The sequence below is a fragment of the Cryptomeria japonica genome, chromosome 9 (genome assembly GCF_030272615.1).
Source record: "Cryptomeria japonica chromosome 9, Sugi_1.0, whole genome shotgun sequence".
Taxonomy (NCBI): domain Eukaryota; kingdom Viridiplantae; phylum Streptophyta; class Pinopsida; order Cupressales; family Cupressaceae; genus Cryptomeria; species Cryptomeria japonica.
The window spans coordinates 53,495,089-53,567,177 of record NC_081413.1 but is presented as its reverse complement, the minus strand read 5'-3'; the positions used below and the strand labels follow the sequence as shown (position 1 = coordinate 53,567,177).

The window sequence follows — 72,089 nt, the reverse complement described above, 5'->3', positions numbered from 1 at the left end:
TAGGAACTATTTGAATGCATACGTTTGTGTGGTCTTTAAAATGTAGCGGCTAAGGCCTGAATGCAGAGTATTGATGATAGGATTTGTAAATTGTGTTATGTAAGTGTGTCTTAGAAGGTTGTGTAGTGAATGATAATGAGGTTGATTGTGTGTTTAAGTATGTTTGTGTCTAGTTAGGGAAGGATGGCAGGTATTTCAAACTGCTAGTATGAGTCAAGTTGAAATATGTAATCTCTTTTTTGAAGCAATATAGGGAGCTATCCCCATTATAGATAACACTTATCTCAAAAAAACAAAATTATAAATTTTAATTTATATAATTAATTCATTTTTCCTCTTCTAAGCCTTTCATCATTCAAATAAACATTTTATTTTATTTAAATCATCATTTCCGTAAATGAAATAAATATTTTATTTATTAAATTGCTTCACTTTCTCTATTAAATAAATAAATTTTTATTTGGACAATTAAATCATTTACTTTTCAGTCTATGACATATGACATTTATCTCTTAATCTTCGTCTATCCAACCCTTTCATTATTTTATTATTTCTTCTACATGCCAACTTATTATTTTATCATTTTGTATACGTACCCTTTAATCCTAGCCAACCATCTTAATTCTATCCCTCCATTTTCTAAAAGGTTTTGTATATAACAAGATTCTTTCATCTTCGTCAATCCTAATACATAATTTAGCAATCTGCCAATCTAGCATCATTGACCATAGATTCTTGTGCATGTGATTTTTAGAGCATCATTTTTTTAACACAAGGTCTTCGGTAATATAAGTGCAATGGAGTTGATTTTACTATATGTGTGTAGTGCTTAGTTCATTTGGCTTTGCATTGTGTGGGTATTGCAAGTTCTCTATTGACAATGATCAAGTAAGTCCATATCTTCTCTCCTAAATTTTCAGATATATTTTTCTCTATACACCTCAATAACACTGCACGTTGAAGACAAAGGTTAGATTGGCAACACAACTGATTATTCGCACATTGCGAAATGAGGCCTGCATATGCTTATGTTATATACGACCAACAAGTGGTGACCCTCCTAAGTATTCATATGCCTGCCACTCGAGATCATCGTTAACAATATTAAGGAATGGTTTTGTTTCATTTGCAACAAATAATGGATTATGATCCATTAGGCATCTTCTCAAAAAGGGTGCATGTGATGTCTCCATCCAAATTATAATACAGTCACTATACTTCATTAACAATCGATAAAAAAACATACAAAACACTGATAATCATTCCATCACAATCTACTGCATAGTGATTCAGTTCCTCCCTCTTTGATGCTAATTTTTTTTTAGTTGATAAATAGCTAGATAGGCCAACACCTTGTATTGTTGTGTAGGAAAAATTTACAGGAATAAGAGGTGTCTATATGTTGTTAAAACCTTTGTCAAAGAAAAAATGCCCACACACTCCTCATGCAGGCTGTATCCTATAGATTATAAACTTTTTGCAGAGGTGTCTATGTACTTTTATCCCTCTATCACATACATGATAAAACAAATAGCAAGAAACCATAGCATTTCGCCTACTCAAAGTGAGCATAGGGAACAAAAAGAGAGCCAGTGTGCTCCATATCTACTATTAACCAGTTAAAGTCCAAATATTAAAAAAAAAATTCTAAAACCAAACAACAAGAAACAGTAATAGATCTAAACACAGGGAAAGAGAGGGCCAACATCATTCCTTTCTATCGGAGGAGTCAGATATAGCTTCATGCACCATTTGTGCAGTATGAGCTTCCATGATCATCGGGAAATCCATTTCGTAGTTCACATGGGTCAGACCATCAACAATTTCTTCAATGAGCCTCATGTCCTCCGATATCCACATTTCACCTAGGCCCAAACCCCAATTGTTTCCCTCCTCAATCTGACCATCCTTGGTCACATCAATATCTTGCCTCCCCTGAAGATTTTCATCACAAACAAACTGCCCCATGTCAAAGAAATCTGGGTGCGTCATATAGTCTGCCACATAAGGCAAGAAATTCAAATTGTGTTGTCTTTCCAACTTATTCTGGTTGAAATCCTCCAGTTCCATGGTTTAAATTAACTGGAACTTCCTAACTTCATTCGCTCCCTCATGCAACATGTAATACTGATTAGCTATGGGGATACATTTCTGATCATCAATGTTGTCCAACACCGAGTCAATTTCCCCCCAAAAATAGTGGCAAAAAAGCTTTGGGCACAATAGCTTCATTTTGGGTTTCCCGACCCCCATTTTGATGCACAGAGCCAACAACATAGAGGTGATATTTGTGTTCACTTGGTATCTATGCTTGGCACAAATAAATTCTTTCCCTAGCACCTTTTTGATAGCATGAAGAACTAGATGATGATTTGACTCCAAAACCATCGACAAACGCTTGTCCAAAATATTCCCAAGAAAAGACATTTGCTGCTTTGTGGATTCTGACAAAAAATGAGTGTCCATCGCGACAACTTCCAAACTCATAAAATACTCTTTGATGCTAATTAATGTCAATAAAGAGCACCAATTCATTATTGGAAAGACATGTCTCTTTCGAAATAAGTATCTATTCTAAAGATTCTCTCTTACTTGATATGGGGGTATTATTAATAACCTGGTATGAATGATTCAATGTAGAAAAATGGAGAACAAGGATGATAGACAGATGAGGAGGGCTCGATCATGGATCTCCACCACTGCAACAACATGCATACAATATCCCCTCATCTCCCACCACACTCCACATATAATTTCAAATCAGTATTTGAATGTCAAAAACACATGGTACTCTTCCATTGAGGAACATTGCTAGTCTATATTTACGCAAACAGTCAGATGAATGTAAACTCTCTTATCCAGATGAATATCATATATACAGAACAACAGTTGCAATGCACACATCATCTATAGGAATCCAGATATAAGGTTCATGTAACTAACATTGGTTTCATGAGGCTAATTTCCATAAATAACATTTCTATGAATTTCAAAATGGGGAATAATATCTTATTATCTAAGATGCACATGTACAAAAAAGACTATAAGGCAGCAAACAACTGCATTGATCGTTTTCTTTGTTCAATAACGCATTAAGCTAAGGACCATCAATATTACTTGATAAAATACATGAATTTTATTCAAATATTTCTATCGAATGAAAGAATTATATATATATATATATATATATATATATATATATATATATATATATATATATATATATATATATATATATATATATATATATATATATATATATATATATATATATATATATAAGCCTCTTATAAGGAATTACACAAGCCCTGAACATTATTAATAAGGAGACAGTACAGTGCAAGTAATATAAAAGCACGTAGAGGGAGCAAAAACCTGGAAATTTTGGACGTTTCAGTGGACTTCTCAATTGTCCTTCGAAATGAACAACCTGCATGGATAACTAGTGTTAGTGGTAGTCTACTGTGGGAAGTAAATGCAATTCAAGATATAAAGAATGAACCTACATGTTCAAATCTGAAATTGCATTTAACAGCCAATATAAACTAACACTAAGTAATGCATATCACCAAAATTATATATGTCAGTCAGCCATAGTGCTAGAGCTATGATGAAGATAGCGTACAAATGTATTTGGTATAAGTGTTTAAAATATAATACAAATCTAATGTGTCCTAATAAGCTAGCAGTGAAAAAGATAAATATTATTAGTCCATGAACAATGAATGCAACGAATAATAAAAAAAGTAAACACAAACATAACAAGACCACAACTGTCTCTATGCAGCCCATCTTGGGTTTTCCTTCCCCACTTACAATGTAGCCAGTCCTTTGCCCCTACAATCATGCAAGCTTGAGCATTGACAATCTATCTACATTCAACTTCACGAGATCCCATAATTTACAAACTCCTCAATTTCCGATCGCAACCCTGACGGTTTGCAAAAGACCGATTGTGTGTTATACGCACCCAAAAATCCAATGACCTGACATACGGTGTGGACGTTTTTTATGCCGAGTCCATGTCATCAAGGCCCACATGATGTCCACATCATCACTGCCCACGCGATGGACATTCTTGCCTTCCAAGTTAATGGCTTTGCATGCTATTGACCACACAACATGAAGAGATACACATTAAATGCATTGTTATTGAACTAACCCTAACCAAATCAAGTCTCCAAGTTATTGTCCCCAATTACCTGCATGTTATAGTACAATATTAGTCATGGGAGACAACTGTCTCCCACTACTTTCTCGTCCGCCCAACAAAGCACTTTGCGGTCTCCCGACGATTTGACCAATTGCGTGTTATACGTCCCTCCAAACTAGGCAACATGATGTGTTGTGTGGATGTCCTTTCCAGTGAGTCCACGCCGTCACATCACGTACATGGGCCCACCTGCAACTGGGCATGCATGCCATTGGTACAACACTAATATTTTGGAGCTCAGATAGTTGCGTCATCTGGGACTAAAGTGGCTCCAAAACCACACGTCATTAACACAAAGAATTAATAATGCACAAATTTAGAAAAAGTACAGATCGTTAATTGTGATCGACAAAATTCGCTGTGACTTTGATTTTTAAAATAATTTTGAAAAAATCAATACTCTGCTCAAAGCCACTCTCCAAAACTTGCCTGTTTATGCTCTCAATTTGTTCAAAATCCCCAAAAAGTTTGTGGAAGCTATAGAAAGAATCCAAAAAAAGTTTCTTTGGTCGGGGGTGGAAGTCAAAAACAGAATTCATCTTATTGCCTGGAATAAAATCTGTTCTTATAAGGCCTCAGGGGGGCTGGGCTTAAGGAATATCAGTTCTATGAATAAGGCTTTATTGATGATTGATGCATATTAGCAATGGGAGTGGAGCGACAAAGAGAGCGGCGAGCGGGAATCCCAAATTTCAAATCTGGGAATGGCAGAATTCCTGGGGAAGGTGGATTTCCTAGGGAAGCCAGTTTTTTCGGGGTCAGAATTGGCAATCAGGAAAGCAAACAGGCATCTCAAGGTAAATAAGAGGACAAGGATATAGTCAAATCAGTGGAGGACAAAGATTCCAAAATTGGGGACCCACATGATAGAGGTAAGGGAAAAAAATGGTCTTCGCTTTTTGGAGTGAAGTCACTGGCTAAATCAGGGCTTCCGGAAGTTACAAACATCTCTAATCCAATTTCAGGGTTGGTTGCCATTTCTGTTCTGGATAAATTGGTATACCTAACTATCGCTGGTTTAACCATGACTTTAGTTGGCCGATTTGCTGGCTTTAGGCCTAACATTGTGTTGGCATATGCACACTCCAATGAGACATTGTATGTGATTGAAGGTTTTGTCATTGATGACAACCTTACAATCCTATGGCACCGACAAGGCATTACACCGACAAGTTAGTGCATCGTCATTAGCAGATCACACTCTACATTGACACTCAAACCACCGACACCGACACAAAGAAAGGAAGCATACCGACACAAAGGTCGATAGGATTTTTGGTATATTATATTTTGTTTATTATTGTAAAAACTTTGTAAGCCGACTTAGCAAGTTTAAAATGACTCTTATATATAAGAGAGATCATTGTAAACATTTTGTAAGTTAAGTAAGTAAGAAAGGAAGCAAAAAGAAGAAGATATTAGGCAAACCTAGTATGCGAAATATAGGTTAGAGGTTTTATGTAAAGAATAGATCACAAACTGGTACTCGATCAGGCATTATAGATGCAATTGTAAAGTAGTACAAGTTATTGGATTTGTGTAGTCCACATTGTAAGTCAGTGAGACTTCCCATTGAGCAATGAGCTCTAGGCAGTTGGCCTTCCTACATGTGAAGGCCCCTATTGTAAGTAATATTCTCTTATTGGCCAGTAAGTGAATATTGTGGGTCACAAATCCCACCGAGGTTTTTCCCACACCGGGTTTCCTCATTAAATCCTTGTGTTATGGTGTGCTTTTCATGTGGATGCTTTTAATTATGTTCATTGCATTATTTCTTGCATACTGATACACTGTTGTAATATGTTCTGCATGTTTTAAATTGAGAAATTCTAATTACTGGTTAGATATTGATTCACCCCCCCCCTCTCAGTATCTATGAGATTCCTAACAATTGGTATTAGAGCTTGGTCCTCTATTTTCAGAAGCCTAACAGCTTGAGGAAGATCTTGACACCAGTAAAGATGGAAAATCTGATGAAGCAACTTGAAGCAACTCTTTCAGACTATGATGCAGAGAAATTGAAAAATATCAAACTAGAAGATGATCTAAAAGCAGCTCGGGATATCATTCAAGCACTCCAAGAGAATCTTACTATTGCAAGAAACAAGAGAAGATAACTTTGTGAAAAGATACAAAATGAGAATGATGAAAAGGAATCACTTAATGATATGCTAAGCAAGCTGAAACTGGAGAACATAACTGCAAAGAATGAGATGCAGGATATGACTATGAGATTTTATAAAGAGATTGAAGATAGGAAGAAGAATGAAGAAGAACTGACCAGAAGACTAAGTGATGCAACAAATGAGAACACAAGACTTAGCTATGAAAATGATTTATTGAAGACGGATCTAATGCACACTCAGAATGACTCCAATGAACTGATGAGGCAGAAAGAAGTTTTAGAAAGGGAACTAGAAATTGCAAATCAACATAAAGAAAAATTCAAGAAAAGCTCAGAGGAACTTGGCACCTTGCTGAAGAATCAAAAACCTGAAGGTGACACTTCTGGAATTGGATTTGAAGCTGGAGAAAGCTCCGGTACTGCAAACACATAGGATCACAGCAAACCGGTAAGGCAACCTAATGCTTATAAATTCAATGGAAAATGCTTTAACTGTAATAAGTATGGTCATAGAGCAAATGAATGTAGATCTAGAAATTATCAAAATATCAACACACCCACCGGTCAATGTTCTAAATGCAACAAAGTTGGTCACAATTCTGAGAATTGCAGAATGAATGTGAGATGTTATGTTTGTGGAAGATTTGGACATTTATCTAATCAATGCAGAACACAAACCGGCATAGGGTATGGAAAAGCTATTCAAAAGAATAATGTGACTTGTTATGCATGTAACAAGATTGGGCATATTGCAAAATTCTGTAGAAGCAAAGGATCACCGACAGACAACAAAAGTTCTAGCTTGAAGGGTAAAGAAAAAGTTGAAGAGGTTAAGCAAGAATTCTCAAAACAGTGGATTAGAAAAGCTGATCTAAATATTGGGAATACTCCTCCATGATAGAACCAATCAATGCTTCACCGGTAGGACAGGGTGATGCTTCACCGACAGGACAGAGTAATACTCCACTGGCAGGAAGTTCTTCATCGAATTGAAGAAAGTTTCCTTGAGGGTTTGGCAATCTAATGACACATGTGCTATTATTCCCTCGGTTAGAGATGAGAAGTTGGAAATTACTTATTACCGGCAGACAATGTTAAGTGAATACTTAACTGGCATGCATTTAATGTGGTAGATGGCAAAGTAACACTATAAATTTGAGGTTTTTGGCTCCATTTCATTTCACCAAGATTTCAAACCTACGAAGAGAACGAAGATTCCAAGCTAAGGTATTTTCGAGCAAGAGGCAAGAACACGTCAAACAATCATCCATCCTAAAGGCAGTAAAAGTTATTTTATCATGGCATCCACCTCTGCACTTGAATATATAGCAAACCCTACTATTGTCGAAGTTATAAAAAGACCTAGGCCCGTATTTCAATTAGTTCCTGAAGTAGCAAAAAAAGATGATACTTTAGGTGCTTTTTCTCAAATTCCAAAAGGAGTTGTTTATGCTAAAGACCCCAGAATTTACATTCACTGCAACATTGAGGAACTAGGAGATGAAGAGATCAAAACCATGTTTAAAACTGTCATATGTGATAACTTCGGAAATGTGAAACCGAAACATAAGATCATTGAAACCCTAGGATTTACAGAGATCCTTAGCATTCCTGAATTCCCCAAGGATGTGATTAGGATAGTCTTAAGCAGGGTACATGGTGATTTTTTCTGGTTAGATGCAATTCACAAAATCACCAAGGAAGTTGTGAAAGCTGTCACAGGGTTATCGACCACCGGTAAAAGGCCAGATAAAACTAAGAAGGTCTCCAATGACCTAGTTACTCAGTTAATTGGTGCCACATCTGATAAAAGGTCCTTAAGAGTCAATGATGTAAAAGATACTAATGTAAGATTTATCAGCATGATATTAGGATATAAGGCAACTCATGCAAACAGACTCAATTCAATGTTAAGTCTGTGCATTAAGAGTGCTTATGACATGGTCACAGATAATGCAAAGATTGATGTATGTGAGTGGTTGAAGGACGAATTAATTGACAACTTAGGCAAGATTAAGAAGGACAAGAAAGGAACTTTCAGGTTTGGAAATCTGCTAGTATGTCTGATGCTACATATAACCAAACAGGTTCCCGGTATAGGCTACAAAGAACTTGGATATGATATACCGGTAGGTAAACAACTAGCAAAACTATTCAACAATATGGGAGAAGATAAGGATCAAAATATCCAAGACTATTTTCAAGCACTTAAGGCCAAAATGAAGAAAAGAATCTGATTATCACAAAAGATTGTTGACAAATATAAGGATGAAATATGTTTTGTAATAAAAAAAGGATGAGATCTGGATGGAAGCAGTCATCCTTAGGACAATCTGGGTAACAGATGATCATATAATTGAAACATATGCTAAAGCACTTCTGGAAGCCCCTAAAGAACCTAAGGAAGAAGTATTTGGTAGTGCAGAAACTATTGAAAGCCAAATACAATCCCATAAAAGAGTGAAAAAGGTTGAGGCGGCTGTGAGAAGAGGTTCTAGACAGACAAAGGCTATTAAAGAAGATGTGTTAAAGTAAACCGGTATAATAGAGGATGAGTTAGCAGCTCCACAACGTGAGACTCATCTATCATCGGTAGGCACTTCTTCGGAGAGTGACATGTCTGCAACTTTCAAGAGAGTTGTAAGGAAAAGAGATCCCTCACCGGCAACCACACCCTCACCTAGGAGGACAAGACAAAAACAACAAGCAGTGAGATCTCTAGTAAGAAAGGCTACACCAAAGAAGAAGAAACTGACACCCAAGAAGAAGAAGAGGACAAATAAGGACTTGGCCCTTCTTGACATACTGTTGAATGAAATTACAGAGGAAGGGAAATTGAAAAATATAGAGAAACTATATGACACTCTTACAGTAGATGAAAAAGAACAAGTAGAAAACAGTGTTATATTACATATGGACATGTATAAGAAATTTTTGATGGAAGTTGTAGATGAAGTACCAGATGAACTATTCAAAAGATTGGAAGCAAGGAGACAAGTAGTAATAGAACTTGACAAGAAAATCAAGATAGAAAAGCTACTTGTTGTATATCCAGTGAATTCACCCAAAGAAATTGATGACTTAATTGTTGAAGCCAACTAGACAGTATTTTCTACTGCACACCGACACATTGCTTTAATGGTTGGAAGAGTTAATGAGGTGACTGAAGAGACATAAAATGCATGGGACATTTTCCTAGTAGAAAAAGAAAAACAGGAGGAATACCGGAACCCCAAACCAATAAAGGTATATCAAAAGGAAAGAGACAAGGGTAAAGGAAAGGTTGGTGGACCTTCGAATATAAAAGTTAAAGATAACTTATCCCCACCGCCTCCTTCTACATCACCGTTTAAAACTACAGAAGAACAACCGACAGTTGAAAGTATGGATGTAAAGGATGTTAATCCTAATCTTGAAATCTTATATACAGTGGATGTTGATACTCAAAAGATCAACATTATGGTAGACAAAGATACAACTGATAAGACTGACATGGCTAGTGAGCCTCCGGTAGATGAGCAAACTGAAAACTCACAAAAGAAATCAGTAGATGACAAAGGGCAATAGGTAGAAACCCAGACTCAGACTCAGACAATGCAACAAATAGAGAAACAAATAGAGCAAAAGGCTCCGGAATAGGAACAACAATAGAAACAGGAACAGGTTCATGAGGAAACAATGCCACCGACAACTGTTGAAGTACACAAACCATTGCTTAAGGAAATGCAAACACAAACAGACCTACTAGAGGTCAATACAAGCTTGGTTACTTCCACTGGTGGTATTCATAATGTAGGTTCCTCATCATCAGGCTACAAATTAACTAATGTGACTGAAGTACTCTTAGATTCAATTAAAAAGATAATAGATTGCAGCTCACAAGCTTACAAGGCAATAGATGACACCATACCAATTTTGAAAGTGATTGCTCCTAACTGTAATATAGACAATAAAGATTCTTTAGGACAACTTGATACCTTGTGTAAATATATCTCATAAAACATTGAGAAAATAAAGGAAGAGACACTAAATGATAAATTGGAAATTGAAAAGCAAAGATTCTTTGATGAGCAGATAAAGAAGTGCACTAGAGATTTTTACACACTTCTACCGGAACTGTGTAATTTATTGAAAGAGTACAAAACTTAGTACAAAACTCTGCAAGACAAACCTTTTGACTGTAGACATAGGTAAGAAGATGAGCAAGGTACATGATGAAATCAATAAACTTGTTGATAATTTTGTTAACTCACCTGATACATTATCAATTTTTGAGCAAAAGATAACAAATTTTGAGGAAGAATTACTTAAATTGGAAAGAGAAAAGGAGAGAATAGTGAATAAGGCAAAGCATCTAAGGTTAAAACTGAGTCCAAGATTGGACTATCTAGCATCATTGTGGAAGGAAATATTTGAGGCACTGATACAGGGACAAAAAACATCGACAGAGCATTTGCAGCATCTCACCGGTACAACTAAAAGAACAGAGTCGACAATAAGAGACAGCAAAAAGTTTATGGAGAGTATAAACTTGATTTTGGTGGATCTATTTCAAATTGTAACTACCCAGTTACAAGGTTGAAACTACAAACTCTACTGACATCTTGACAACCTTTGTCATTGATGCCAAAGGGGGAATAGTGGGATGAGAAAATTCAACATCACAGGAATCATATGCTCAGGGGGAGCACACACATTTTTGGTAACATTTTTTTGACTTCACATTTTTGGATACACTTTTGAAATTTCTCATGAGTGTTGCCATCAATGCCAAAGGGGGAGATTGTTGGCATATGCACACTCCAATGAGACATTGTATGTGATTGAAGGTTTTGTCATTGATGGCAACCTTACAATCCTATGGCACCGACAAGGCATTACACCGACAAGTTAGTGCACTGGCATCAACAAATCACACTCTACACCGACACTCAGACCACCAGCACTAGCACAAAGAAAGGAAGCATACCGGCACAGAGGCCGACAAGATTTTTGGTATATTATATTTTGTTTATTGTTGCAAAAACTTTGTAAGCCAACTTAGCAAGTTGTAAAATGACTCTTATATATAAGAGAGATCATTGTAAACATTTTGTAAGTTAAGTAAGTAAGAAAGGAAGCGAAAAGAAGAAGATATTAGGCAGACCTATTATGTGAAATATAGGTTAGAGGTTTTATGTAAAGAGCAGAGCACAAACCGGTACTGGATCAGGCATTATAGATGCTATTGTAAAGCAGTGCAAGTTATTGGATTTTTATAATCCACATTGTAAGTCAGTGAGACTTCCCATTGAGCAGTGAGCTCTAGGCAGTTGGCCTTCCTGCATGTGCAGGCCCCTATTGTAAGTAATATTCTCTTATTGGCCAGTAAGTGAATATTGTGGGTCACAAATCCCACCGAGGTTTTTCCCACACCGGGTTTCCTCGTTAAATCCTTGTGTTATGGTGTGGTTTTCATGTGGATGCTTTTAATTATGTTCATTGCATTATTTCTTGCATACCGGTACACTATTGTAATATGTTCTGCATGTTTTAAATTGGGAAATTCTAATTACTGGTTAGATATTGATTCACCACCCCCCCTCCTCTCAGTATCTATGGGATTACTAACACATTGATGTTGATAGGAATTTTATAAGGAGGAAATGGGTCCTAAAATGTCAAGTGGATGTGGCGGCACTGCCTAGGGGTTTTTTTTCCTTTTCTTTTAACTCTGAAGAAGATATGAATAAGGCTCTATGTGAAGGTCCATGGATGTTTGACAATTCAACCTTGGCTCTTCAGAAATGGGCCCCTAGCCTTTCCCTTGATGAATCCTTCTTTGTATCGGTGCCTGTGTGGACGCACCTCTGGGTCTCCCGCTAGAATTCTGGAATGAGGAAATCTTTAAGGGTATTGTGAATTCTTTTGGAGAACCTCTTTCGATTGACCCAATGACGACAGCTAAATCAAGGTTAGTCTTTGCTTGCATCTGTGTAAATGTCAATTAAATGACGGATATGCCCCAATCTATTGAGATTATTTCTAAACTAGGGAAATGGACCCAAGCTATTGAATATGAATCGCTCCCGTTTGCCTATTTCCATTGCAAAAAATCGAGTCATTGGGCAAAATCTTGTCCACTTAAGAAGAGTAAGGAAAGCAAAATTGATAGAAATGTTAAGTATAAAAAGAAATGGCAAACGATAGAGAAAAAAGGAGACCCATTAGTAGAGTGTGATATAGAAAAGGAAGAAATGGAGCTAGAAAATGAGGTGAAGAAGGGTGAGAACAGTAATAATGAAAAACATGATTGTGTATGCTCTAATAATCAAATAGAGAGCACTAAAGAAGGGGATCAAGGAAGAGAGTTAAACAACATAAACGAGCCAGAGGACCAGGAGGTTGGTTCTGTCAGTCAGGAGAAAGAAGAGGAAAGTCCCAATGATGTTGTGCCTGTTTCTTCTTTCTCAAAATCAATTGAAGAAAAATTCAATGAAGCTTAGGAGTTTAGCCCTTCTGATATGGAGCCCTTATTGCTTCTAACCAATGGAAGCCCAAAGCCTCTCCTATGTAAAACCCCATCACATAGTGTGGAAATGGATACCCTGGAAGGAAATATGAGGATTCTTGGTACAAAAGAGGGAAAATCGAATAAGGAGGAACCCAATGGAGGTATCTCAACTAGAAGCAAGAATAAGAAAAAGGCAGATGTTGGAAGCCAAAACAAAAAGTAGGGGAGACCATCTCTAAAACATCAGAAGGAATAGGAAAGTTGGAAGAACCGTGTTGATGGAACACAGTGTTCCATTGAGTTAGCCCTATCTCCAATTAAAGTATGAAGATAATCTCTTGGAATATCAGAAGGTTGAATGCCCCTCATAAGTAGGATGTGTTAAGAAATATCATAAGAGAACATAAACCGGATGTGGTCCTTGTTCAGGAAACCAAGATGTGTAAGGATAAAGTGGAAAAGATTAGAATTTTTAAAAATAATGGAGTTATAGGATCTAGCTCGGAGGGAGTGTCTGGAGGAACTGCGATTTTTTGGAACCAAAAAACCATTAAAGGTAAGGAAATCATTTCTGTTTGTAATAGGAACTCTGTGCAGCTTGAGCATATCAAGGATAACTTTGCTTGGGTGTTAACTAATGTCTATGTGCCTAATACCAAAACTGGGAGAGCAAAATATTGGAGAAGCTTTGCTGAAGACATACTTAAGTTTGCTTATCAAAGTTGGATAATAATGGGAGATCCCAATACTCCACTAAAAGAGGAAGAGAAGATGGGAGGTCTCCCCTTGCAACTTGATGGTAAACAAGATCTTATGGATTTCATTAATGATCAAGCTCTAATGGATGTGGATCTTAAAGGGATTAACTATACCTGGACTAACAAAAGAACCGGAGCTGACTTGATTCAAGTTAAGTTAGATAGAACCTTAATTTCTTCTGAGTTGTTAGCTAAGTATAGTTGCTCTCTTGCTTCTGTAAACAAAATTGGATCTGATCATTATCCAATCTCTTTTACTGCTAATTCTTTTTCGGCTAAGAGAAACTTTCCTTTTAGATTTGAAAAAGTGTGGTTATCCCATCCCTCCTTGGAAGCTTGTGTTGTTGATTGGTGGAATTCTAAGGTCGAGGGTACGACTCTCTTTAGAATAGATAAAAAGCTCAATATTATAAAGGCCAAAATTAAAATCTGGAACAAAGAGATTTTTGGGGATATCTTCAAGAGCAAAATTCAAATTAAATCTGAAATAAAAGACGTTCAAGATAGAATCCAAGAGAATGGGCTGTGTGAAGAACTGAGATCTGTGGAGAACGGTCTATTGTCTAAATACCACACCATTATTTCTAATGAAGAGACATTCTAGAGACAAAGATCTAGAGCCTTGTACTTGAAGGAAGGTGATAAAAATACCCAGTTTTTTCACTTAGCCGCTCTTAAGCATAGGGCAGCTAATAGAATATCCAGGTTATCCTGTAATAAAGAGATTTTAACAGAGGATAATGATATCAGAAAGGAAGCTCTAGAGTATTTTGGCACCCTTATGGGAGAAGTAGATTACCTGGATGCCAGTAATCAAAACATCCTATTGCAAGCTATTCCTTCTACCCTGACTGTGGAAGACAATAATTTTTTGTCCCAAATTCCCTCTAATCAGGAAATCAAAAAGGCGGTGTTTTCCTTTCAAGGAGATAAGTCTCCTGGACTGGATGGTTTTCCAATGTTCTTCTTCCAATTTTTTTGGCATATTGTGGAGAATGACATCTGTAAAGGTGTTAAAGAATTCTTTGGTTCTAGAAGGCTTTTAAAAGAACTGAATGCTACCTTCATTGTCCTTATTTTGAAGATCCCAGGTGTTGACTCTCTCAACAAGTTTAGACCTATTAGTCTTTGTAACTCTATTTACAAGATTTTATCCAAGGTTCTTACTTCCAGACTACTAGAAATTCTTCCAAGAATTATCTCTGTCCGGCAGAATGGTTTTGTCTCTGGTAGACAGATTCTGGACTCTATTATATTTGTTCATGAAAATATCCATTCTCTAAAAGCGGCTAATAATCAGGGTTTCTTTCTGAAGTTAGATATGGCTAAAGCTTATGATAGAGTGAATTGACAGTTTCTCTTAAGGATTATGAAAGCGTTTGGTTTTGGAGAAAAAGTTATTCAGCTTTGCTCTCAACTGATGGAAACTTCCTCTTCTGTTGTTATTGTCAGTGGATCCCCATCAAGTTTCTTCAAAAGTTCAAGAGGTCTTAGACAAGGGGACCCCATTTCCCCTATCTTGTTTACTATTTTAGCTGAAAGCTTGGGTAGATTTATTTTTAAAAATGTGGAAGAAGGCAATCTCAGAGGACTGAAACCATCTTCATCTAATTTCACTTGCTCTCATGAACAGTTTGTTGATGACTCTATCACAATGGGGGAAGCCACCATTAAGGAAGCTAAAAACATGAAGAATGTGTTGAATATTTATGAATTTGCCTCTGGTCAAAAAATTAATTGGGATAAGAGTTATTTGTTCTTCATCAATACCCCTGTTCAAAGACAATTAAGGATTGAAAGAATTCTTGGCTGTAAAATAGCTAAGTTTCCCTCTTCTTATCTGGGGCTTCCTCTGTGTATTAAGCCTACGGATAATTTCTAGAATAAGTTGGTGGATAGATTCAACTCAAAATTGGTTGGTTGGAAAGGGGTAGTCCTAAGTCAAGCGGGCAAAGTTACTCTGCTCAAAACCACTCTCCAAAACTTGCCTGTTTATGCTCTCAGTTTGTTCAAAATCCCCAGAAAGTTTGTGGAAGCTATAGAAAGAATCCAAAAAAAGTTTCTTTGGTCGGGGGTAGAAGTCAAAAATAGAATTCCTCTTATTGCCTGGAATAAAATCTGTTCTTCTAAGGCCTCAGGGGGGTTGGGCTTAAGGAATATAAGTTCTATGAATAAGACTTTATTAGCTAAACAAATTTGGAGAATGAAAGGGGAGGAAAGAGAATGAAATTTAATCTGGAAAAATAAATATCTTCATATGCAACCTTCTGAGGAAGAATTTTTAGATGAATCTTTTATTGTTGAAGGTTCTGCAATATGGAATGCAGTCCAATCGGCTAAAAGTTGGGCCATTGCTGGTTGAATGTGAAATTTGGGGGATAGTAGGAGTATAAGATTTTGGGAAGACAGGTGGATAATGGATAAACCTCTGGAGGAAATTCCAATCCTTAATGACTAGAAATATTGGTTCAAAAGCAGGTTTGGTGAGTTGGTCAGAGATTACTGGAGAAATGGGAAATGGATTGATTTTAGCTAGCAGTGTTCGGGGCTAAAATTCCTTCAGATTGCTCTCTCTGCTAAAGTTCCTAGAGACAACAAAGAAGACATATTGATTTGGAGGGAAACCTTGGATGGGAAATATTCAGTGTCCTCAGCTGTGGCTATCCAAAATGAAGTTGTTGAAGAAATTCCTATTTGGGCTAAATTCTAGAACAAGAAATTAGTTCCTAAGGTTAATATCTTTTTTTTAGATTTTCATCCAAAACAAGGTTTTAACTCTAGACAACCTTCAAAAGAGAGGTTTTGTTTTTCCTAATAGGTGTTCTCTTTGTTGCAGGGAAGAAGAGACTGCTTGCCATATTCTCAATCAATGCACATTTAGTCAGGAAATTTGGAAAATCATTTTGAGCAGGTGGAAGTTGAGCTGGGTTTTTCCGAATTCCCTAGGGTAATCATAGCAGCAATGGCATTGCCCTAATTCTAATCCTAAGATTGTGGAGACTTGGAAACTTACTTTCCTGAATGTTATTTGGAATATATGGAAAGAGCGCAACAATAGGATTTTTAGGGATAAAAGTGCCATCGCTGAAGTGGTGGTGGATAAAATTCACAGGAGCATATTTGAATGCATCTATGGTACTGATAATGGATCAGCTGCTAAAGATGACTTCAATGACAGGTGGAACCTTTCCACTACCATAACTAGTAAGGAGAAGGGAAGAGAAGGTCTAGTTTGGTGTTTTCCTCCTTAGGGATGGATTAAGGCTAACTTTGATGGGGCCTCTAAGGGGAACCCAGGTAAAGCTGGTTATGGGGGCATTGTCAGGAATTTTGCTGGAAGTTGCCTAGTGGCGGTGGCTGGTCCTTTAGGGAGTCAAACTAGTCATTTTGTTGAGGCCTCAGCTGCGCTGAATACTCTAATTATAGCTAAGAACCTTAATCATGATAAATTATGGCTTGAGGGAGATTCACTTAATATTATTAAGTGTTTGAAGGGGGAGTCCGAGCCATCATGGTCGATTGAAAACATTATTTTGAAAGCTAGGAAAATCATCGCTAATTTTAAAGAAATAATTATTCAACATGCCTTTAGAGAGAAAAATATGGTGGCAGACTGTTTGGCGAACCTAGGAGTTAATTCTGATTCTCAAATAATTTGGCATGGGGAAGATATTAATATGAACATAAAAGAGCTCCTTAGAAAGGACATAATTACGAGGAGAGAAGGACTGCATAATCATGATAGGTTATATGAATAAATTATGCTTTGATGGAAAGGTAATGATTACCTGGCAAAGTGACAGAATCTCAATCAAATTTAATATTACTTCGCACACTTTGTGGGTCATCCTTTTCAAAATTTCGAGTAACTACGGGAAGAAAATGTTGAGTTTGCAGAAGAACAGAGTTGAAAATCCGAATTCGAATATGGGAGGAGATTTAAGGAGGGAGGAACCAGACAACACATCAAGATGGAAGGCGATGCCGAAAGTGTGGGCGAAGCTGGAAAAAGGGTCCCTCACAAGCTTTATGGAGAAGCTAGTTGATTACAACAAAGGTAGGGTTAACCTTGTTGTTTCCAAAATTTCTGAAAATTGGTGTAATGGGTCCTTTAAAATCTATGGGGTAAAGTTCAAATTGGACGCGAGACTCATTGCGACTGTGACTGGTATGCCCCACTCAGGGCTCAATTTTTTAGAGACCTTAAAGTTTCCAATAACGCGGTTAATCTTTTTCTGTGTAAGGAAAAAGAGAGGGCTAAAATTGGCAAAGCCACAGGGGGTTACTATGAAGCCTCCAACATCAAGAAAATTTGGGGTTGGGTTTTGAATGCCATAATGGAACTTATTACTGTTGAGGGCCATTTTTTTAGGGCCCACACTTACCACTTTGTTCTATTAAACCATTTCAGACATGATAAAAGGGTTTCCCTGCCCTACTATCTCTTCAGATCCCTTTCAAGATCTCTCAATAAACACAATAAGAATCCCTCGAATCTGGTTCTCCATTGCGAGCTTTTGTTGCTCATTTATGAGCACTGTGAAACCCTTGCCATGCTAGAAAACAAGAGGTTATCCACTTCTCCAAGGATAGGCAAGAGAAAGCTGGAGGCAGGAGAATCCAACAAGGAGAAGGCGTCCTCTAGCAAAAAAAGTAAGAGTGCCTTTGGGACGAAAGCCCACGAAGAAAAGAAAGATACAGAGGAAACTGGAAAAGATGGCAGTGAAATGGATATGGATGACTCTGAGGGGGAAGACAACTGGAAAGATGAGGATGTGGGTGCAGAGGATGAAGAAAGTGAGAATGAGTCCGACAATGATAGCCCAATCCACAGTGCTAGCCCTGGCAATGACAACAGTGAACCTATGGTGGATGTGGAAGACAAGGGTAATGAGGAAAAAGATGTGAATTCTAAGAGGGAGAAGAACAAGGAACCTAAGAAGGATACGACTAAGGACAATTTAAGTGAGGATAAGGAAAGTGTTGGTAAAGGGTTATTCTTGGATAACCTTAAAAAACTCACTGAGGTCAGATTGGATTATGACAGATGGACATATGAACTTTTGAAGAACCTGGAAAACAATGGGAAACAGATGGATGAAAAAAGGAAGGATTATGACAGGGATCAGATAAAATGGAAGCAGGAAATGGAGGAGAAGGTTAAATCGCTGGAAGAAGGGAAGGTGGCGATGAAAAATTTGCTAGGCATTATCCCGAATATCCTGTCTGCTGTCACTAAAAACCTTGAGGATATTGCTAAGGTTCTCGATAATTCCAGCTCTCCTAAACCGGTGGTGGACCTTGACATGGATGAAGATACTATTGAGATTGGTAGTGGTGAAGCTACTCCAGGTGGAGCTGCAAAGAGGACCAGGGCAAGTGTCAAGAAAGCTGCGGCTGCTTCTGCTAAGGATATCCCTAATCTTAGGGAAAATATCAATGACCTGTATGGGATTAACAATACCTTGGCTAATGCCCTAAAAAATATTAATTAGTTTCTTCTCTCGGGCCTGACTGGTTTTTGTTGGTTTTTTGGGGCTTTAGCCTATTATCTCTGGTTTTTTGCTGGCTTTTCGTTGGTTTGTTCCTTTTGGTTTCTTAATGCTATTATCTTTTAAGATCCTATTGTAAAGGGTTTTGGGGCCCCTTCAAACTCTGTTTTTACCTTAATAAAAAACATGAGTTTTTTATCACCATTTTCGACCTAATTTTGCTGATCACAATCAACCATCTCAAATATTTTGACAAATTTTGGGTTATTGACTCTTCCTACCTTTTTCGAGCTAGTTTAGTCGGGAAGTGTCTAGAATAAAGGTAAGAAACTTCGTGTTATTGACTTTTCCAAAAATCACATATAGTTGTTTGTGATAGGCAGAACAAGATATTTTTAATGTTCCTAGTCATCCAATGATGCATATGTCTGTGTCTATGTGTATGTGTTTGTGTCTGTGTCATTCTCCGTATATATAACATGCAACATATAATTGCCTATGTATATATGTATGTTAATGCTTGTGCATGTCCATGTGCGTGACATATAGAGAGAGAATGGCATATGCATAATTGGCTGAGTAGAGAAACAAAACACTAAAAATATGAGTACCAATAGATTGAACATGAAGATTAGTCAGTTGTTTTGGAGCACATAGGCAATGGCAAACACACATTATATGAGCAACAATATCAACAAGGGAAAATACACATTATACGAGCGATGATGACAACAAGGGCAGACACAAGTGTGTGCATGATATATATAGATAGACACTGAAATACATACAATCAAACAAATATACACACATACATATGCATAATTGTATGACTACAGAAATAGAACACTAAAAAACATGACACATCACACCAAGGTTACTAGGTAGACTGAATCATTTTTCGTGTCAAGCTTTAGGGTTTACTATGTAGGCTATTAATATGAGAGTTACTTGTCTGTACCGATGAGGGATTCTATTGCATAGGTGAGGAGGAGGTCAGAAAGTTTGATATTTATGTGTATATATGCATGTTTATGTATGTGTGAGTGCATGATATATAGAGAGAAAGAATGACAGACACATAAACACATATACATACAAACATATGCATCAACACAATTTTTTTTGTGGCATTTTGTTTCTTAAGTAGCAAAAATTAAAGAACATAACTAATAGGGAGGATCTTAGATTGCTTGAGTCAGCTTGACTCACTCTAAGGCTTTCTTCTTAGCCTAACCCGGGAATGCTCCTCTCACTATTCCCCTAATCCACTATAGATCCTCAGTACCGAGGTTTGATACTCTGCTCTGTGTGAATTCACTTTCGTAAACCCACCAACTCACTAATCCACCGGATCTCATTAGCCACCTTGCAGGGTTTGCTCTACCATGGATTATACCTACAACTTTTTCTAAGTTGTTTGCCTCCTCATGCTTGGATCTTCTCTCCCTTTGATCCCATCTTCCTCTGGTCTGAGGCTAATGGCCTAGACTATAGTCTACCCTGCAAGTGATTCCTCTTGGTCACTGATACCTAGCCGGGCTATCATCAAGCTCGCCTAGGGCCAGTCTGCTAAAACGGCCGACGCCATTCCCTAGTCTGCTACATATAGAACTCTACTATACATGGCTGACTCTTCTTGACAACCTCCAATGGTCGTGTGGATCCCACGATGGAGAATCAAGAGAGAGCCATGTTATAAGTACTTGTCACTAACAGAAAACAAGAAACAAAATGACAACTTATTTACAGAGCCGAGCTTGGCACGACTTCAAAATTGGAACTCACAAAACACAGAAAAGTAACATCTACTCTATCACATTGGCATTTAAAGATTTAAGCCATTATTTACAGTTTCAAATGAAAATTGAACTTTGAGAAAGAAACTAGAAAACAGTCTTCAAATTGTTAGTCAAAAAAAATAAAAAAATGTTGTGTTATCTGTTATGGTTTAAACTATTTTCGCATAACTTGAGTGTTACTCGAAAAGATTTCGCACAACTTGAGTAATACTCGTGTTATCTGTTAGGGTTTGAACTTACCACTGTCACAAAACCCAAATCGCTGATCTCGACACCTCCTACCCAGACCTGCGCTACAATACCTCCTCCCTGCACATGAAAAACACACATGTTAGCAGGTGATAACAATAATCGCATACAACTTGCCTTATTGTTGTGGCTGACTTTGTCCTCACCTTCACTCATACCTCCACTAGATACACAGGTTCCTCGCTCCGTGATTTAATGGCTTCCTGATTCAATTAGGGACATTCAACTTGAACGATCAAGATGATCTCAAAATCCCTTGTGACGCAGCGTTCACGTCGTAGATGCAGCATAGGTACGAAAATAGTCCAAAAATTTCAAATGATCGTGTTATTGACTCTTTCTACTTGTTGGACATTATATTTTTTAAAATATATTTTTTCAGCATACGTGACGCAACGTCCGTAACCGCGAGAGCGACGAGGTTTAAATTTTAGCTGCGTGCCTGTAACCGCGAGCAAGGTCGACGAAGTGGTACTCGCGTGGAAGCTTTTCCGTCGAAATAAAAACGACAACATCGTCCACATCATGGAACCCCAAGTTCCATCCACAATAGGTCCTGAGCACTGAGCTTATGAAATTCTCTCCGAACGGTTGCGATGTTTGGAACCCAAATAGCTACAGCCATGCGGGGGCCTACCTGCATCTGGACATGAATATGCATGTATGTTATATGTATGTTATGCATGCTATCGGTACGACGGTACGACACTAACGTTATGGAGCCACAATAGCTGCATCCCATAAAATGACCAGTCATTAAGCAGCCACAAATACCTAAACCAAGGTGGAACATTCAAGCCATCGTTCATAATGGCGCTTATTTAATCAACCGCGTAGTCCGTTTTAGTGTTGCTACCATCAAGGTTGTACAACGGATAAGTCCTGTGATTCAAAAGAAATAGCTTCCTCGGGAGGAACGAAGAATTGCATCTGACAGAGGTAAGTTACTAACTCCTGAACTTTTTTTTTTTTTTTTTGGTTCAAACACTCACTTCAAGAACCACAGAAAAAAAAACAATGATTGTGAATCACTAACGTGTGCAGGAATGGCGAAGAGGAAGGCAGGTGATATAGCCTTCAAGGCTTTTACGGGTGCCCTGGGAGTGATAAGCGTTTACCTCGTCGCTAATTTTTCCATCAATCTCTACAACGGGATTTCTTGGCACAATGCTCAGACAGTAAGTCAATCTTTTATCTACATTTTTACTTGAAAACCAATTAAGATTACATCAAATATTTAGTGGATTTTGGGAGGATTTTATATCTTCGGGCGTTAGTTTGTCTATTTGGGTTTCAGGCGATGATGTTTGTTCCAAGTCAAGTGATGTGAAAGTGCTTTGTAGCTTTTTGTAAGCCTGCTAAGCCATATAGGGTTTAGGTTTTAAGGCACAAGAACCCGTTTACTTCAAATTTGATCTGGTGAGAATCGGAGCCTAAATTCTGACTTATACCCTCCTGTACACTAGGATATAATGTCGCTGTTGAGAAATTTCCCAACAGAGGTAGATTAGTCACCAAAGTTCTGTCGATCACATTGAACCTGGGATTGAATTCGAAGCACAGGAGGAATTATCTTTTCTCCTTGAATAGTAGAAGACTGCAATAGATTATACCTACCGAACTGGGCATCGGCAATTGATATATGCGTATAATTAGAAATATGATAGCAGCAAAAACACAGAGAATGGAAGTGCTGAAGAAGTCATTGATTTTCTCATTCATCAAGGTTAAACAGTAATACATATTCAAACATAAAAGAGGCTCAACAGCTTTCCTATAAACCTGATAAAGAGTTTGACAGCAAAGAGAAATTATTGACAGCAAACTGTAGCCAATAAACAACTAACTGAAGTTTATTAATAACTAACTATGATAGTGAACTGGGACTCTTTACAGCTACACAAATTCGGTTATTGACTTATTCTAACATATATATGACAATGATGACTACTCTTAACAACCTTTAGACCAAATTCCTCTGGATGAACCATCAAAACCACAGAAAAAATTGTAATGTCCCCTACTAGGACTTAACATAATCTGCTCTAAAATTCTTCAATTAGGGTTTGAAATTTTGAATAATGCTTGGAAATGGAAATTGTTATCTCAGTATCCTGATGTAGGGCCTGCAACTAGGTTAGTATCACAAGATAAATAGAAGTCAGATTTACTATCGTAACATCCAAGATGTACATATGGAATTCCCTATGAAGTTCCATCCAACCAGCTCATCATCATTAGGGAGCGCCCATTGTGAGACCATACAAGGTGCCTCAAGCCATTCCACCCAGCCGAGGAGCACGGAATGACAACCTCCATTCTTGCCTCCCAGCCCCACATGGGGTGTCTCTAGCAGCGTGGCTTCCTAGCTGCTTGCAATGCTTCTTTTGTACCATGTCTCCCCTCCAAAATGAGATAGGCCAATGGATAGGAATTCCTTTAAGAGAATCCTAATATCTATTCTATTATGTTAAGATAGAAAAATAACAAGAACAGCAATGTATATAGAAACAGATATAAAAGTAGCAATGTTCAGCCATCAGGGCGGGTCTCCTCCTACCTTAAGCAAGATTACTTTGCCTATAGCGGGTGGCTATTGGGCAAAGGGAGTTCCCTCGGCCATATCCAATACCCCTTGAAACCTACATCCTAATAATGAAAGACCAATAATAACTCAGCCCAATCATCATGCATTATATTTCACACCACACTATTAGATAAATATCTCGGCTGTTGGTTAATATATAGTTACTGAGTCTGCTAACTCTGATAGGATCGAATGCGTAATTATTCTACTTCTTCCCTTTGCTTTATGCAGATGTCGTTCTTCCTGATTCTGTAATGCTTATCAGATTTAATTGTTATTCTTCTTCGATGCCTTTCACTTGATCGCTTGCTATTGTTCCTTTATACTTTTCCATCGAGTGTGTAGGGTAATGACTTTTCTCACGGCGGTAACCTTTGGAAAGAGAAGTGTCCTCTTATCAATTTGTATGCCCTTTCATGACTAACAGCTTTCTCAGAAATATTGTTAATCATTCTAACTAATTCTTAACCTTAATCCCTGCCTGTTCTAAACTAACAGCTGCCCTCAACTATAATTGCTTGTTCTCAATTAAATACGAATGCTGGAATATAAGTGCTCAGTTTGGGAATAGCTCTCGATTATAATATTATATTAGAAGCATGAATATTTCGGGTGCAAGTGCATGATTAAATCTTCCAGCAGCGATTTGTTGCAAATATTAAACTATGGATTTTGGGCAGATTAATGCTGGGAACCAACTTAGAATCAATGAGGCACATATTGGAAACTTTTTTGTTTTCATTCAGTAATCGTAATACTTGCCGCTGTGGTACCAAGGCTGTGGGAGTCAGTTTTCAGCTCATTTTGTGAGAGACTCAGCTTGGTGTAAGGGATGTTTTGCTGTTAATACCAGTTGTATCAATATTGCAATCCTTTGATAGCGATTCCCACTCCTTTTGTTGGTCAAGGTATTATTGGAGGGATCGATGTGAGGGTACAAAGGGGAATAATTTCATCTGTTAAAGCAGCGATCTGTCATAAAGGGCAGGGGCATGAGAACATTAATTTGACTGTGGCTCTGCTACTCAAGCTACACTTGATGTTGTCCTAGTTTTTGTCAATTTCCCCTATCTACTTATCTTTCACACTTCAGAAGCATCTGACTTGAAGTGTCCTGGAAAGGAAGTAACAAATCCCAAATAGAAATATATTAATAAATATTAAAAACAAAAAATTGTGTGAGAAACTTTTTAAAGCCAAAATGAGCGAGTAAATTAAAGAAATTGTGCGTGAAGTAATAAAGGGAAAACAAAATAAAATGGGAGATGAATATGGTGAATAAAGATTATTAATTATTGGAAATGATTTCAAATTAAAACATTTTTGGAGCTAGAATTGAGATAAAAATTAAATGGTAATTTATAAAACCATTTTGGTTTGGACTTTCTGGAGCAATATTTTTTTGGAGTTTTTGAGTATTCTTGGATTTCAGAAAGGAATTTTGTGTACTCGTTGATTGTTTACTTTGACCCGCTCTCGTTTTGCTGATGCTTGTGTCTCCTTCCATGTTTATTATTACTTGTGACTCGTTCCCTGTTTACTGATGCTTGTGTTTTGTACCATGTTTGCTATTGCCAATGACTCGTTCCTTGTTTGTTGTTGTTATGACTTGTTACAACACATGAAATGCATCATATGATGATCATTTAGTGTTTTCAATGGTCAAAAGATGACCAAATTGTGGTGGAAATTTTGCCCACTAATCGTATCGTTGTGGGAATGCCATGTGGCACCCGGAATTGTTTGGTACACTCATCAACAATTCCAATGATTCTGACTGCTAAAAATTGAACCTTGCTTGATTACAACATCCAAATACAATTCTAGGACCAATCATACCCAACAACATAGAGTTTTCTTGTTGATTCAGTAATTGAGCATTTACCTTTATCATATTTGAATTAACATCTTAGTGTTCAAGTCTCCAACTACTAGCTTATGTTGTGTGGAAGGTTCTGAACTTCTGACTGTCAGGGATTTGTTGCGCTATTGGCTATATGGTGTGAACTAACCAGTTCCAGACATCTCTTAAGTCAGCCTTGGCATTGCCAAGGGTATTTCTATTCTTTGTGGTAACTCTATCCTATGTAGAGAACTTCTTCCTACGGCACTAGTTATATATGGAAGGATATTGTATGCATGTCTAGTATTTGGGCATAGGTTTTGTTCTTGGGTTTACACCTGAAGTTAAGCTTTAAGAAATTAAGACAGATCATGGATTCTAATTCCAACACATATCCCATTTTTCCCTGTCTCAATAAGAGGCAAATAAAGAATTGAAGGAACAATTAGTCATGCCAATCACCTTAGCAATCCATCTGATCTTGAGGTCGTTCCAGGTCCTAGACACAAAATTCTATCTCTAAAAAATACTTGAAATCAACTATCAATAACGGTTCTATCTCCATGCTACTCTGTTTGAGGTATGCTAGGCCTAATGACTAGCCCATCATGTACTTTTTTTGCTAACCTATTAGCAATACTCTAAGCACAGTGTGATAACAAACCCTTCCCATAGTAGGGTTGCACAAGTACATCATGCAGTAGAACAATCCCTTAGTAACAGTAGTTGATGGAAGCAAGTTATTGATACAAAAATCAGCTTTCACTCATTTGGTTCTTGGTAAAAAGAAGAAACTCTTATCTTGGCTAGAATGTGGATACAAAGTTGAACTTTATGCCAAATGCCTATTTAATTCAAGTCTTTGTTCTTGGGGCTCTCAAATACAAGAAAAGTTTAACGAATTGCTTCAATAATCGTCTGGATATCCAATACAAATAGCCCTCACTATGCAATTCAACAGATTGTTCCCCAACGTTGAGAGACTGGTCAATTTCAATGTGGTTTCCCATAACACTTGACAATGCCTAGTAATGGTTGTGAAAGCATTCAGCTGCCAAATCATAATTCACTGCCAAATGTTCCGACACTCACCACCAATTTATAATTCAGGAATTCAAAATGCTCTCAATGGCATTCACAATGTAAACAAGACTAATAATAAAGTTTTTCACTTTATAATTATATACTAGTCAACTGCTCACATCATATTCTAAAGAGTTGGAGAGAATCGTTTTCACATGTGGACTGGGACATACACTCAGTACCACATACTTACAATAAGTAGTGGGAATGGCCACACTACACTTCCATAGTGGGATATGGCCTCATTGAAATTGACCTTGGATAGGGATACACTCAACTGGCCTCCTTCAAAGTTACAAATAAGGACACATATAATTATCTGCATCAAGTAATAGTGGGAATGAGCTCACAATGTTTTGTCAGTGGGAATGGCCACACGAGATACATGTCCCAAGGACATACTCAGTTGTTTATCTTTCAAAGTTTTGAAAAGGGACACACACAATCATCCACAACACCTTGTGACTAAAGTTACCTGCACAAGTAGCTGCATATGATTAGTCAGATTTGGCCAATTGATCTCCACCACATTTTGTGAATAGGGACAAATTCATAAGTATGGCATGGGCCTCCACTTGACATATATCTGGGTCTTTGGGTGGTCTGGTTTTTATTGAAAACCTTCCCTCTCGTGTAGTGACAGTACAGTCTTCTTTACTGTATCTTCAGATTTATAGTCTTTTTCGTTCTAGTTTGCCACTAAAACATTAAACTATTCTTTAGCTAGTAATAAATTTAAGATTGGTAACTGTCCTCCATCCTCCTGTGATCTTCTAGCTTCTTGTCAAACTTGGAGCACTTAGCCAGGTCAATCATGATGGTCTTGCATACCACAAACTGTTGCATGAAGCTCTCTATCTGTTTTGGCAATGTTTTTCCTGATATCTATCAAATCCATGGGAATTGGATTCCGCCTGCAATCGAAAAACTCAGAATGGTGTTGGGTACTACCAAAAAGTAGAAAGACAATTTTATCTTACAAAATATACAGGTTGAAGCTAAATGCTTTTGCCACAAGGTTTAGACTTCAATTTTAATTTTTTTTCGTAATCTGGGAAGTTTTTATAATTTATCAGAATCTGCCTCCTAGATAAAGTGATTTAGAATTAATACTTTCTTCAGGGCAATATTTTAAACCTAGACTGCACTACAAGATTGCTAAAACAATTCAATATGGTAAAATTAAAGAACTGGAGCAAAATGCTTTTGGGGAAAGGTTGAAAATATCATTGACATAAACTGACAAAATTTCATGGAATGATTTGATCCTGTGAAGGAGAAGTTGAATCAATTCGATTCTGAGCTGTCTAGGGTGAAATATTTAAATAAAATTCACCAAGCTTATAAATAAGCTTAAACAAAAAAATTTTTAAACAAAAAATTTTCCTACTGAAATATTTCGTGATGCAATCTTATAAAACAACTTCGTATTAAAAAACTGTTGGCTGTTTCATATTATATTGGATGTCTATCATCAGATTTCGTCCAGTCCTCCCAACCGGCTAATCTTTTTGTGAATCCTTTGTACTCAGCATATATTCTTCAGCAATAAAAACAGGTATCAAAAACTTGTGTCAAAGCACCTCTGCTCACCATTGTACAGCTGCTTCTCTCCAGCATATGAGCTTCAAAAACCTTTGGCACCTCTCTTCTTCCAAGGCACCTCTTCCTCTTTTTACATATATTTTTACTTTTTTACTATATTATTTTATTAAGTTTCCTGATTGGCCTTTTCCAATAACTCAGCTCTTTGTATGGCACCTTGACTTTTGCTGCAGAAAAACAAATTTTGTTTAGAGTGACTTGCTTGCTCTAGCAGATCTTTTGCAGATTAAAAATTACTTTTCTAGGAAAAGAGCAGACATAAAAAATTTTCAACATCAATAATATACTTTCTTTTCAGTCAGGAATCTCTTGTTGATTTTGTAACTAGGTTAAGAAAATAAATAGGATTCGGATTGCCTTAAGGCATCATCCGAATCCTTATAGGGCAGGGCCCTATCTATTGTATTGTATTTATGTGTAAAACAAATAGGGCTGGCCCCTCTATATCCTACACGCCAAACATAAAAGAAACTCATGCTTCCATTATAGGGCCGACCCTATATTGAAATGTGCGAAGTTAAGCCTACACTCCAAACATGTGGAACTATCCACATCATTGTAATATGTAAAATGGTTTTAGCGGCCAAGGATTAATGGGCCGACTTAGAGATAAGTAAAAGGATGAACCCCATATATATATACCAGCCACTTACAAGGCTTAAAGATATATTTTGTATTCATGCGATCATCTTCTGCTATATGCGAATTCTGATCTGCACTTCAGAAGTCAACGAATTCACCCTAGAAGACAGCGAATTCTTCCTAGAGGACAGCAAAGTCATTTTCATGCATGGCGAACCTGATTTCATGTGACATATTGGGTTTCTAGGCAAGCAAATCACTCTCAAGCCTAGCGAGTCTCTCCTCATGCTGGGCTAACATGTTTGTGTAGAAGATATTTGCCTAAATCTGCTCCTGCAGACTGTGAACATGAACTAGGGGTCTGCTCTTTATCATTCTGGAAATTCATCAAGTTCAGATCAGAACTTAAGTCTCAGATAAGTCTGCTCCAATTAGCTGGGTTGTTATTGTACTTACAATTCAATATAACATAATCAGATCTGAGGATCTGTTGTTGCTGGGTTTTTCCTCCTAGAGGGAGGTTTTCCCAGGGTAGTTTTGTGTTGTGTGATTCTCTATTTGTATGCTTTACTGTGCAACTTTAGTTTTCTGTTTATTGTGGATAATCTGATCATGAAAACTAACATCTCTTTCACTCACATGATTTTGAAAATGCTTCAGTCTCCTCTAATCTTTAATTATACAGAAGACAAACCAGTTTAAACTCCTCACAGCGAATAGAAAAACTAATTAATGGAAGTTCTTTGAATTACAATAAAAAATAACATAAGAGGCTTCCATTAATAGCAGCAATTAATGATGTTGTGATTTGTTGATCTAAATATTATGATGCTTCAATGTATGGATTTGAATATTATCATGATTACTTGTTACTAATACAGTGCGAAAACACGCAATGGATTTCAAAGAATTGATTGAATAAACAGAATGAGCAAAACGCTCATAAATAATACAAGCTATTTACAAGAATAGCAAGTTTCTAAAAGAAACTGCTGAGAAGATCGAAGACGATCTTTCTAAAATAGAATATACACTGAATGAGCATTAATACTAAAATTAACATATTTTAATATTCTATTACCCTCCCTTAATGCTCAATCTATTAACTACACCTATAGACCCCCTGAATTTTACAAATTTATCAGGACCAAGGGGCTTGGTGAATATGTCTGCTGGCTGCTCCGAGGTAGGAACATACAGCAACTGGATGGATCCGTCTTCAACCAGCTGTCGAATATAGTGACAATGCGTTTCCACATGCTTGGTTCTTTCATGGAAGACTGGATTCTTGGCGAGTTTGAGCACTCCCTGATTATCACAGAACAAGGGAGTAGGACCTGCCTGGGAGACATGCATATCCGCAAGCATTCGCCGAAGCCAAACCGCCTCACAAGATGCCTTAACTGCTCCCCGATACTCTGCTTCCGTCGAGGAGAGAGCCACTGCCTGCTGCTTCTTACTAGTCCATGTGACAGCACCAGATCCCAAACTAAACACATACCCTGCTGTAGACTTACGGTCATCAACTGAACCTGCCCAGTCAGAATCTGTGTAACCACTGAGTATAGGATCAGAACTCCGAGTGTACAGAAGTCCATAATCAGAAGTGCCACTCACATAACGCAGCACACGCTTCGCTGCTAACCAATGATCAGCCTTGGGAGCTGTCATGAAGCGTGAAATGTAGCTCACTGCAAAACTGATGTCAGGTCTAGTAGCAGTAAGATAGATGAGACTGCCCACTAGTTGCCTGAACAGAGATTCATCCACAACTGGTGAGGATGACTGAGCTGAAAGTTTGAGCCCGGGTTCCATAGGAGTAGAGGCAGGTTTGCAATCCTGCATTCTGAACCTGTCCACAAGACTTCTGGCATACTTGGACTGAGAGAGAAAGATACTGGTCTCAGTCTGCCAAACTTCAACTCCTAAGCAGTAATGTAGAAGTCCCAAATCTGTCATATCAAAAGTGCGGCACAAATCCTGTTTGATCCCAGTGATCAAATGTGCGGAACTGCCAGTAATGATTAAGTCATCCACATAGACAACTACAAACAGAATATCATTACTAGTATGCTTGATATACAGGTTTGCATCAGATGGACTCCGCTGAAAGCCATGATCTGTCAGGTACTTATCAATTTTCATGTACCAAGCCCGAGGAGCTTGTTTCAGACCATAGAGTGCTTTGACTAGTCTACAGACCTTCTGTTCTTGACCAGCAACCTTGAATCCTGGGGGTTGCGTCATGTAGACTTCTTCCTGTAAGTCACCATTCAAAAAGGCACTCTTTACGTCCATTTGATGGACTTTCCAACTGAACTGGGCTGCTAAGGCAAGAACGAGCCGTATGGTACTCATTTTGGCTGTAGGAGCAAAAGTCTCCTCGTAGTCAATGCCTTCTTTCTGTGAGAACCCACGAGCAACAAGACGAGCCTTATACTTGTCTAGGGTTCCATCAGCTTTGTATTTTACTTTGTACACCCATTTGCAGCTAATGGGCTTCTTCCCTGAAGGAAGATCAGAAAGGGCCCAAGTGTGATTCTTCTGAAGACTCTGGAACTCAGCTTCCATAGCCTGTTCCCACTCAGGTATACCTTTAGCCTCTGAATATGTCTGAGGTTCAAAAACACTGTGTATGTTAGCCATGAGAGCAAAATTGACTGTATGCTGCTGTTTGCTCTTATTACGGGAGGTTCTACCCTCAATGAGCTCAGTATCCCTGAGATCACCAATAGTCTTGGCCCACCATTTAGGCCGGAGAGTAGAAGTGCTAACATCTGGAGGAGCTGGAAGAGGCTCAGGATCAGGAACAGGAGCAGCAAGAGGAGGATTATTCTCCGGAGGGAACTCAGGTAGTGCATCATCGAAAATAGATTCTGCATCATCCCTCCCATCAGGCGAACCTAATGGAATAAGAACACTGTGAGGCTGACCATCAGAAATCTGCTCAGAAGAAGGGGACTGAAAAAATCCTCTGTCTTCATCAAATACAACATCACGACTGAAGATAAGACGTTCAGTGTCTATATCTATCAGTCTGTAGGCCTTATGGTGATCACTGTATCCTGTCATCATAAGTTTCTGGCTTTTGGAATCCAACTTGGAGCGCTTAGCATCTGGAATCCAAACATAGGCAACAGAGCCAAAAACCTTCAGGTGGCTGATCTGAGGCTTCCGACCAGACCAAACCTCTTCTGGAGTCTTCCCCTTAACAGCCTGAGTAGGAGAACGGTTAAGAAGGTAGACAGCAGTAAATACTGCTTCAGCCCAATACTTATTCGGAACACTCCTGTGTTGTAACATAGAACGAGCCATCTCAACAACCGTACGATTGCGACGCTCGACAACACTGTTTTGCTGAGGAGTGTAGGGTGTAGTCAACTGGCGTTTGATGCCATGGGTATCACAGAAGTTGGAGAATGCAGAAGAACAAAATTCCCCCCCGTTATCTGTCCTAAGAGTAATGATACTTTGTCCAGACTCTTTTTCAACAAAGGACTTAAACTTCTGAAAGATACTAAATACATCTGATTTATGTTTAAGAAAGTACACCCACATCTTTCTACTGAAATCATCTTAGATGCGCGCCAAGACTTTCCATGTGGGAATGAAGTTCGATGCTGTTTGCCAGCTTGACAGGCGCCGCATACTCCAAGATGCTGAGTCTGAATATCAGGTAACCCTGAAACAAGTCCCTCCCGAGACAGCTGAGAGAGATACTGAATGTTGAGATGTCCATATCGCTGATGCCACAAAGTGCTAAGAGGAGAAACACGAGCTGCCAGAGCCACTTCAGGAGAATCACCAGTGTCAAGGAGCCTATATAGGCCATGATCCTCTAGACCAACAGCAACAGTAAGACGAGTCTCCCGATCAATGATGGAGCACTTGTGAGCACTGAACACCACATCTAGTTGAGGAGAATTCCTCATAATCTGGCTGACAGAAAGCAGATTAAGTTCCATTCCAGGAACATAATACACATTCAGAAAAAGAAGAGTCCTGCCACCAGACTGTATCTGAACAGTGCCTCTGCCAACAACTGTATACTCCTCACCTCCGCCAAATACAACGGAATCACTGAAAGGTGAGAAGTCTGTAAACCAGTCACGCCGATGAGAAAAGTGACGTGATGCACCAGAATCGATGTACCAAGCAGAAGACCTGGCATGATCTGAAGACCTCTTAGCCATAAAAGCATAAAAGGCGGACTCCTTCTGCTCGGAATGTTCTGCAACATGCGCCTTCTGGTGTGACCCTCCCTGCTTCTTTTGTTCAGAAGCGAGCCTCTGACGGCAATCTTTCTTCATATGGCCGTACTTGTGACAGTAATTGCACTGCACATTTTTCTTCTTAGCTCCATCCTGTGTCTGAGAAGAGCCTTTCTGCTGAGAAGACTGAGAGGACTGAAATTTGCCTTTATCCTTCTGAAAGGATTGAGCTGTGAAGGCATTTTCCGAGGAGGCTGATGTAGTACCACTACCAAATTGCTGTTTCCAGCGATCCTGCTGTAGAAGTTTGGTGCATAGGTCTGAAAACTTCAGATCAACATTAGTGGAAGTAATATTGAGGGTTTCAATGAAGTGTTCATACGATTTCGGAAGACTTTTTAAAGTGATTACAACCATGTCTTCTTCCTCCATAGTCCGACCAATAGCTTCGAGTTGATCTCGAATGTCCTTAATCCTCGTGAGGTGCTCCTGTAAGGACATACGTTCGTCCATCATAATGGAGAACAACTGATTCTTCAGAAAGAATGCTCGGCTCTTGTCGGATGTCTCATGCAATTCCTTCAGATGCTTCCAGATGTCAGAAGCTGTCTTGCCAGAAGGAATCTGCGGTAACTGATCATCAGTTACTGAGAGTTTGAGAAGCATGACTGCCTCCCGATTGCGTTCATCAAACTTATCTTGATCTGCACCAGGTGTACCAGGACTGAGTTCTTTGCTCAAAACAAGCTGGTCAAGACGCCTATATTCAAAAATGGTCAACATACGCTGCTTCCAGATGTTGTAGTTATGACCATTAAAGCGTTGACTGCCTTCGAGCATCAGATTGGTGAGAGAAGCCATTTGCACGGTTCCCAAGAAAAATTCCTGGCTGACCCAGAAAAATCCAAGGACAACCCAGAAAAGCGTGCAAAAAACCCAGAAGGATTCTCCTGTCAGAATCTGGATTCGCGGGCTCGAAAATCGAGGCACGAAAATCGAGGCACCCAGAAAAATTGAACAACAATCCAGATTAGGTTTCGAAAAACCCACCAAGAATCTGTAAGAAAAAAATATTTTCGATAAAAAAATGGAGGTAAACACCTCAGTCGAAAAATGCAGAATCCGTGGGCGCCATTGTTTTCTCAGATACAGTGACAAGTTGCAGGTGACTGAAGAAACCTTGGCCCGGAGAAGGAAGGCACAGTCGCGTCACCCGAACCGAGCCCAGAGTTGAAGTCGCGACGCTGTGTGTAGAGAGTTTCAGGTCGCGATCAACGCCGAAGACAAGTCGCAGGTGCCAAAGTGACGCAGGTCGCGACGCCGGAGGTCACGAACAGTGGAGGTTGCAGGGCAGATCGACGCCGAAAATAGAACACGACGCCGGGAATAGGTTACGAACCACGAACCGAACACAAATCGCGAAAAAACGCGACACCCCTGCAGCTCGCGTCAAAAAAACGATCCCGCCCAGAAGCCAGAAAAAAAAATTTCCAAAATAATTTCGAAAATTTCCACTAATTGGAAATTAGGATTAAAAAATTTTCGAAAAAATCCCTGTGGCTCTGATACCATAATACAGTGCGAAAACACGCAATGGATTTCAAAGAATTGATTGAATAAACAGAATGAGCAAAACGCTCATAAATAATACAAGCTATTTACAAGAATAGCAAGTTTCTAAAAGAAACTGCTGAGAAGATCGAAGACGATCTTTCTAAAATAGAATATACACTGAATGAGCATTAATACTAAAATTAACATATTTTAATAAAAAATAACATAAGAGGCTTCCATTAATAGCAGCAATTAATGATGTTGTGATTTGTTGATCTAAATATTATGATGCTTCAATGTATGGATTTGAATATTATCATGATTACTTGTTACTTAGTATTACTAATATCAGTTTTTAGTAATTAATATTGTTTGCAGGCCTTAAATTAGGAATATCACAAAAAGGGACATTACACAAATTGTTTTTCAAAGAAGTGATTAAGTTAGATGAGCTGCACAATGATGTTGTGGATGTTGGAGATAGTAGATCTCGCAGTACTTTTTGGCAAGAGTTGCTTCATTTGACAAGTACAAAATCCAATCTCTATGGGCATTACAGCATAACTCATCACATTGGTATAGTGATACTTGATTATCTGGGTTTGCATTTGCTTGAGGGCAAGAAAATTCTGGAAAGGATGGATTATCATGCACCCCCTTTTAGAGATAATATTTTAAGTTGGTTCGATCACTTCATTTTCAAAAAGGCCACTTAAATATTATTTAGGTCCTATGTAAAGCTTAAAAAAGTGCTTTTTACACTTTATTTAAATGTAGTTCAAAAAGTTGGGGTGGTGGAGGGGGGTTGGGCCCTGGTTGTGGATGTAATGGTATTTTACTATTTTTAAATACTTGGAGGTAAATGTAAACAAAAATAAAAATAAAATAATTCAGAGGGCCTGACAAAAGATAACCATAAGAAATAGGTCAAGGCACAAAGCAAATTGTTCGATTATGTTGTTCACTTTTCCTTCCAAATTGGAGTTTGAAGCATTGAAGGATGAAAACCCTTGGTGTGGGAAATCTTGACAAAAACCCTCTTGGGTTCCATATTTGGATCTGATGATGAAAACCATCTTATCTATTATGGTTGATTCCATTCAGAGATCACAATTGTGTTGATTTGTTGGAGATTCAATGATTCAGTGAGGAGTTGACGTAATTTTTAGCTGCTTTATATTGCCTCAATATAAAAGGGTTAGATTTGCTGATTTTGAAGGGATTTCAAATATTGCTGTTGTTTTTGGTATATTTCAGCCATTGGACCTGCTGTAATATGTGTTTTGAACCATCATTTTGAAGAGGATTAATGTAGTTTCTGTTCATGAGGCCTTAGATCTGCCAAGTATCATATACTCCGTCATTGTTCCACTACATAGTTGCTGATTTTCAGAGTTTTCAGAACATTTTCTGCTATTTCCTTGCTATGCCTAGGGTTTCAAGGTGTTAAGTTGCTGTTACAAGTCATTAATGTCTGATTGAGGAAGACTTCAGACCTGTTGCCATGTTTTGAAGGTATTTTTGGACCTGTTCATTCAGTTCCCAGCCACTAAAGTACATTTTTGAGGGTTTGTACCTTTTTTGGTATGTTTGGTGTTCATTTCAAGAGTTTGTACCTTTTTATACAACTATACTGACTTTTGTAAGTGAAATTGTTGGTAAAATATATATTGATGTTTGCCTAAATTGCTGTTTGAAGGGATATTACTGGTGTATATTTGTCATGGGATTATCATTTTGGTGTCTCATTCTAGATTTTTTTCTGCTATAGAAGATGCCAATTTTCTGTCATAAAAGTTAAATCTGCCTTAACTAATAATTTATGGTGCATGTGGAAGTATACTCAAAGGTTTCATACATTTTGCTAGCTATTATACATCAGATTGGCTTGTACGGTTGTCATATTTTGTCATTTGAGGGCTCCAAAACTCATACTAGCTTGTGTGATGTTGGTAGTTGTGTGCTTTGAATCTTTTATTGATTGGTAGTTGAGTATTACTGCAAGAGAGATCTTTTCAATGAGACACATTAAGCTTAATAGACATGGCTTTTGTTTTGCATCTCAACATTAAATGGGGCAGTTTGTAGATTGGCCTCAATGCCAATTAATTACTCATTTAGTCTACTTCTCATAACAGCTCTAACCTTGGTATTTTCCTTGCCAATAACTCTCAAGAACTTCTCAGCTGCAAGCATAGACTTGTTCCACCTACAAATATTTGAACCTCTAATGAACTACCAAAATTCAGAAACCAGATATTAAACAGAGTATTATTGCAAGAGGGATCTTTTAAAAGCGGGGGGTGGCTTAGGAGGGATAGAAAGAGGGTAAAAATTTATCTCAATAGGATGGTGGTCAGATAGAGCATCATATCCCTGCCCTAGTTGGGTCGGTTCAGCAGTCATAGAAAATAATAATTTGGACCGACCTAGATCCTCTTTTGGGTGCCAACTTTAATAATATTTTTTATTTGGGCCAACATGGACCTTTTTTTTGGCCGACAACTTTAAATCAAACAGGTGTAAATCTATTTTCTTGCGAGCTGGGAAGGCAGATTGGAATTTAGTAATGATTTTTGGAATATTTTCTAAGATTGTGCTGCTAGGATGCCTACCCTAGCAGACATCAAGGTCTGGACAAAAACCCCTACCTTATCTTATCAAACTTCCATTTAATTTTCTTTCTTCCTACTTCTGATAAATTCATTTTAACCTATAGTGGAATTATACCAGGAGTTGCGCCATCATTCTGGAGGTGTTTAGGAGAGGCAATCTTCAGGAGCTGCTGGCCACAAGCCAACCTTATCACCCAGCTGGGTGTCCTTGAAGGTCTGAATTAGGTTTGGAGCAAAAATCAGAGTCATTCAACACTGTACACTCACGAAAAGAAAACAACAGACCTGCCACTACTTATCTGCACATCGCTTCCTTAATGACCCTTAGAAACCAAGGAACCATTAATCGTTTGGGGAATTAATTGGCAAAACAAAAGTACGAGGAAAAAAACTGGGAAAAAATCAGGAAAAAATCAGATTTACAAAAAAACATAAAAAATTGCAGAAAAACAATAAAAAACTACTTTTTTTTGATATTTTAGGACATCTCCATAGCATAGAGATATTGTAGGCAAATAAAATAGACACTTGCACACATGAATTGTAGAAAATAGATTTTCGTTGTTTATATTCATATCGCTGATTACTATCATTTATTAAAACTGTATGTTGCTATGTTTACTATCCCTTATGTTGCTATGTGTATTCATGTATTCTGTGTGTTCTAAATGCTAGCAAAACTGTATGTTTTACTATCATTTATTAAGATTACTATCATTTATTCTGTATGTGTATTCTGCTATCATTTATTCACTTAGAACTGTATGATGCTAGCTTACTAAATATCGGGGATTTTGAAGTTTACTACTAAATAATGCTATGTAAACTGTGAATACCATGTATACTGTATGTATATTACTGTTACTGTATATAGTATATAGTAATATACAGTAATATACATACAGTATATATACACAGTAAGAAATACAGTATATATACAGTTATTTAGCATCATTTAGTAGTAAACACATGATTTAGTATACTTTGCCTTCTATTCGTTTCCCTTCGACTTCAACTTTGCCTCTTAACCCTTAGCCATGAGCTGAGTGAGTAACCTTGAAAAAAGACGGCTATTTATTGAATTTTGTGGACATTTTAGGGTTTTCGTGGCATTTATTTTTCGCTGTCTTTCGCGCAGTGCGATTGTGTTTTTTTGGGCGATTAAAACCGGAAAAAAATGTCGAAAATCGGCAAAGAATCGGTCAACGTTTTTTCCCTTTTTTTGGGGGAATTAATCAGGAGCAGCGCCGATTGCCGATTAATCGGGAATAATTCCAATTCCACTCTAAACGGCCTAGCACAGGATTGTTGGCTCTTGTAGATATAGGGGTTTCAGATCCAAGGTCAGAATTCAGTGCAAATCAAGCTACAAGGAGCTATCTCATACCCTAGGCAAATCCAAATCATCCTCCTGGCCAGTGAAGGGAAAATTATGAGCTTTTACAGGGCATACCTTTAATACTAGCTGTCATCTCCACGAGTATTATAGTCCAGATCTGAATTGTGAAGAATCATCTAGGGCAGCCTCTGATTGTCTTTTCTAGGTGATCATTGTTCTTTTATCGCTGTCTGAATTCTATTGTCCATTAGTGCTATCCAGGTTAATCTTACGTGCAATTTTGTTCTCCGAACTCTGTAATTGTTTGCACTGATCACGGGTTTTAAGGTGTTCAACAATGCTTCTATTAATATCTGCGTTGAATTAATATCAAGCCCTAGCGAATCAAGTAAAATATGTGTTTGGACAGCCCTAGGGAATCAAGTAAAATATTTGTGTTTTGTCCAAACATATATTCGGGAATATTACATAGAGTAGCAAGGATAACGTTAACTGCTTTATTGTCAGGAATAGAGGAACACCAAAAAGCAACTTATCTAAAAGGAACATCTTTCATATCCTGGCATTCTCTATCCTGATGATGGATCACTCTCCAAAATGTTGATGCTAAAAAAAGTCACACAATCAAATCCAGAAGCAGTTAAGTTTCATTAGCATGGATTGTGGAAATCTGATAATATTAAAAGGAACCTGTCTAATCTTGAAAAGACATGTTTGCTGCCCTTTTGAAAGTTTGACCAAGTAAACCGAATCCCTTTGGTATCCTGCTTATAGCTAGATAATGGGTCAATAAGATTCCTTTTCTGTTTAAATTTGACCATAATATATTTTGATTACCTTTCCATTCTAATTTACCACCACCTTTTCTATCTTCACTAAATTCAACCATGCAATCTCCACCAAACGTGCAAGGGATATTTTTAAGATTATTGGCTAACCAATTCCACAAAGCCGTTAGTCTCTCTGTAGTCCTGTCAATATTCAATCTAGTTTGGATTATCATAGCTTGGTGTTAAGTGATATTTTGTTAGGTTTGCCATTGGATAGAGTGTTTCAACATGTTATTGAGTTGGAGGGGGGATCTAAGCCGGTCATCAGTACCCCTCCTCAAAGGCATAAGGAAGAAATTGAGAAGGCAATAAAGGAGTTATCGGATATGAGACACATAAGATCAAGCTCTAGTGCATTTGCTTCTTCTGTTGTTTTCATCAAGAAGGATAGTACTATGAGGATGTGTATCAGTTATAGGAACTTAACAAGAAGACAATAAAGAATCACTACTTGATTCCCAAGATCAATGAGTTGATTACTGAACTTCGTAGGCCAATATATTTCTCCAAGATTGATCTTTGATCATGGTATCATCAAATAAGGGTTAGAGAGCAGAATGTGCACAAGAAAACCTTTAGATTCTACGACAGGCATTATGAGTTCTTGGTCATGCCTTTCAGTTTTGGTTTGACAAATGTGTTGGCAACTTTCCAGCCTTGCATCAATTGGGTATTCATTAATCGATTGAGAAAGTATGTGTTGGTTTTCTTTGATGATATATCTATAGCAAAACTTGGGAGGATCATTTGAAACTTGGGAGGATCAAAGGTGAAGGAGAAGGTTTTTAGAGCATGCCACGACACACTTTTGGGCCATCCAGGGTACTATAAACTTACAAACAAGTGAGAGCATTTTTCTTGGAAATGACTCAAGGAGGATGTCCTTAAGATCAGGCTCCTGTTTGTTTTTGTTTAGTGGCTTCCATGCCATGTTAGGTGTTTAAGAAAGCATTAGTATGACAAGCACACCTTTGATTTTGCTTAAGTTTAGTGCTATTCTATAGAACATATGTTCTAAAGCCTGAGGCAGTATTACTTTTTTGTATTAAAGTATTCTGATTAAGCCTGTGGATTTATGCATTACAAGCTATGGTATTTTTTGAGTAGTTTTCAAGTTAGATATAGGAAGGCTGTATACCTGAAAACCTGGGCCTTATCTTTGCATTCTCTGAATTACATAAACCAACTATTTACGATAGTGTAAAATGGATGAGATATTCTGTCAAGAAGCGAAGCATTGACATCCAAAATATATATTTAACTGATCATCCAAAATCTTTGTACGCATTCTTCCATCATGAAGTTCAATGCATGCTCTGAACTTTGTAGTACACAAACAAGCTATTTACCTAATTATAATGTATCCTTTTGGGAGTAATGTTTTTCTTTAATTTATCCTATTTAACCCGTATGATTTGACATGCTTCAATTATAATTTAGAAGCTGAATTGTTATACCTCGTTTCTAGGATACAAGACCTAGGTTCCCAATGAAATGTCTTATATTTAATCAACTTGACTGTTTCGATATCCCATGAAATTTTTCCTCATTAACATTCTTGCATCTTGAAAACATTCCCAATCAAACGTCCTATGTGTAATCAATTCGTGATAGAAGACCTAGGTTCCCGATGAAATGTCTGTAGTTAATCAATTCAACTGTCCTGATATTTTATGAAATTGTTTCTCATCAACATTTGTGTATCAAGAAGTTTTTTGCTCTTAACTTGCTTTTAATGTTTTCATTCATACTCATAATAAGGTACCCATCGGTAATGAATGATGCTTTGCTGTTTATTGTTATGACCATAATCACTTTGTGGCTTAGATGCTATGTTGAATAGGTTGTTTTCTGTTTCCTTTTAGCTTTGGGACATCTAACCACTTGCAGTTAGCATATTATTATACCTTTTTGTTATCAAGTAGGTGGTTTTATCTTTTGTTTTATTGCTACTATGGCATGTGTTTATATCATATTTTCTTTTCTAAGACATAATAAAGCTTGCATTCAAGTTCAATCAACATGCAAATTATGGGGGAAAGTATTACCATCATAAAGGTTGTTGCATTAAAATTTCTTGATATGCAAGAACGATTACCTTTCTATTGTCTGCTAACACTAGAGTTGCCTGTATACAGAAACTCCAGAAAGAAGAAATTCATGACCAAGGTGAATGATATACATCGTTTTTCAGAATGAATTGGGATGGGCAACATTCTATAGATAGCTTTGGAGAATACCACACATTCTAGAACTTTATTTTAATATCATTCTAGTATCAACTTTGACTCATTGTTGCTGATTTTCCTTAATGCAGAATCTAGTGGACTCTGAGTAACTTAGAATGTAACATGACACTGAGTAACTTTTTGGTTGTTAACGTTCTTTTCTGTTTGCACACAAATGGCTGTGCTCATCCATTTAGTAAATAATGCATTAAGTTACAATGGGAGGCAACATTTTTTTGTACCTCTATCATGCAACTGGAGATTGATATACATTTTTATCATCTTATATGGTAAGTGAAGACTGAGATCCTAGGAACAGGTTTGTAGATATCATCATAAATCTTTGCGAGCTAAAAAAATTTGCATCACAAATATATTTAAGACAATTTTGTTATCCTCCCTCTCACACTATTTAAAGAGAATAATGTTTTCTTTGCTTGTACAAAATTCTTCAAAGGGCATAAATGATGACAGGTGCATGATGTTGTAAATTATCGTGTATTAGCATTTGAAGCATTTCCATATCTATTGTAAATGTTGATCTTATGTTTCCGTCCAACCCTAAAGATCAAATTATAATAATGGTAACTTGAGGCTGGGATTGTTGTAACTTGACATGGTGTTCTCTTTATCTTCCTTTTGGGACATTAGTTATTTTTTCATAGGAAAGCTTTCGTTACTTCTCATAGCAAAGCTTTGCATCTATGCCATGGTGTTCCTACATATCCTTCAGCTCCTATTGGTAAATCCCACCATGCATCTGATTTTGTTGTTCATCGGTTGGCTTCTCTTGCTAGACATTCCTTTGTTTGTGTTGCACCCATGGATGGATCCACTCTCTCCCAATCAAAGGACACGGAAGACGATATTTCCTGGACAATTTTTCAAAGGAGGAAGAAAGGTCTTCCTGAATTTGTCTCTTAATTACATAACAAAGTTAAGGGTGTGAGGTTGAATAGGGCAAGGATCTGGCATTGCTTATGCTGGATCCATGGGTACTATTTTGTGCTTGGCAACATAGTTGCAATTGTGATTGTTTTACTCGCAAGCTGCAGTTGTGTTTGTGTTTGTCCTATCTGGGTATTTGTTGTTTTGGCATTGTTGATGTTCTTTCTGACGTAAAGGGTTTATGGTCCCTTTAAAACCAACTTACCTTGATCAAAGCTATGCCATGGTTGTGTTCTATTACCCTGTTTAGATGTTGCTCGTGTTAAAGCTTCATAACCATGCCATGGCGTTGTGTTTAGCTCCTCATTAGACATTGCTTGTGTTGTGTTGTGTTGATAGGAAAATTTTGTAACCATGCCATGATGTTGTCTCTATCTCCCTGTTTAGACATATTTTCATAGGAAAACTATGTTTACCATTATTTATATCAGTTATACCGTCTGCCTCCTTTTAGCTTGATTACTCGACTGTGACATGCTTTTCTGTTTTCACTGTATTTTAAACTGGTTTTATAATATTAATTCTTATTCAACGAACACTATTATTAAAACTTATAAAGGAAATAAAATTGTAATAAAAAGAAACAATTTAAGGAAAAGAGTCAAAATTAAGGAAATACATTTATCCAATCGTATAGAATTAAATCTGTAACATTTAAGTAATAAAGGAGAATATCGATGAAGAAAAAAAATTCAAGGATCGCACTCTTACCTACCTTGAATATGAATTTGGTTAGGGACTTTCTGAAATACTAGAGTTCATGGTTCAGAGTCAGACTATTCTTCTTGAATTGAGGCATATAGCTATTTCAACTTAATAAATTCTTGAATTATTTTTTAGGTTAGTCTCTAGTGGTAATTCAAAAAAATGGATTTTCATGTCATGGCATTTGCCTCTTTTCGGAAAGGCAATATGGTTCAATCTAATCAATATTGAACCTATATATTTGGATATCACTATGATAAAGAAGGGTATTCCAAATTAATTTCTTAGGTGAAGCTTGACTCATTTGCAATTATGTCCTTAGTTTTGATAACTGTTTTAATGATTCTTGTGAAACTTAATACTAGTACTAGAAGATTAATCATTATAGAAGATAAGCCCATGGCCCTTGGAAACATGTAAGAGTTTAGCATTGGTATGTAACTAAATCATAGCTCGGAAACTCTACAAGTTGTGACAAAACTCTGTAATTTGGGGCAATATGCACTTAGACTAAATACATGCCAAAATGAGGAAGAATGTCCTCTTTAACATAAAGTTAAATAATTTTCGTGAACTCAAGATGGGCACTAAAAGATAAATCATGATAGAAGATTAAAACATCTTGAAAATATATTGAAGTTTAGCATTCGCATGTAACCAAATCATAGTCTAGAAACCTTGCAAATTGTTAAAAAACTCTCAAGGTTTGTAATTGAGTGAGCCTCAAGGCTCAACTTGGAAGACTCGTTACTAGCCAAGTCTATGACAAAATAAGAATGATGTGCTCTTTAATTTATGGTTAAGGCTGCAAATATTTCACACCCCCATTGTAGGATCTACATATAAGTTCTTATTCAAAAGGTGAGAACTCTATATGATTATAGTAGAAATAATTTGCAATATTTTTTATTAATGGGAATTACAAAAGATTACAATATATTTTAATATATAGCATTTCAAAGTTGTTCATGTAATATTTAATGATTGAAGCATGCTTAAAGTTCGAGTGATATTAGAGTGGATGATCTCTTGGAAAATCTCAATTCTTCACTCTCACAAATTTCACAGACACAATGAGTGTGAAGTGAACCATTCATTCTCATGATAGATGGGTTCATGTGACCTTTACTCATGAAATACGAGTCAATGAATTTGACTTAAAAACTACATAATTGAATCTTGACAGGGGGGAAATACATCCTTCTTATCTATTCATGTATAACTAACTTCCAAATATCTTACAACAAACTACTAAAATATAATTGTTCACTTATATTATTTTACTAACCTAAAACATTAACTTACTTATGTATAAGCCTACTATAATATGATGTAATGTTTTTAATACTTTCCTTTTTACATCATTTTGAACATAGGTAGAACATTGGATTGCACATATCACACATCATTAAGTTGTTTAACATGCATATGTTGTTGATAATAATGAATCACCATGGATAGGGACACAGTCTAGTTGTCATCATAAGTTTACAATAGGATATACACATTGTAAACAACAACATATTCAAAATAAAAGAGACCATTCACTAACCATGTTGTTCTTCCTATGAATAGGGAAAAACACATTGACCACAAGTACTACAATTAACCAATGCACAATGAAGGAACAACCCTCCTTTGAGAGTACAAATACCTCCTCCAATACATAATCAAAACAAATCTCAAAATGGATAAAGATTGCGAAGCCCTACCATGATATAAAAAATGAAAATATGAAGATTGGGCGCCTCTCCAATAATGGACTATCTTGGAGTGAGAAATAACTTGAGATGAAAATGAACTTCCACACACTTGGTTCTTCAACCTCACTGACCTTCTTAGAGCTTATCCCCTTGAGGTGGCAATTGAGTCTTTCAAATTTGATGATTTAATTCATGAATGGAAATGCTTGGGGAGCACAAACATTTGGTAATATTATGTATGTTTTATGAGGTTTCAATTGATTTTTTCGAGTCAATCTTCATTGAATTGTATTTCATTCACATTCATGAGTGATGTGTTCTTGTTAACCACTACTCATTGAATATGGGTTGATGGAAATTGACTCAAAAACTTGAAAGGAAGTTGGGTAAGTGAAATAAACTTTCTACTCCAATCTAAGTGGTGGAGAGTAAATTTTTTTTTACAAACCCTTAACAATTTTAGATTTAGATGCACATTTAATTAACTTAAACAAATTATGTAAAATAGTGATAAACCAATAACATGGTATTTTAGGTGGGGAATACTCTTTCAAGAGAAAAACCACACTCTCTAAAACACAACCCAAATTATATTACCGAAAACATTCATTGAGTTAATCTCATTCAAGAATTTTCAATTGCTCTGATATTTCTATTGTGATTTCAATAACATAATGGTATTTAAAAAAAAATTAAACTTGTACTAGAGAAATAACTAAGTGCAAAATAAATGCTACTCCATGAAAGATGATAGATGCCTAGGATTGCCACATAACACACATCTAATGCTTGCATGTTTGTCTTGAGTCTCCCTAACATCTAAAAAACTTTCATGCATGCAATAGCTTTGCATGAAGTGCAATGTCAAAACTAGGACCCACATAATTTTCTTTTTTCATTTCCAATGCCTATGTCCTCATGCATAGGGCTTCCTCAACATACAATGATGCACTTGCATGCATAGGGGCCTCAATCACATGGGGCCCACCTATCATAGTTTATCATAGTTGACTCTTACACCATCATAACTTGTCATATTCTATCATAGAGAGAACTCTTACAACATATCACACATGCCACCAAATTAGCCTCTAGTGGGGTACACCAAGTGGGATGTCCATTTCCACAATTTGTGTTTCCATGTCATATAGTCATCTTTGCGTAGGATCTCCCCGAAGTCGATAGGCCCTGCAATATGACTTGACATAAGTAGGCAATACACATTATCATAAATTAAATAAATAAATAATCTGTCATGTCCCCCCTAATAAAATGATTGTCGAACATATAAACATATTAATTATTTTATATAAACTCCCATCTATTTATATAAATAATTAATATTTTAAAGCATGTCTTTTAATCTCATATTTTGTTTATAACTCTGTAAATAGTTTTAACTATTACGAGAATGTTAACTAACTAGTGTCAATAAAAGATGGGCATTTGAGATGGTGAGCACGAAAGATTTTATGAAACTATCGCTGAAGCAAAAATTGATCATCGTAAGAGATCAGAGATTGTTAGGAATTCCTTTCGCCAACCAACTGGCCTACTAGAATTATTGATCAGTAAATTGCATTACCACAGTAGAGACAGAGGTTCATATCCAGAAGGAAGCAGTATAGGGAAGACTCGATATCGGGCTATGTTGGATAACTGCAGGTCATTGTGGCCGTCATTGCCATTACCAGGAGCGCGGCAATAACACTCGATAGTGGCTATCGTGTGGAGTGATTGCTGCGGTGACGGGAATGCTAACTCGTGGAATCACAGAGGAGAGACGAGAACTTGTGGAACGTAGGATCACATCCGCGAAGACAGAGGGAACTTCACAGAGGAGTCATGGTGACAGGAAGGCCAAGACGTATATAACTTTGCATCCCCAGGTGTATGTACACGCATTGCAGGAGCACTTTCGCGATTGATTGCCAATGGACGAATGAAGATAATTCCAGAGGATCACTGAGAATTGCCGACATCGCAGGACTACAGGTGCACGGTGAATGTTAAATATAAATCTTATGTTAAATGTTTGTTCAAACAATATAGAAATGATCCATTAGCAGAGGAAGTTAATTTTGAACCGCACTAGTTTTAGTATTGAATGAAATTCACAGGGTATTTTTTAATATCAACCAATCAAATAAATGCACCTCGGTTAAATTGGTCACACCATTTAATTACACTCAGAAATAGTAAGGAATTTTACAGTGGTATCAGAGCTTTGAATCCTGCTAGCCTGTAGGGTAGTGAAATCTTATGAAAACTTAATACACAGTTGAGTATGCACCAGGGAAATTATAATTTCCGAAGTACTAGGGCCTGTCAGAACAGATTTACAAATTCTCCTTTAACACAAAGTAGTTCATCTATTCCGTTTGAAATTGAGGATAGCCACATAGAAACTGACGAAGAACTTATCTTTGAATCCAACATGGGAGACCTAGATAACAATGGGGATTTATTAGCTGCACTAATTAGAAGTCAACAAGATATGCAGAATAACGTTAACAGAATGACCGATTTGATGACCCAGTTTATGGCCAATAATGTAAATCAGCACCAAAATAATGGAAGGCAAAATAATCAACATCAAAATAATGGGGGAAACAATGGGGGTAGAGATGAACAATCAGTTAATAATCAGCCAGAAAGAACAGGAACAACAAGACCATTTATGCCTACATTTACTGCTAGAAACCAACCACTTGAAAATGAACCTACAATAAGAGAAATTCAGGAAGAAATACATCAAGACTGGTTAGGTTCCGGTGAAGAATTCAGATCATCAATGACATTTAGAGAATATTTAGATGTCCAAATGAAACATAGGCCAAGAGGATAGCAAGGAAATAATAGTAAATTACAAACAAAAATTGGAAAGATGTCCATTCCTTATTTTGATGGTTCAGGTAAGACAACTACTCGGGCTTGGGTGCAAAAACTAGATACATACTTCCAATTAAACTCTATGATGGAAGAAGAAGCAATTAAATATGATGCATTACATCTTGACGGTGTAGCCCATGAATGGTGGCATCATGGACAAATAACCTTGGGCCATAATTTGATTGGCACTTATGTTGAGTTCATTGAGAAACTTATTGAAAGGTTTGATTCTAAGGATCCTGAATTACACCTTAAGGATTTAACTCAGCTTAAGCAAAATGGAACTGTTGAACAATATATTTCTGAATTTAAAAAATTGGTTGTCTTAGTTACTGAAATTTTAGAAAGACACAAGATTGTGATATTTATAGATGGATTGTCCGATTCCCTCAAAGGGTGGGTTAAATCCTTAAAGCCCCTTACTTTACAAACAACTGTCAAAAGAGCAAGAGAATTGGAACCATCTTCAAAAGGAATTTTTTTTAACAAAGGACCACCTCCTAAACTGGAAAAAGACAAACAACCTTTCAACAAAGATGATTTCCCTAGAAACAGGCTAGATAAAGAGGAAAGAGAAGAACTCAGAAGGAAAAAAACTATGTTTCAATTGTAGAGAAGCATGGTAGCCAGGACACAGATGTTTACGGAAGGGGAAAATTCATTATATTGAGGTTATGTCTGACAATGAGGATGACGAGAATGTTGGTCCTAACATAGAACAAGCACCACAGAGCACTGAGTTAGAAATAGGTACCAAACAAAGAGGAGTAATAGCATCCATGACAGGAACCCCACATTATAATATTTTCAGAGTTAGAGGAGTTTTGAATGGACAATGTGTAATTGTTATGCTTGATAGTGGTTCTACTCATAATTTTATAGATGTAGCACTCGTAGAAAAACGTGGTTTGCAGACTGAAAAACATGAGGGATTTGATGTTAGAGTAGCAGGTGGAACTAATTTGTCTAGCACTCATAAAGTTCCTAAATTGAATATTACTCTTGGCAATTACACTGTTACTGATGATTTCTATGTGATTGATCTAGCTGACACTAATGTTGTCTTGGGTATACAGTGGATGGAAACATTAGATGAATATACACAGAGCTTTAAAAGAATTGAATTCTCTTTTAAAATTGATGATAAGAAGGTAGTCCTTCGTGGTATGTCTAACAGTGGCTCCAGGATTGTCAGTGCGAAAAGAATGGAAGCTATTTTCAGACATGGAGATGTGGCATGGTCAGCACAATGTTTAATCTCCAACAAGGTATCAGGTTTTGAATCTAAATCTTATCAAGCTGATTTGTTAACAATATTAGATTCACATCATTTGGTTTTTAATGATATTCCTCCAGGAGTCCTACTTGATAAGGGTTTTGAACATACTATTGAATTAGAAGAAGGTGCTAAACCAGTGATTACTACTCCTTATAGACACCCTAAAACATTCAGGAATGAAATAGAAAAGGCAATTAAGGAGTTATTGGATATGGGACATATCAGACCTAGTTCAAGTCCTTTTGCTTCATCTGTAGTGTTGGTCAAAAATAAGGATGGAACACTTTGAATGTGTATTGATTACAGAGCTCTTAACAAGAAAACAATCAAAAATAGGTATCCAATTCCTCGAATTGATGAATTGTTAGATGAATTGCATGGTGCCAGTTATTTTTCTAAAATTGATTTGAAATCAGGGTATCATAAGATTAAATTAAGAGAACAAGACATTCATAAAACTTCTTTCCATTGTCATTATGGTCATTATGAATTCTTGGTTATGCCGTTTGGTCTAACAAATGCTCCGGCAACATTTCAATCCTGTATGAATCATATTTTTAACAAATAGTTAAGGAAATTTTTGCTAGTATTTTTTGATGATATTTTGATTTATAGCAAAACTTCGGAAGAACATTTGAAACATATTGATATAGTCCTTGGTATCATGGAATCAAAATCCTTGTATGCAAAGGCATCTAAATGTGAATTCAGAATGACTGAAATTTTATATTTAGGTCATATGATCAGTGCAACAGGGGTACAGGTTCATCAAGAAAAGATAAGAGCCATTTTGGATTGGCCACCACCATGAAACCTTACAGAATTAAGGGGATTCTTTGGTTTATGCAGTTATTATAGGAGGTTTGTCAAAGGTTTTTCACAGTTTGGGGAACCCTTGATAGATCTCACCAAAAAGGGAGCATTCAGATGGACTGAGGAAGCTCAACAGGTATTTGAGAAACTTAAAGAAGTAATGAGTTCTTGTCCAGTACTTTCTCTTCCAGATTTTAATCAGCCTTTTGTGTTGGAATGTGATGCTTCTAGTGATGGAATAGGGGCAATTTTAATGCAAAACAAACATCCTATAGTTTATGAAAGCAGGAAACTTAATAAACTTGAGAAATTATATTCTATCTATGATAAAGAAATGCTAGCAATCATGCATGCATTGACAAAAATTAGGCAGTATTTGGTTGGTAGTAGATTTGTCGTGAAAACTGACCATAACAGTTTGAGATATTTATTGGGACAAAAAGATTTAAATGACAGGCAACAAAAGTGGATCAGTAAAATTCAAGCTTATGACTTTGAGATTGAATATGTAAAAGGTAAAAATAATGTTGTTGCTAACACTTTATCTAGAAGGCCTGAAATCAATGTGTTATCTGTCATAATAGCCAATTGGAAATCTTTATTGCTAGTCGAGTATTCAAAGAATTCTTTTGCATGTGATTTGCTAGATGGTAATATACAGGATGATAAATATAAAATTGTTAATGATATTATTTATTACAAGGACAGGATTTATTTAACTCCAAGCTCGAAGTTAAAAGAAAAATTCTCCAATCTATGCATGATATTCCTCTAGCAGGGCATCCTGGATACTTCAAAACGTATTGTCGGGTAAGAGAAAGGTTCACTTGGAAAGGATTAAAAAATGATGTCCTACGCTATGTCAAGGAATGCACCACCTGTCAGCAAAATAAAGCAGAACAAACGTATCCTGCCGGTTTATTACAGCCACCACCTATACCAGATCAGAAATGGGAAAGTATATCCATGGATTTCATTGCAGGTTTATCGAAATCCCAAGGTAAAGATTGTATATTTGTTGTGGTTGATAGATTAACTAAATTTGCACATTTTTTCTCTATCACTACAGAATTTACAGTAGTTCAGATTGCGGAGTTATTCTTCAGAGAGGTTTTCCGATTACATGGTTTACCAAAGAATATTATCAGTGATAGAGATATTAGATTTTTGAGAATATTTTGGGGTGAGCTTTTCAGATTGACAGGTACAGAGTTGAATCATAGCACTAGCTATCATCCACAAACTGATGGGCAGACATAAATAGTAAACAAGTGGATTGAAGGTTATATTCGTAAATATGTAGCTGGTCATCAGAAGGCTTGGGTTTGTTGGTTATATTTGGGTGAATATTGTTATAATACCACCTTTCATATGTCAATTGGTATGTCTCCTTTCAAAGCCTTATATAGCTATGACGTTCCCTCTTTCCTTCATCTTGCTTTTGAGTAGAGCAATGTACCTAAAACTCATGATTGGCTTCAAGAAAACCAAGATATTTTGTCAGCCCTTAAGGAGAACTTGCAATGTGCTCAGAATCAATAGAAAATCTATGCAGATAAAAAGCGAGTTGAATGCCATTTCGAAGTGGGAGACTTGGTATTTCTCAGGTTGCAACCTTATCGGCAATCTTCTCTCAAACGTAGTGAGTTTGAAAAATTAAAACCTCGGTATTATGGTCCCTATCAGGTAGTCTGGAAGGTTGGTACAGTAGCCTATGAACTTGATTTACTAGTGGATAGCAAGATACACAATGTATTTCATGTCTCCTGTCTCAAGAAAGCTCTGAGGCAACAGGTGTCAGTGTCCAAAGATTTACCTCCTCTGAATGATGAAGGGAAACTCGAAATGATACTAGAAGTAATTTTGGCCACACGGGACCAGCAATTGCAGAACAAAACTATCTGGGAATATCTCATCAAATGGAAAATTCTGCCTCAGGATGATGCCACCTGGGAAAATGAAAGAGTTTTGGAGTTGCTTGAGGGCAAGCAACATGAGGAAGGGAGATTGTCATGTCCCCCCTAATAAAATGATTATTGAACGTATAAACATATTAATTATTTTATATAAACTACCATCTATTTATATAAATAATTAATATTTTAAAGCATGTCTTTTAATCTCATATTTTGTTTATAACTTCGTAAATAGTTTTATTTATTACGGGAATGTTAACTAACTTGTGTCAATAAAAGATGGGCATTCGAGATGGTGAGCACGAAAGATTTTATGAAACTATCGCTGAAGCAAAAATTGATCATCGTAAGAGATCAGAGATTGTTAGGAATTCCTTTCGCCAACCAATTGGCCTACTGGAATTATTGATCAGTATATTGCATTACCGCAGTAGAGACAGAGGTTCATATCCAGAAGGAAGCAGTACAAGGAAGACCCGATATCGGGTTCTGTTGGATAACTGCGGGTCATTGTGGCCGTCATTGCCATTACCAGGAGCGTGACAGTAACACCCAATAGTGGCTATAGCGTGGAGTCATTGCTGTGGTGACAGGAATGCTAACCCGTGGAATCACAAAGGAGAGACGTGAACTCATGGAACGTAGGATCACATCCGCATAGACAGACGCCAAACTAAATGTTGGGACTTGCAAAGGTTGAGACACCTTAATCTCGACATTCTTCCACCTGTCCAAGACCTTTCAAGAGAATCAAAAATCAATTGTAGGGGATGTGAGAACCATGGAATCATAACATCATTTGAACTTCTTTGTGCTCATAGGCTTTGTCAATGCATCTGCAACATTCCCCAAAGTGTCAACCTTCTGTAGCTTCACTTTTCCAATTTTTTACCATGTCATAGATAAAATGGAATTGAACATCAATGTGCTTTGTTTTGGCATGGAAATTAGGATTCTTTGCCAAGAAAATGGTACTCTAGTTGTCACAATAGATGGTAATCACTCCTGCATCAAGCCCAACATTTGAACACAACCATCTAAGCCAAATGACTTCCTTACAAGCATAATTAGTTGGCGTTGACAAAGTGACTACAACTTGCTACTTACTCATCTAATTGATAGCACCACCAAACATCGTGATTACATACACTAGTGGATCTTTTGTTGTCTATATCACTTGTCAAATTTGAATCCACATCTACAAATACAAATGAAATGCTAAAGTCTAGTAGGATAACCATGAAAATATAAGGAATACTCAAAAGTACCCCACAACTATCTTAAACTCTCTTCAGTGCATCCTAATGTAACCATCAAGGATAAAAATACATACTATAGTCATGTTCTCCATCTCAATAGGAGAGTTTGGACAATCATTCATAGATAACTTCACTTTTTTGCAAAGTAGAAATTACCAAGGATCTAAAAGTTGTCTTGTCTAATCTCTCCAACACTAAGTTCACGTACTTGCTCTGGTTCAGCCAACACTGAGTTCATGTACTAACAATTGGGATTTCAAGTTTGAAATTAAACCCTTACTATTCCAAAAAAATAACACATCATCCATATACAATGCAATTATGAAAATGCAACTATTATTAGTTTTATAGTAAACATAATGATTGGATTTAGACCTCTGAAATCCCAAACACATAGGTATCAAATTTTTGGTACCACATCCTAAGAGACTCATTTAAACCATACAAAGATTTCTTCAACTTTCAAACCGATTTTTTTTTAGTTTTACCACGAAACGCTTTAGCTGTGACATGTAGATTTCTTCTTTCAAGTAACCATGAAGGAATGATATCCTTACATTCATCTACTCAACTTCTAAATCATAAATTGTAGCAAGTGATAACAGAAACCATAAAGCTGCCAGGTTTTATTATAGGAGACAATGTTAGAAAATAATGCTCTAAACCCATAATCATTTAATCCATTTCTTACATAACCCATGAGAGAAAAGCAAGCTTACAATATTTCAAAATCATCATTATGCAAAGATCAAATAGACAAGCCACAAGATAACACAAGATATACCTTGGGAAAACCCTCTTGAGGGAAAAACCTAGTCTCCAAAACCATCTATACTCCATGTATTAATCAACAATAAAACAATACAAAGAATTTACAAAGTTACAATGAATACTCTTGAACCATCAAGCCCCCCAATGCATTCTCATGTGTCCAAACATGAATCCACACATTTCATGCCATGCTTCACAAATGCAATCCTCCAAAGGACTAAATATAATGATAGCTAAAACCACTAGCTAACCTTAACCATTAAACATGTGCTTGTTTTTATAGATTCAAGCTCACACAAATACAACTAGTTGTAAAGTAAAACATATGACTAAAACCATGGACTACCTAACCATTGACTCCACATTTAATGTTGGTTACTAAGTTTTCTCTTTTTGAATATCTTTCTCCAATATTAAATAATTAAAATATAATATCATAATGTTAAAATACAACATCAAAGTGGCCTCGAGAATATTCCCAAGGAATCTCTACATGTTACATGCCCATGTGCAAGTCACATAATAAATAAAATATTACAATTATAACATTATTATGCAAGGTGTACAACAGTTTATTTACCAACATTCTCTCACTTGTTGTATACATTGCATAAGGGTTGATCAATTAAATACATCATCATAGCCATATATGCAACCACATGAATCTGTATCTTGCTCTCATGCTCCATCAATATACCTACAATAAAACCAAGTGACCACCATCTCAAGCAAGAAGTCCTCTCATCCTCCAACATGCCACCTATGAAAGAAAATGAACAAGCCAAGGTGAAGACACTCCAATCCAAGTACACAAGCATCAAACCCAATGTGATAACAAAGGCTCCAAGCTACTATCACAAGAAAAAAATAACCCACATGATTAGAAATGACACCCACAACACATGCCAATACATCCAACCATCCATACCTCCTAGGTATAACCAACATCAGTAAAATCATGCCACATCATATCAACCCATAAACCACAATCAAGCTCCCTGTCAATGAAGTATATATATATCCGGGAACTTCCATTGCATGGGTAATACCATATCTAAAATGAAACTCAAATCATATCAAGTTTACCAATCATTACTCATATCAAGGTGTGATAAGTAAATCAAAACACAAAGTACCAAGAGCAACCCCGATGATCCACACACACAACCCAATAGCTGCATACTATCCCACAATATGTCACCGTCATTCCAAAACATGAGAAAAAAACATATACTGAAGAGAAACAACCTACAAACCATAACTTGTGCTTCTACCAACACGTTAAAGAAGCATCGTTGTGTCAAGTATGATCTCCTCCAAAACACCCCAAATGAAAAGCCATAACAACACCCAAAATCCTATTTAACTTCTTAGATCAAACAATCATTTGTATTATGTAATGTCAACATGGATGTAAGCCTCTCATAACCAAGAAGGTCAAACTCATAATAACCATTCCCAGTGAAGGAAATCAACCCTAGTAAACCATCTCCTAATATCCTCATAATGATATCATAATAACAACAACATATGCACAAGGAGTTAACAAATGCCAAACATATCTTAAATTCAATTATCCAGAATTATCCCTCTATCCATAACTCAAGATCCATATCCGTTGAGTAAACAATGAAAGTCTAATATCTTGGCTAGACTAAGTTGTGAGAAGGGACAATGTTCTATCAACACTACAACAGATATGAAGAAATGCAAAGACAAAATTAGTGATGCCTTTGTAAAATTTGAAGATAAAAGGAAAGATGAAGAGAAGATACAATTAGTTGCAAAAAATGAGGATATGACAGTTGACAAGAAATCTGAAAACAAGGAATCTGAGGGATTCATTGATGTTATCAGTAAGAAGAGATGATTCACAAGATCACCTCCCGCTAGGCAACAACAAGCATTTAGGTTCAATCACTCTTTTCCTGGCTATTGTTTCTCTTGTAATAAGTTTGGTCATAAGGCAATAGATTGTAGTCTCAACATGAGAAGAAATACTTTCACAAGTCAAAATCCATTTGCATCTCTTGCTGATTTCACTACAGTATGTTATAAATGTAACAACCTTGGTCATATAGCATAATTTTGTAGAAGTAGTATTAAGTCTCCCAAACAAAATAAGAAAATGAATACTCATGAAAAGAAAGAAAGGAAAACTAAATCTGAAATAGACCACAAGAAAGAAACTAATAGGCAATGGAAGGTGAAGAAGGAAGAGTAGAACATAAAGAAGTTTCTTCTTGTCCAGGCTGTGCTTCATGCACAAGATGAGAATGGTACATGGTATATTGACAATGAATAATAAAATCATATGACATGTGATGAGAGTAAATTTCTCTCATTAAATGAGACTTGCTAAGGAACAGTAAGGTTTGGACTAAATGACAATGCTACCATTGTTGGAAAAGGTTAAGTCAGTTTTGTTAATGGGAGGACAACACCACAAAATATCTTCTATGTTGAAGGACTCAGACACAATTTTCTTAGTATTAGTCAAATGTGTGATAATGGATACAATGTGGTATTCCACAAGAAAGATGGAAGAGTAATTGCTGATGCACATAGAACAAATGAATATTTGTACATACTTAATAAGCTCAAGGAAAGGAATTGATCCAAATGTCTCATGAGTCAAAAGGATGAAAGTTGGATGTGGCATAAAAGGTTGGGACATATGAACTTTGACAGTCTTGTCAAAATAAGTTCAAAGAAGGATGTAAGAGGTATACCTACTATCACAAAGCCATCTAATACTGTATATAAGGATTGTCAAATCGACAAGAAAACAAAAGTAAGCTTAAAAACTAAAGAGAATTCAACTACAAGACCACTTCAGTTGGTACTCACTAATTTATGTGGACCCATGAGAACAAAAAGGTTGGAATGGTGAAAGATGTTTCATGTTGTTCATAGATGACTTCTCTAGAATGACTTGGGTGTGCTTCTTGAAAGATAAATTAGAAGCATTAGAGAAATTTAGAACTTTTAACCCTATGATTGAAAATAAGATGAACTTACGAGTGAAATGTTTAAGGTCTGAAAGAGGTCAATAATTCACATTAGATGAATTTGAGGATTACTATGAAAAACATGGTATAAAAGACAATTTTCTGTAGCTAGAACACCACAACAAAATGGTGTGGTTGAAAAGAAAAATAGGATAGTGCAAGAAATGGCAAGAACCCTACTGAATGAGTCAAAATTAACTAATAGATTTTGGAAGGATGTTATTCATACAACAATTTATATTTTAAACAGAGCACAACTGAGACCCAATAGCTCCAAAACTCCTTATCAGTTATGTTCAGGAAGGACAACTTTGATTAGTCATTTTAGGGTGTTTGGAAGTAAGTGTTACATAAAACGTGATGATGACAATATTGGTAAATTTGATGCTAGGTCAAATGAAGGATACTTTGTTGGATATTGCTTGAGAAGCAAGGCATATACATTCTATAATATGAGTCTGCATAGAATTGTGGAAATCATACATGTAAAGTTTGATGAGGATTCACTTTAAACTCCAACAACTAAAGATGACTCAGATGAACCTGAACCAATTCATACTAAACCAATAGTCGAGGAACCAACAAGGAAAGACACAAAGGCACCCTCAAAAGTTGTACAAAGAGACCATCCAGAAGAGTAGATTATTGGCGATAAAAATGTAGGTTTGTAGACAAGGAGAAATATTGCAACGAGGACACAAGAAGTTCTATCTGGAAACAATACTCAACTTGAAAGCTTTTATTTACTTTCCTTGGTTGAACCCAAGTGTTGAACACACAATTATACTGAGAGGGGGAGTGAATTAGTATATTTCATTAAATCTCCTAATTCCACTTTTTATTACTCACAAGTAATTAATCATATAATGCAAAAGAATGAGAAGATTAGTAGCACAACACACAACACCAAGATTTATGTGGAAAACCCTAGATGGGAAAAACCATGGTGAGAAAATGCTGCTTGAAGCTACTGTCCAAATCCAGTGTCACAAATATGTAAAATGATTACAATTGATTTGAAGGTGTAGACACATAAATCTGTCCACTTAATTAAATGAATATTTAGTATTTATTTGATTATTTAACCATCAATCAACAATTAATTAAATTAATATTTAATTAATTCATCTTGAACCTCTTCTCCTATTAACTAAATAAATTATTTAATTTATTTAAATTAATTCATTAAACCATATTCTAATAATTAATTAAACGAATAAAGCATATTTGTTTAATTAACCCCTCTCCACATTGAAAATAAATAAATATTTATTTTAAAATCTCTAAAAACCCTCCCACTTGCATTCTCCTACAAATGCAAGTTGCACCAATAAATAGATTTTATTTCTAAATAATATCCTATTTTCTCTCACCCACCAAACCCACTTGCCTCCTAAACCCCTTCTAGATTCTTCTAATCCATTCCAATTTAGCCTAATCCATCTCCGAATTATTGTCACATTCCTAAGCAAAGAGAAGTCACTTCTCAAAGCCTCCAAAGTCTTTGAAATGCATTAAAGGCTTTTTATTCTTCAACAAGTTAACCCCCAAAGTCTTCTAAACCATTTATGGCTCTTACATAACCATTAATGGTTAAACTCAACTCACCCACATGGTTAGAGGCTTTCCCTCTAACTCAACCCTCATTTAACTCTTGGGCCTCTTCAAGAATTCATTGCTTTGACCATGGTTATCCCCATTAACTCTTGCACAAGAGTTTATCCATTGGACAAAGACATTATTTATTGGATAAAAGCTTTATTCACTAACTCAAGCCTAGCCAAACCCTCCTAGGGTAACCTTCTTGTCATCTCAAACATTTAATGCTTCTTCCCTCTCCTCTCAAGCCATATCATTTTGACACTTGTCATCATGGGATTGGGTTGAAAGCCATCACATGGATCTAAAACCCATCAATCCTGGCCCTTGTTAAGATTACTCAATCTTGACCATGCATTGCCTTATTTCCCTTATAAATAGAGCTCTTATTCTTCATTTTCAGGATCAAAAGTCTTTTGTGCATTAAACTTATAGTCATTTTAGAGAGAATTAATAAGCATTTGCATTGTTATTATACTAAGATTTACATAGACTAATTAGGTGCTTTCTCATAGTAAATCATTTACACTTGCATAAGCATTTGTTTTCATTTTCACAACCATCTTGAATCTTTATATGGCATCCATGGATAGTGTAAAAAGCTAAGAGCTACACTCATGTGGGACTTGGAGAGGAGAGGAGCAAGGGAGCAATATCTATGAGCATTTTGGGTTGCATCTTGGGGGCTTTTCTTTCCCTTTTTCGTTTATGTATGCTCTTTATTGTGTGCTTTATATCTCTCTTGATATGCATCTTAAGGTTTTTAGGTTCATTTGTGTTTCATTTTGGTTGTGACTAATCCACTAACATCTAAACTTGTCTTTTGTGCCTTGTGCCCCTTTTCATGTGCATCATTTGGTGAACCTGACGTGAATCGAACATGCAACCTTCTAATCCCGATTCTAACTTTTGTTTTTGTGATTTTTATAATTTTGACACACAGGTTGCGCTTTGGCGCCTTTGAAAAATAGTTTTAACACTTTCGTGAGGGTTTAGCGCTTTTGCATATTAATTAGTGCCTTTGTATTGATATAACACTTTTGTGCTCTCAGTCAGTTAGTTTTTTAATCCTATCAAACATTTTAATATAGTGCTTTTGTTAATAGTTTAGCGCTATTGTTAATAGTGTTGCGCTTTTGTTAGTACTTCGACGCTATTGTCCGAAGTAGCGCTTTTGTTCTAGAGAGTTCAAAATTGTAACCAAAAAATTGAATTTAGGCATGTGGAAGCCCACATAAGATTTTGGAATTTTCTAACTTCTTTATTTGCAGGTTTTTAACAATTTCTTGTAGGGTGGAGGAGTTTAATTTAGGATTTTTAATTTCATTTTTAACTTCTTTTCTAAAAATTGGTTAAAAAGAATTCATATTTCCTCTTTTTCGATAAAAAGAACCTCACATTTTAGTTTTTTGGTGCTTTAAAACAAATCAAAACTTTTCTTTTGGGCTTAAAAAGAACATCATTTGCAAAGCTAAAAATTTACAACAACCTTAACATTTCTTTTTGCAAATTCACACTTCAAATTTGGGCCATAAAAAGAACAAGAAAGCTTGTCCATTTACTTACAAAAGCGATTTACTTTCAAGCAAATGTGCTTTCATTTTGCTGACTAGGATTTCACTTTCCTAGTTAGAAAACAAATTGCTTTGTGGGATAAAAAGACACCATGTCTGTTGGAGCAACGTCTCCAAATAGCAAATAGATCACATTGCAATAAAAGGTTAAAAAGAACAAGTGTCTTTTGTGTTTGGCACGCTTGTGCAAATCTGTAGAGTGGTCCCAGTTCTAACACACACTATCCTTTCCCTTGGCTCTCATGGTCCTAGGTGCAAGAGAAAAGTGTTAGTAACGCTCTAAATTTTCTATTTTTAAGAGAGGCCTCCCAAGAGACACATCACTCTTGGGATGACCTTGCGTGGTAAATCCTTCGAGCCACTATAGAAATCAAGTGAGAGAAAAAGCTGTAGCCTTGGGTGTAGCTGTTCCTACAGTGTAACTTATCGAAAGGACATATGGGCCCCACCGTGAGTTACAAGGCTCTTAAGTGAGTCACTATAGAATGAACTTACGTCCAAAGACATCGAACATTACTAGACACCTCTTATTTTAGAAGCCCACCCATTCTACTGATTGAGGATATTTGTGAAAAATTCAGTGCAAGAGCGGTTTTGCTCCCAAGATACTCACCATACATATTTCCTTGAGTAGAAACAAGGATTTTTGAAAGGCTACTTGTAGCTTGATGAAAGTGGCAACTCCCCCATCATAGGGATCATCTATTTGTTATGCTCATGCAAGACTTATTATATCACATCCTTACCTGCCACAACGGGATATGTAAGGTATGTTGTACCAAAGTCAAAGAAATATCAAGATGTGGGCTGAAAATATCACAACTGGCCATGACCTTAGGTATAAAAAGTGTTTGAGTTGTCTTTGTCTTGTTTTAGACCAGTAAAAATTTGGGCCGACTTTAGGCCTTGGGACCATACATACATTTATAAGGGTCAAAATTTTCATGACTGGGTTGATTTAGACCCACACCTGTTGTGCCTTTTATTGAAAAGGGGCAATATTATATGCTTGTGTGCTTGTTGTGTTTTCTTGTCAAAGGATTCAAAACAAATTAAAACAAAGTATGCATACAACAAATCTACATAAAACATTGATAACAAATCTATGTCAACATTGCCAACAAATCTACATCAAAATTGACAACAAATCTACATCAGAATTGATAAACAAATCTACATCAACATTGATAAACGAATCTACATCAACAAGTGAAACAAAGTATCAGTTTATATGACCATCACTCATATCTTGAGAAAATGAAATCTTCATCAAAAGACCAAATTGAAGAAAAGACAACTTGGTTCAAGGGCCCTTATCAAAAGAAGGAAATTTTTCTATATCAATAGACAACTCTTTATCTCACATAGAGTATTCTTGCATCATATGCGCTTGTACCTTCAAGGCAAATCCAACGAATTTGACAAAGAGCCTTTGAGAAATAGAGCTTTCACTTAGTATAGAGCTTTTGATCATCAAAAGAACAAAGGGGGAAATATCAATCCAAATTTCTTTCCTAAAGTTTGTATCACATACAACAAAGCTCAAGGGGATCCACCAACCCCCGTAAGAGAGGAAGAAGTAGAAACCCCCTTCATAATAGAATAATTTTATTGAGACACATATTCTACACACTTTCACATCCAAACATCATAAATTCACTCAACTCTCAACACAAAGAGGTCTTGTCCTTAGTCCTTTCAAATATTTCTTAAACAAACCAACAAATCAATTTTTAGGGTGTCTCTACATCTAGGATCAATCATCCTAAGAGCTATTTCTACACATCTAGATACGTTAAAAACTAGTTTATGAGTGCATCCTCTCATTACTAGGTAGCTTGGATTGTGACACATGTCAAACCTTGCTATACCTTATCGCATCAAAATTGTTGAAAAACACGAAAGCAATTCACAAAGAACTCTGTTGACATCCAACCTTCAGTATTAGAGATCCATCTCCCACCAAATATTTCACAAAACTTGTCTTCCATCAAACATTTCATCACAACCTCATAGTCATTTTTACAAACATCAACTTTCAAAACCATGGCTCAAACAAGATCAATGAGAAATCGACAACCATAAATTGAAGAGGAGGAAGAAAACCTCAACGATTTTCATGAGGCCTTTGGAGGAGGCACTAATGAGGAAGATCTCAGCACTCCAACTCCAGAAGATATAGAAAGAGCACAACATAATACAAAATACAATAGACTCTTTGATGAAATTCTTAGAAACAATGCCAATGCTCATTTTTTGAAACTCACTCAAGAGGGTGCCAAACTTCCCTCCAATTTTGATACAACACAATTATGACAGACATTCAAGCAACATAGCCATCACGATGGTGGAGGAGGTAGAGAATACTTCTGCTATGACCCTAATCATCAAGGGAATCCTCCACCTCCTCCTCCTCCTCCAGAAATAGACATGTTGAGGCAACAAGTAGAAAATTTTGCTCAACAACTATACAGTGGTGTGAAGACCAATCGGTTCTGACTTAATGACATTTGTCCCTATCCATTTGATAGGAACATGCTTATGCCACCTTTTCCACGAGGGTTTGAAACACCCAAATTTGAAAAATATAGAGGTAAAGGAGATCCTAGGGACCATGTGCGAGAATTTCCCTCAACTTGCTTAGAGGTAGCTTATGAGGACACATATCTAATGCACCTCTTTCCTCAAAGTTTGGGAGGCACAACCACACAATGGTTTTCATGACTACCGGGTGGTATTAGAAAATTTCAAGAACTGGTCCAAAAATTTATCGCTCACTATGCACACAACATAGAACGTGATGTCACCATGACAGATTTGTGTAACATAAAACAAAAACCAAGGGAGTTGTTCTCAACTTTCCTACAACGGTGGAGACAACTATCTAGCAGACTCTCTCTTCATCTACCTGAGCAAGAATTAGTGGAAATATTCATTTCCAATTTAAAAGATGAAATGGAATTTCATTTGGACATGAAGGGCACAAAATCCTTTGAAGAAATGATAACTCAAGGGCTCAAATGTGAAAGAGACCTCATAAAAAAGGGACTTATCAAAATTTATAATGAACCCAAATATGGTCCTCGTCCACATTATAATAGAGACAAACCAAAATTTTGGAACAAAAACAAGAATGTTGTCAATGACGGGATAGTGGACACAAGAACAGTGAAAATTACACAATTTGTGGTTAGGTTTGCAGGACAAAATCCCCCTCCTAACAACAACACCATCAATAATCAACAAAATCAAGGTTGCAATACACAACAAGAGGAATCGAAACAAAAGCAACAAAACTACAAGCCAAAACGCACATATACACCCTTAGGGGAACCTATCGAAACGATCTTATGCCAATTAATATCCTCCAATCTTGTGACCTTACCAAAAATATCCAATTATGAGCCTCAAGTCAAGCCTCCATGGTGGCGAGATCACGAACATTGTAAATTTCACCAAGCAAGAGGGCATAAAACAAGAAATTGCCATCAGCTAAAAGATCTTTTTCAAGATCTTATTGATAGAGGAGAAATTGAAATTGAAGGACATGACCCAAAAACATCCAATGATGATCACTTAATGTTCAAGAATCCACTTCCATCAAATGATCAAATGGGTCCTTCCACTTTAGGGAGAAACATAGATACCACAACCAATTACACACAAGCCGCATACAATTATATTGTGAATCACCTTTATGATACAGATGAACAAGTTGCAACTCTTACCATAAAAGATCAAAATTCTATTGTTACGCATCATAGAAAGATTACTATTTGAGCGACACCACAAGGAAAGACACCCCTCCCCAAACAATATAATCTTGTAGAGCAATTGGATAAGATGCGAACCCTCATCTCCATATTAGAGCTTTTACGCTTATCCCCCTCACATAAAACAAACTTGGACCAAGCTCTCCAAAAAGCATCCATCCTCACCAACCTCAACACAAATCAATTTCAAGCCATGGTTGGTAGTCTAAAGTAATCACCATGTCTAACTTTTACCGAAAGTGACAACGCGTCCTTCCAACAAACCCATAATGCCTCCCTCCATATTGAAGGATTCGTAAACCAACATAGAATCAAGAGAGTCTTGATTGACAATGGAGCCGGCTTAAACATATGCACCTTGTAGTTAGTCACAACATTGGGTTATGCAATAGAATCAGTGGATGTCAGCAAGAAAATAATCATCAAAGCATATGATGATGCAGAACGTTCTTCCAGAGGAGGTGTTATATTACCCATTAGGGTTCGGCCAGTGGTGAAGCATATAGTTTGCCAAGTTCTAGACCTTCCTTTTCCATACAATCTATTGTTAGGGAGACCTTGGATACATGCCATGCAAGTCTTCCCATCCACTTACCACCAATGTATCAAGTTTCCACATAATGGGGTAGAAATTACAATCCTCAGTGATGCTAATCCATTTGCATATTGTAACAATATTCACCATCAGCCAAAGATCACCGTACCTAACAATAGGGAAGCTATCCCTTCCTCATTATATGTTAATCCAACCTCTCTTTCTAGCTTAAGAACCCCTACACTAAAAAAAGAGAAATTGAAAATAAAAATGTCTGAGGAAGGTCTCGGTGAATATAATATTAGCCAACTCTTTTGTGTTGGGCAGTTACTCACATCCCCTAGAACTCATGGAAAACCCTAAGGTTTACTTCAAACACAACTAGCCAGAAGAACTTGCACTTTGGCACAATTCACCCCTGGTAAAGGTCAAGAGGAGGAAACCATGGATGAAGACCTAGCATAATAGATCTACAGAGATCCTCTCAACAAAGAAAGCCTGAAGGCTGAGCTCCCCATTGTCAAATATGGCAAAGGCTTCACTATGATGCAAAGAATGGGCTATGATGGCCATTGTGCTTTGGGATCTTGCAAGAAAGGGCGACAAGAGCCCTTACAACCTGAGTTGAAACCAAGAGATGAAACTGGAGTAGGTTTTCAAAAAGAAACTCTTCCTAAGCTTCGATTCAAAGGAAAACCCAACAAATCCATATATCCACCAATTACCCCAAGGATGCAATCCTTGACTATATTTGTAGCACCAACAACCCCACCAGTAGCACCAACAACACAAACAACACCATCAACCCCACCTCCAATAGTACATAAGCTAGTAACCAATGCACTATTCAATTCAAAAGACATCCCAACTCAGTACAGTAATCGGATGCTAGAGAGTGATTCTGAGATAGACTCACATGAGTGGGAATGGGATTCAATGCATTTAAATACTTCAGACGAAGAGGAAACCTCACCTCCTCCACCTCGTAAGGATATACAAGTTTATGGAGAGGCATGGATTAAAACTTTTTGGGTTCCTGAGCTAGAAGATACTTCCATAGTCTCTATGCGAAATCCTACGCCCGAATTTGAGAAGGAGAGTACCATCGATGAACTTCATGCCTCCGTATTAACCCTCACTGATGCCTCCTACAAACTTAACTTAATCGATGAAATAATACCTATCATTCATTCTCAACTCATTGAATGGAACTAGCCAAATCCCCCATGCCTTGACCATTTCCAAAACAATGAGGCACTCATAGACTTTCTACAATTACAGGATAAGATACCAAGTGGGGATCATAAAGCTGGGTTTACCATTGAACTTAACAATGCAACATACTTTGGGGCAGATGCCAAACCTTTCAGATACAAAAATATTACAATAAAAATGGGTCTTCTAGTGAAAACCACATGGTGGCACTTTTTGATCCCAAAAGAGTAAAAACAAAGAGCGTATCCAAAGGTGAAAACCTCTTCGAGGCGCCTAAGGATGAAAGGTTTGACACCCTCCCCTTTAGTACGAATCAGGAGAGATCAACCATCCTAATAGAAGAAACAAAAGAATTCAATGTGGGGATACCTGAGACTCCTCACAAGATACATTTGACATCTCTATTAACTCCCAAAGAACAACCAAAATTTGTAGAATTTTTTCAGAAATTCCAAATCAACTTTGCATGGTCTTATGCATACATGCCCAGTTTAGATCCAGATTTGGTCATGCATCACTTAACTATAGTAGAAGGAGCTAAACTTTTCAAACAAAAGCTCAGAAAGATGCACCCACAGATTGCCGTTCTTGTCAAGGCTGAACTTAATAAGCTCTTGGATGATGGTTTCATCAGGCCTATTGATTATGCAAAGTGGATCTCCAATATTGTACCTGTTGGTAAACCTAATGGGGGCATCCGTATCTGTATGGATTTCAGAGATTTAAACAAAGCATGTCCTAAAGATGAATTTCCCTTACCAAACACCGACATGATTGTCGATCTAACAATAGGTCATGCGATGCTTTCTCTTATGGATGGCTTTTTAGGGTACAACCAGATTAAAATTGCTCCAGAGGATCAACACAAAACCGCTTTCACATGTCCATGGGGAGCATACTATTGGAATGTAATGCCATTTGGTCTAAAGAATGCAGTGGCAACATATCAAAGAGCCATGACTACCATCTTCCATGATATAATGCACACAATAATGGAAGATTATGTGGATGATTTACTAGCTAAATCATTAACAATAGAGGGTTATCTTATAGTACTGGATAAAATCTTCAACAGATTGGAACAATACCACATCTGTCTCAATCCAAAGAAATGTGTCTTTGGAGTAACTTTCGGGAAGCTCTTAGGATACATTGTCTCAAGTAAAGGCATTGAGGTAGATCCTGCAAAAGTCAAGGCAATCATGGAGATGCCACCTCCAAAGAATATCGGTCAGTTGAGGACATTACAAGGGCGACTACGATCCATTCAATGATTCATTGCACAATTGGCTGATAAATGTCATCCCTTCACCCATCTATTACATAAAAATATCTGCTTTCAATGGGATACAAAATGCCAGGAAGCATTGCAAGTGCTTAAAGATTAACTAATGAACACACCATTGTTGATTCCACCAGATCCAAGCAGACCTCTATTGTTATACATTTCAGCTACAACCACAACATTAGGAGTATTACTTGCACAACATAATGCGGAAGGAAAAGAATGTGTTGTCTACTACATCTCTCGAACACTGGTAGGCTATGAACTCAATTACACACCTATTGAGCAATCTTTCCTAGTAGTTATCCTGGCACCCACCAAATTAAGGCACTACATGCTAACACACAAAGGACAACTTATTGCCAAGATAGATCCACTCAAGTACCTACTCAACAAGGCAACATTGATGGGTCGCTTGGCCAAATGGGTTATGATCCTGAGTGAATTTGATATTGAGTATGTGGATGACAAAGCTATCAAGGGAAAAGTTATTGCAGATCAGTTGGCTGATCCACCACTCAAAGGCAACCATCCTCTTATTTCCAACTTTCTGGATGAGGAAATTTTCATTATCACAACTACACAACCCTGGAAACTATATTTTGATGGCTCATACATGAGACATGGCTTGGGGGCAGGTATTCTTTTTATCACACCCCAAGGTAACAGTATCCTGAAGTCCTACAAACTCACTTTTCCATGCACAAATAATATAGCAGAATATAAGGCCTTGATCACAGGACTCAGATTGGCCATACAATAGAATCTAAAAGAGCTACAAGTATATGGATATTCCCAGCTGGTCATCCGACAAGTCACTGATGAATACCAAACAAAGGATGATAGGCTCATGCCATACAAAAGGATGGTGGATAATTTCAAAGAATCATTTACAACTATCATATTTGAGCAAGTACAAAGAGATCAAAATCAAGCTGCCAACGCAATGGCTACAATTGCATCTCTCTTGGATCTTCCACAAAATTCGACACACTATGAGTTCTTGGTAGAACAACTTTGCATCCCCACTTATGATATCCCTGAATATGAAATGATATGTCACCTTACCAGTTCTAACTCCCCATGGTATGGTGAGTTTTTCACTTACCTACGTGACCACACACTTCCCCCTAACCAATCAAACAACCAATGAAAAACCCTTTTTCGCCAAACTGCTAGATATACCATCATTGCCAAAATCCTATATAGACAAATTCTTGATGATACTCTCCTTCGATGTTTTTGGAACAAGATGAGATAAGGAAAGCCTTGGAAGAAGTACATGAAGGAATTTGTGGGGCTCACTCAAGCGGTCCTTCACTAGCAAAGAAAATCATGCGATCCAGATACTATTGGCTCTCCATGGAAAAAGACTCCTACTACTTTGTAAGAAAGTGCAAGAAGTGTCAAGTTCATGGAAATATGATACATGCACCATCATAGGAATTACAATCTATCACAATGCCATGGCCCTTTTTTCAATGGGGACTTGACCTTATGGGTAAAATCCATCCATCTTCATCCAACGGTCATAAATTTATCATTACTACCACAAAATACTTCACAAAGTGGATCGAAGCTGTTCCACTCACCCAAGTCACCGAAAAAAAAATCGCCACATTCATCCTCAATTACATCATTTGCTGGTATGGTGTACCCATGTCCATCATCACAAATAACAGGCTTCCTTTCAAAAATCAAGATGCTTGTGAACTTTGTGAGAAGTTTCATATCCAACACCATTTTCCACCCCATATTACCCACAAGGAAATGGTCAAGTAGAAGCATCCAACAAGAATATATTGAGGATCCTCAAAAAGAAAGTCAATGATGCTGGCCGTGATTGGCATATTCATTTGAATCTAGCACTATGGGCATATTGAACTAGCATTCGAACCCCTACAGGCGTACTCACTAGTTTATGGAGCAGAAGCCATCTTGCCAATTGAGGTGGAATTACCATCTCTACGGGTCTCCTTGCACAATCTAATAGATGATGAAGAATACCTGTTATGCCTTGCATATCTATTTCCCCATTAGTCTCCTTGCGTCGATGTTTTTTTCTTTTTCCCATTGTTGTTCTTTTTGCTTTTCCCTTTGTTATTTTTTTGTTTTTGACCTTGGGACTCCGGGACTCCTTTTTAGTTTTTGACCTTGGAACTCCAGAGTCCCGGAGTCCCGAGGTCCCTTTATTCCTTTTTGGTTTTTGACCTCCGAAATTCGGAGTCCCGGAGTCCCGAGGTCCCTTTGTTTTCTTTGGTTTTTGACCTTAGAACTCTAGAGTCTCGGAGCCTCGAGGTTTTGAGTCTTTTGCCTTGGAACTCCGAAGTCCCAGAGTCCCAAGGTGGAATCTCCTTTTGCTTGCTTCGGAACCCCGGACGCTTGGAGTTTCGAGGTGAGGTGTTTCCTTTCTTGTGTTGAGCTCGGAACCTTGGGACCCTGGAGTCCCGAGGTCGTGTATAAAGCCTTCGTACAGATGGGCTTGGGAAGAGGTATAAATAGGGATGATGAACTTTTAAAGTTCATTTGTGCATTCAGAACTCCTCCCCCCTAGCTCCAAGCCACAAACCTCTGGACTTTCGAGCTTTCCTTGGCATTTTCGGGCATTTTGATTCACCAGGTTGGTGATTTTTCTTGCCCATTTTGGTGGTTTGTAGATTAGATTTTCTTTCCTCATCATTCTTTTTGTTGGTTATTGGTTTTTGTTTGTTTCTTGTTTTCTTTTGTGTGCCCTAGTTTTCCCGCCCGGAACCCTGAAACCCCGAAGTTCCAGGTAGTTAGTTTTCCCACCTAGAACCCTGGAGTTCCAAGTGGCTCCCGTTCAAATAACCCAGAACCCCAAAACCCCAGAACCTTGGAGTTCCAGGTCACTCCTGTTTAATAAGCCCAAAACCCTGGAGTTCCAGGTGGTTCCCATTCAATGAATCCGAAACCCCGGACCCCTGAAGTCCCAGGATTCCTTTTGCATATAACCTAACCCCGAACCCCCAGAGTTTCGGGATTCCTTTTGCATACAACCTAACCCTGGAACCCCAGAGTTCCGGGCCTTCTTCACTTGTGCCTAGCTCAGGACCCTGGGCCCCTGAAGTCTTGAAGTTAATAAAATTTTATGATTATTATCAAAGACTGAGGATTTGTTTTCTTCTTGCAGGTTCAAGTGGTTAGATGGACTCATCCTCCAGCAAAAGAGGCAAAGAAATTGATAGACTCCCAACCACCATGAAATATCATTATCAAGGATAGGTCTATGCTTCAAAGTTAGATGATCAAGTCAGATGGGTCACGGATACCGAAATCAGCCATATAGAAATTGAGGATATCAAGGCTCAATTAGACAAACCTAGTTTGGAGGCCCTCCACAGGAGAATCAAGAGATCGGGCCTAGTTGAAGCTACTACCTTTCCATAGTCATTGTAGGCAACAGAGTTCATAATGATGATTGCCCCATTTTATAACCTAGAGACTAGAAAGTGCATGGATGCACAAGGAAAAACAATCATAGACTTATCTCCTGACATACTCGGGTTGGTTTTTGGCATCCCAACCAGAGAGGAGATATTTCTGTTAATCGAAGAAGAGGCCTTAAGGGCATGTAATGATAAAATATCAGCCGGTAAGAGGCACATGAATAAAAACTAGTTGGAAGAAGAAAGAAAGACACATCTCAAGGAAATGAAGATCCTGAGGGTGGATTTCAAAGAGCCCCAAAGAGACTTAATCATTATGCTTAGCAGGGCCTTTGGCAAGCTGGATTGCAAGCATTTTCATCCCTGGATGTTCTAATTCATGAGCACTATTTTAATAGGGAAACAATACTTTGATTGGCCACAGATCCTCTCCGACAATATCTACAAACAAATGAAAGAAGTTTAGCATACCCAAAAGTTATTTTTCACATCATACATCATCTGGCTAGCTGCTAGAGCTGGAAAGTTTCTAGGGATACATGTAGAAGGTCAATTGGGAGAGGAGGAATGACAAAAGAAGGTATGGGAGTATTATTCCCAACTCACTCTAGCCAATGCAAAGGCTCATTTCAAGAGAGTTAATGATGCCTTCATTTTCCCAATAATAATCAAATTAATAGGGGATGCAAGATATTGGATTAGCCTAGAGGCCATGGATATCATCCGAGAGTGGGCATGTTGGTTCATCCAAAATCCACACTCCACTTACATCAGGATTAGTGGATTTACAGGGAACCCAATGTTGCTGCCCCGATATTGTAATGATAGGATAAATTTTGTAGAGTATGTAAAGTAGCTTGTGGGCCTCTAGTCATTTTTTTCATCAAAACACAAAGCAGGTATCAATTTCTCAATATCTATTGGGTACTTTGCATGTTCTAAGATACAAGTAGCAAAATTAGCAGAACAAGAGCTTCAAGATTTGAACTTGAAGGAGTATGATCATGCTAGGGATTTTTATGATCCCTACGGGAAACTTAAACAAGCTATGCCTAAGGCATATGAGGGGCACAAGCCCAACTTGGAAGAATTTTGGGCCAACCAGCAAGATAGTTTTGAGGTTAGGGAGAAGAGCTATAACAGGTTATCTGTGCCACAGGTAAGAGATTTCAAAATTGAGACTAACCTCCCTAAAGACCTTAGGGATGATGGGGACTTACTTGATCCAGTTTATAGGGAATCTGGGATAGATAAAAGGCCCCTCTCCCTAATAAAATGGTCTGCAAGTGAAGACACAAATATGGAAAAAGTTTCTCAAGTGGTCATCAATAGGACCAAGCAATGGTTAGGCCAGAGGGTAAGGCTCAGTGCCTCAAAGGCAAAACATAAGGAGTCCACTTCAGGGGTGCCTCAATGAAGGGGCCATAAGGAGTACGCTCAGAAGACAAGGTCAGCCTCGAGGCAAAATATGTCCACCAATCCAGATGAGGAAGACAAACCTGAAGAAAGTACTAAGGACTTAATCAAGAAACTCCAAGAAAAGATTAGGGAGTTTGAATTGTTAAAGAAGACAATGGACTTGGGAGTGACCGATGGATTGGGAGCGGTCCACTTGCCAAACTTCTCCCACCAAGGACAGCTATAGGGAAAACTACAAGAGAGGGTACCCAAGATGAAGAAGAAGATATACAAATTACTAAGGATATACCTACTTAGCCACCTTCAACAGATACTACACATGCTCCAGGCACCAAGGCTCCTGTACCACCACCAGTCAATATACCTACAGGGTAGCCTG

The 72,089-nt window shown here is 37.3% G+C and overlaps 1 protein-coding gene across 1 annotated transcript; it reads left to right on the top strand.

The window, feature by feature from the left end:
- Positions 1–18,142: 18,142 nt before the first annotated feature.
- LOC131858264 (DNA polymerase II subunit B4-like) lies at positions 18,143–46,699 on the top strand. The gene is made up of 2 exons (XM_059211455.1): positions 18,143–18,571; positions 46,628–46,699. Exons 1-2 carry the CDS (start codon positions 18,143–18,145, stop codon positions 46,697–46,699), a joined length of 501 nt encoding a protein of 166 aa, XP_059067438.1.
- Positions 46,700–72,089: the final 25,390 nt, after the last annotated feature.

Bases quoted from the DNA above. Each gene is read 5' to 3' on its own strand.
- LOC131858264 (XM_059211455.1), top strand. From the start codon at position 18,143: ATGCTAGAAAACAAGAGGTTATCCACTTCTCCAAGGATAGGCAAGAGA. The intron at 18,572-46,627 runs GTTGGTAAAGGG...GGATAACTGCAG, and splicing joins TAAGTGAGGATAAGGAAAGT to GTCATTGTGGCCGTCATTGC.